Genomic DNA, 72089 nt, shown 5'->3' with positions numbered 1-72089 from the left:
CCTGGATATATCTCTTCTCGGTAGATATGTTTCCTCATGACTGGGAAATATTTCTCTTCAATAGGATTTGGTGTAATATTAAATATAATAATAATAATAATAATAATAATAATAATAATAATAATAATAATAATAATAATAATAATAAAAATAATAATAATAAATTCTTTTGGGTAGTTTGTTCAGTATTTTGTCCAACGGTATTTTGTCCAATGATATTTTGTCCAACATTATATCCAACGGTATGTTGTCCAACGGTATTTCGTCCAACAGTAGTATATCCAACGGTATTTCGTCCTACAGTAGTATATCCAACGGTATTTTGTCCAACAGTATTTTGTCCAACGGTATTTTGTCCAACAGTATTATATCCAAGGGTATTTTGTCCAACGGTATTTTGTCCAACAGTATTATATCCAACGGCATTTTGTCCAAGAGCCCCAGAGAGACACACTTCATCTCCTTTAGTTCCGGATGGTCGTCTTATTCTGGGGGCATCAGTCACTTACCTAGATGGGACGGGTTTATGTGTGTGTGTGTGTGTGTGTGTGTGTGTGTGTGTGTGTGTGTGTGTGTGTGTGTGTGTGTGTGTGTGTGTGTGTGTGTGTGTGTGTGTGTGTGTGTGTGAGAGAGCTGTTGTGTTGAGGCTGCTGGTGTGGTGTAGTGTGGTGAGCTGCTGGTGTGGTGTGGTGGTGGTGTAGTGTGGTGAGCTGCTGGTGTGGTGTAGTGTGGCTGTGTGTGTGTGTCCTTTTAATCCGTTATATGGAGGTTTCACATCTAACGGATCCTCGATATAGCGGACTTCTCAATCCATATAATCCCTTAAAGAGAGGAATCCCTGGCGCTAATGAGTGCTAGTACTGGCAGTGGGTTATATGTTACATTCGCCTGGCGCAGAACCCAAAAGCATGTTATTAACAGGTGAAATGGACGCCAGACGCTGTTGGTTGCTCGTACTGGCGTTACACCTCCCACTCGACCATAATTTTGCGTCGTAACTTAGGTGAGTTAGATAGGTTCCCCCATCAACAGTTAAGAGGTCAATTGAACGTAAGAACCTTTTGAGAATTTACGACCAAATCTCACGACACTTTCTCTCCTCGACAGTAGGCAAGACGGAGTTCAGGTGTTCTAAGATTGACTACTTTCCCTCGGAGACTTACAGCCCTGACCCACACGATTCAACTACTGCCATACCCTGTAAGTACACCCCCAAGTACCTCTAAATTTGCTGATAGGTACCTCTTGTAAGTGACTGTTAGTAGTGGAAAGTGTCTCTTGTAAGTACCAAGTCATTACCATTAAAGTACCTCTTGTAAGTGGCTTTAACATAAACCCTAATTTATGTCACCTACACCTAATTTATGTCACCTACACCTAATTTATGTCACCTACACCTAATTTATGTCACCTACACCTAATTTATGTCACCTACACCTAATTTATGTCACCTACACCTAATTGTTTATTACTCACATCCCATTTTCCTTTCCATGGTGCTGACGGTGTGGTTACTGGTGCTGACGGTGTGGCTACTGGTGCTGACGGTGTGGCTACTGGTGCTGACGGTGTGGCTACTGGTGCTGACGGTGTGGCTACTGGGTTACTGGTGCTGACGGTGTGGCTACTGGTGCTGACGGTGTGGCTACTGGTGCTGACGGTGTGGCTACTGGTGCTGACTTGTATTACTGTGCTGACTTGTTGTGTGGCTACTGGTGTTGACCAGTATTACTGGTGCCACGTAGTAGATCTATCAGTTGACGGTGGCTTACTTGTGCCGACGTTTGTGTATAATTGGTGTTGATTGGTGTAATACTGCTGATCAAAATACTGGTGCTGATTTTGGCTACTGGCAAGGATCAGATATGGCTACTAAAAGCTGATTGTGGTTACTGGTGCCGATTGTGGCTACTGCAGCGATTTGTGTGAAGATTGGTGCTGACGGTGGACATTGGTGTTGATTAGTGTGGTTACTGGTTGCTGATTTGTGGATTACTGGTGCCGATTGTGTGGCTACTGTGCTGATTTATGTGGTTACTGAAAGGACGGTGTATACTTGGTGCGCGATTTGTGGCTACTGGTGCTGACGGTGTGACTACTGGTGCTGATTGCATATTGGTGCCGACGGTGTGGCTACTGGTGCTGGGATGGTGTGATCACTGGTGCTGATTGCGGTGGCTACTGGTGCTGACGGTGTGACTACTGGTGCTGACGGTGTGGCTACTGGTGCTGACGGTGTGGCTACTGGTGCTGACGGTGTGGCTACTGGGGGGGGGGTTACCTACAGACACGGTGCTCAAGTCAGTGGGTTACTTCCTGACGGCGGCGGTGCTGTTGGGCGTGGCTGAGGTACTGTGTCTCAATGGTCACTGCTGCAGAAGACGACGATTCTTCACCTTCGTCTCAGGCATCATCTTCGTCGTGGCAGGTCAGTGAGGTCATCATCCTGGGGTCATCTTAGGTCATTGGTTATTCTGGGTCATCTTAGGTCACGACTGGTTAGTGTGAAGTCATGAAGGAGTGAATCTGTAAGGTAGATTATTATAAGTGATGAGGATAATAACAAAAACAATAATAATAATGTAATAATAATAATAATAAATAATAATAAAAATAACAAAATAATAAAAATAATAATAATAATAATAATAATAATAATAATAATTAAAACAACAATACCAATATAATAACAACAACAAGACCAGAGGTGTGACAGGGTGTAATGTTTACTTTGGAACACGAGAGATTAACCCCGCCCTCTGACACACACCCACCTACACACACCCACGTCTCCCCACACACCCACGTCTCCCCACATTCCCACACCCTCCCCACCACACCTTCCCTTCGCCTCCCCATGCACTTTTCCTTCATCCCCCCACACCCACACCTTCCCCATGTTTACCCACACCTTCCCCATGTCTCCCCACACACCCTCAGATCATCCCCACACTCTTAAGCACCCACCCTATCATCCTTACACCCCAAACACCCTCTCTTCCAGGCTTGGTGATCTATCCATCCATCCATCTATCCACCTATCCATCCCCACAGGCTTGGTGATGTTAGGCGTGGAGTTGAAGTATCCATCCATCTATCCATCAATCCATCAATCAATCTATCCATCCATCCATCTATCCATCCCCACAGGCTTGGTGATGTTAGGCGTGGAGTTGAAGTATCCATCCATCTATCTATCCATCAATCAATCAATCAATCAATCCACCCATCCATCCATCTATCCATCCTCACAGGCTTGATGATGCTAGGCGTGGAGTTGAAGTAGCCATCCATCTATCTATCAATCCATCCATCCATCCATATATCCATCTAGCCATCCATCCATCTATCCATCCCCACAGGCTTGGTGATGTTAGGCGTGGAGTTGAAATATCCATCCATCAATCAATCAATCAATCTTTCCATCCATCCATCCATCCACCTATCCATCCTCACAGGCTTGATGATGTTAGACGTGGAGTTGAAGTATCCATCCATCTATCTATCCATCAATCAATCTATCCATCCATCCATCCATCCACCTATCCATCCTCACAGGCTTGATGATGTTAGACGTGGAGTTGAAGTATCCATCCATCAATCTATCAATCCATCCATCTATCCATCAACCCATCCATCTATCCATCCCTACAGGCTTGGTGATGATGCTAGGCGTGGTGATCTACATAGCCACACTCAAGGGGGAAGTCGGTGATAAGTTAAGACCCAGATCATCATTCCAGCCTCCGAGATTCACCTACTCTTACGGCTGGTGTTTCCTTCTATTGATGCTCGGCTTTGTGACGACTGAGACCGCTGGTATAACTGCTATATTCCTCTATATCTACTGGCATAAGGTGTGGTTTATATTGCTTTATTAGTGTGGGTTTATATTGCTATATTAGTGTGGGTGTGTGGGTTTATAGCTGCTGTATGTGTGTGGGTGAAGGTTTATAGCTGCTGTATGTGTGTGGGTGTGGGTTTATAGCTGCTATATTAGTGTGGGTGTGGGTTTATAGCTGCTATATTAGTGTGGGTGTGGGTTTATAGCTGCTGTATATGTGTGTTTATGGGTTTATACAGCTATATATGTGTTTATTTGTTTATTATACAGCTATATTTGTGGTTATGGGTTTATACAGCTATATTAGTCTGGGTGTGAGTTTATAGCTGCTCTATGTTTGTTTATACAGCTATATGTGCTTATTATACAGCTATATTTGTGTGTCTATTGTGCTATATTAAGTGTATATACTGGTATAATGTTTGCTTATACAGCTGTATGTGTATATGTATTAATCGGTATTATATTTATTTTACAGGTATCTATCTATCTATCTATCTATCTATCTATCTATCTATCTATCTATCTATCTATCTATCTATCTATCTATCTATCTGTCTGTCTATCTATCTATCTATCTATCTATCTATCTATCTTTTTCTCTCACTTCTTTCTCCATCTATCTATCATTTAATCAGTTACTCTCTCTCTCTCTCATAGCTTTATCTATTAACACCATATAATATATAACACTAATTAGCATAATGAAGGTATTATCAACACACCTTCGTAATCTAATCTCTTTCCAAGATAATATTAATTTATATCTGGTTAACAAGAATTATTAAATCATTATCATTATTATTTGCATTATTATTGGCAGTAGTAGTAGTAGTAGTAGTAGTAGTAGTAGTAGTAGTAGTAGTAGTAGTAGTAGTAGTAGCTTCAGGATATTTAATTTTAAGGTAATAAAATGGCGGCGAAGGTGTGGCTATAGGGGGAGGATGAAGGCTACGTTCTAAAGTAGTAGTAGTAGTAGTAGTAGTAGTAGTAGTAATCCTCACACCGACGTAAACATAGTGCTGCTGGCGGCCGTACGATAACACTACCTGTCTCTCCCGGCAGCGTGAGTGGCAACAGAAATGTCAACAAAGCTTGATGGTAGGAGCCCCACCACGCCCACTCATACACGGCCCCCACACTCTCACCTGCCGCGCCCCACGCCCCCCATCCTCCCCCAGGTAAGTCAACTACACCCCCCACACCTAATAGGCCCCAGCCACTAATGATAACGTTGAAAATCATTTATTCAACCATAAAACATTTATATCTTCCCTGTATCAAAGTTATTCAAAATCAATGTCAAATTCTATGATAAATTACCTATTTCTCAAAAGATAAGCATTATGTTAGTTTAGTTATTAATTAATTTCAAAGTCATATTTAGTTGTGTATACATTAAGATATTGTATATTGATTTACTGTTAAAGATTCAAGTTTAATATTAAAATAAATATAGAGAAGTGGATTATTTTATATATTATTTATTTAACATTAATTTTATTGGCATATTATTATTATTATTATTATTATTATTATTATTATTATTAATATTATTAATATTATTATTGTTGTTGTTATTGTTGTTGTTAGTCTTATCATTATTATTATTACAGGTCAGGTGGTCACTACATGTTGGAGTACTCGCTGGACCCCCAACACCGCGATAGCCTCCACCACAACCACGTCCCCAACCACTACACCCCAACGACGCACCACCTCAACCAACTCCCTCCCAACCCTCATCGGTATGATAACCACGTCAACCGTCAGGAGGGCCGTCAGCACCGTCAGCAACGTCAGGACCGTCAACAACATCGTCAGGACTCAGGGAGGAGCCAGAAAGTAGCTCTACACAACGCCAGTGATTCACTCGACCGTCGGAGTGCGTCCTGTCTCCCCGTCAGACGATCTTCACGACGACGGTCAAGTTGGAGTTCTGACGATGCTCCTCCCGCCCCTCTCGTTCCTCCTGCACCCCCTCCAGCCACGTCCTTCTCTGAACGGCCTCGTGGAGGACGTTCCCTCACCGACCTCCACAAGGACGTCTGCTGGGACAGGGTGTTGACCTCTGGGGGCGGCGGGTCATTACCTCGCTCTCAGAAGCTCAGCAGGAGTTTACCGCGGGGAGCCAGTCTGTGTGTGTCCTGGAGCAGTGACGTGCAGGACCGGCCTATGTCCGCCCCCAGTGCGGGAGGGACGGTGCCCAAGGCTGCCTTTAGGGATGGAGGGGTGCCGTCCAGGGGCGAGTCCATGGTCGGAGGGACGTTAAGTCGGAGCGTCTCATTGGAGAGGGGAGCCCTAACTAGGAGGAGCTCTGTGGAGGGAGGCACCTTACCCAGGGGCTTCACCATAGAGGGAGGCACCTTACCCAGGGGCATCTCCATAGAGGGAGGCACCTTACCCAGGGGCATCTCCATAGAGGGAGGCACCTTACCCAGGGGCACCTCCATAGATGGAGGCACCTTACCCAGGGGCATCTCCATAGAGGGAGGGCTGCTAGCCAGAAGTGCCCCCGTACAAGACCCCCGAAGATACAACTCCCTCCCCAGGGGCGCGACATTCAACCGAACAAGAGGCGAGCTCCCTCACCCACAGAGACTCCTGTCTACTGCCGGGGAAACTCCCTGTCCCGCCTGCTGCACCTGCTGTGACTCCTGCTACTACTGTTGTTGTTGCTGCTATGCTGAGGAAGGTGCAGGCGGTGATCCCAGGGCTCCCGCACCCTGTAACCTGACCAGACCTGCGGCAGGAGGCCGATACAACACCTCCTTCCCCTGGCCGTCCATGACCTGCCCACACGGCGGCACCTCCCCAACACATCCCCGCCTACCATGTTCCTCCCCATGTTCTTCCCCTCCACACCACCTCCCAACCACCCACTCCTCCCACAGCCCTCACCCACACCACTACCCACAGCCCTATCAGCAATGTTACCAACAGCACCAAAGGCAGTATTACCAACACCCCCGAGCAGGGGAGGGGGAACTTCAACACATGGAAGGTGGAGGTCATGGTGGTGGCGTGGGGGAGGGGGGTCACTCTCCCCTACCACACCACCGACGTACTACACCTGTTTGAGAATAATGACCTACCACAACCAGTTAAACCCATCACAAACACTACCACCACCACAACCCTCGGAGTCACACACCTGGTTCAAGTACCACTAAAATGACTGATATAGCTATCATCACCACTGCCGCCACAGGTACACACACACACACACACACACACACACACACACACACACACACACACACACACACTACCTGCACAAGTACACACACAACACACAACAACAGTATTTAAACAAAGCCCCAGACTACCCCAGCTAGACCATAGTTGTATACCCAGCTCACGTCTGCTAGCCTGGAGACAACTATGTTTTTACACTAATACTAAAAGGTGGACTCGCAGCTACATGACTTACACACAGATTAAACTTTTACTACCAGGGTTTAGTCTCAAAAGATCGTAAGTGAAATTTTTATGTCGCTGGAGATACGAGAATATATCTGACTCCTTTTAATTGTTACAAAGATGGATTCTCAAAGGTTCCTAAGTTCAATTTTCCTCCTAACTGGTGATGTGAGAACGTATCTAACTGACTCACTTAAGCTACCACACAAAGATGGATTCTCAAAGGTTCCTAAGTTCAATTTTCCTCCTAACTGGTGATGTGAGAACGTATCTAACTGACTCACTTAAGCTACCACACAAAGATGGATTCTCAAAGGTTCCTAAGTTCAATTTTCCTCCTAACTGGTGATGTGAGAACGTATCTAACTGACTCACTTAAGCTACCACACAAAGATGGATTCTCAAAGGTTCCTAAGTTCAATTTTCCTCCTAACTGGTGATGTGAGAACGTATCTAACTGACTCACTTAAGCTACCACACAAAGATGGATTCTCAAAGGTTCCAAATTTTCCTCCTAACTGGTGATGTGAGAACGTATCTAACTGACTCACTTAAGCTACCACACAAAGATGGATTCTCAAAGGTTCCTAAGTTCAATTTTCCTCCTAACTGGTGATGTGAGAACGTATCTAACTGACTCACTTAAGCTACCACACAAAGATGGATTCTCAAAGGTTCCTACGTTAAGTTTTCCTCCTAACTGGTGATGTGAGAACGTATCTAACTGACTCACTTAAGCTACCACACAAAGATGGATTCTCAAAGGTTCCTAAGTTAATTTTCCTCCTAACTGGTGATGTGAGAACGTATCTAACTGACTCACTTAAGCTACCACACAAAGATGGATTCTCAAAGGTTCCTAAGTTCAATTTTCCTCCTAACTGGTGATGTGAGAACGTATCTAACTGACTCACTTAAGCTACCACACAAAGATAGATTCTCAAAGGTTCCTAAGTTCAATTTTCCTCCTAACTGGTGATGTGAGAACGTATCTAACTGACTCACTTCAGCTACCACACAAAGATGGATTCTCAAAGATTCAAGTTCAATTACGCTGCAACAGAACAATGGCAAACAAAATGCTCAATAGTACACCGAGACGTGACTACAGTTAGTGATAAAATAAACATACGAACTTATTAAAATCAGACGATAATATGTGGTAATGTTTCGGATCACATAAAGATTTACCCTCCCAGTAAATTTCACCTTGCGATTAACCAACCACCTTAACCTAACCTAACGCTTATTTAATCTAACCTAACTTAACGCTAATTTAATCTAACCGAACCTGAGGCTAATTTAATCTAACCTAACTTGACTCTAATTTAATCTATTCTAACCTGACACTCATCTAACCTAACCTAACGCTAAACTAACACTAATCTAACGTAACACTAACCTAACCTAACACTAATCTAACGTAACGCTAACACTAACCTAACCTAACACTAATCTAACGTAACGCTAACACTAACCTAACACTAATCTAACGTAACACTAACCTAACCTAGCACTAATCTAACTTAACACTAACCTAACCTAACACTAACCTAACGTAACACTAACCTAACCTAACACTAACCTAACCTAACACTAATCTAACTTAACACTAACCTAACCTAACACTAATCTAACGTAACGCTAACACTAACCTAACACTAACCTAGCCTAACACTAACCTAACCTAGCACTAATCTAACTTAACACTAACCTAACCTAACCTAGCACTAATCTAACTTAACACTAACCTAACGTAACACTAACCTAACCTAACGTAACACTAACCTAACGTAACACTAACCTAACGTAACACTAACCTAACCTAACACTAACCTAACCTAACCCTCAAAGTAACGCTACATAATTTAACCAGGAGAAACAACCCTCGTGTGTTTAATCCTCAGTTGACCCAAAAATATAATACAGTAGTTAAACCTCCATATAACGGACTTTCATCTATATAGTTCGTTATATGAAGGTTTTACATCTAACGGTTCCTCGATATAGCGACTTTCATCTATATAGTTCGTTATATGAAGGTTTTACATCTAACGGTTCCTCGATATAGCGACTTTCATCTATATAGTTCATTATATGGAGGTTTTACATCTAACGGTTCCTCGATATAGCGACTTTCATCTATATAGTTCATTATATGGAGGTTTTACATCTAACGGACCCTCGATATAACGGACTCTCCTATCCATAGTTCGCTAAACAGAGGTTACACTAGTCAATACACCGCATCGCCTGGATAAAAGGCGGGTCTTTTTCAACTGAAGTTTATTTTATATTTACCATTCCAGTCTCCAGGGTTTCAATTACTGCTAGGCTTGTGTAGTGGTCGTTTGCTAGGCCCGTGCACGGTGGTCGTTTGCTACGCTTGTGCAGTGGTTGTTTCCTAGGTTTGTGCAGTGGTCGTTTGCTAGGCATGTGCAGTGGTTGTTTGATAAGTTCGTGCACAGTGACCATTTGCAAGGCCCGTGCACAGTGGTTGTTTGCTAGGCCCGTGCACAGTGGTCGTTTGCTAGGCCCGTGCACAGTGGTCGTTTGCTAGGCCGGTGCAGTGGTCGTTTGCTAGGCCGGTGCAGTGGTCGTTTGCTAGGCCCGTGCACAGTAATTCAATATTGACAGATTTATTTCTGATTTCACCTGAAGATTAGCCACCCCAGCTTATTTCACCTGATGGTTAAACACCTTAACACTAACTTAACCTAATCTAGCCTGGCCAAACCTGACCAAAACTAATCCAACCTAACCTAACTTTACAAAACCTAACCTAACCCCCTAGGTAGCATTGGGGTGTTTAATAAGGTGAAATAAACTGGGGTGGGTAATCTTCAGGTGATTCTTATTAATTCTGCATTGCTTTTATTTATCATGCAGATTCAACACAAGCCTAGTACAGTATACATATACGTATATATATATATATATATATATATATATATATATATATATATATATATATATATATATATATATATATATATATATATATATGTAAATAAATCACTGTGGTTGCGTGATCCTAGGTATATACTTTTGATAACCACAAGGAAAAAGAAAGAAAACACAGGATTTCTAACTTTCGTGTAATTGCATCTTCAGGGGTAGTATAGTCTGTACTCACCCTGAAATCATGTTTCAACACAAGCCTTGTGATTATCAACATATACAAATCTGCTACTAATATTCTCTATATATATATATATATATATATATATATATATATATATATATATATATATATATATATACATATATATATATATAAATGCTTATAATATATTCGTTAAACAGGTTAATTGTTATATTCATATTATATATTAAAAAATAAATTAAACGTATAAAATATTAACATAATATAAAAGTAAAAAATATATATATACATTTTACCAGAAGGATTAGAAAAATAGCGTTATGAGAGGCGACAGTTTTCAGAATGGGAATGGTCACTACACTCATCCAGCTCTGAATTTATTTTTATTACGAAACCGGGAATGTCACAGCTTGTGTGTGTGTGTATTTACCATCTATACACACACACACACACGTCACCACCTACATACATACATACAGTACATACAGTCACCACCTGAATACATACATACACACGTCACTTACATATATATACATAAATACATATATATATACACACGTCACCACCTGCATATACATACATAGACAGACACGAAACAGATTCATCATAGTATTCACATGTACTGAACTGCAGTGACACACGAAGATAAATAATAATATGATCAGTTTATGTCTGGTCACAAATGTTGTTTATAATTATACCCAGGATATGACAGTACAGTGACCTCGGCGCTGACAGAGGTGTGAGCTGTAACTGAGAATAGCCACGACCAGTTTAATATCTACGTAAATGGACGATATTACGAGTCAATTAATCCCTATTGGAAAGGTTTATAAAATATGACTATCCTTAGACATTAACTATAGGGAATAATATGTAATAATAGCGTTCTGAGTTATCGCCACTAGGATCTACGCCTGCCGAGGAAATATCACTTATGTCTCCTATATTACCTCCTCCAGGATCTAAGACTACCAATAAACATAATAAATAACACTTACTAATAATACAGACTGTCTAGTAATACCTTCAGGACCCATAACTGCCAATAAACACAAGAAATAAGAATAACTTTGACGAGCATTACCCGCCGCATGACCACCCACGGTTCTTGCTCAGCTCAATCTAATTAGGCGGGAAAGACTTATGAGAGATGATTAATATAAATACAGAAATTCCTGGAAATTCTCTACATAACTCTTCCAATAAGCTAAATAATTCTTCCAATAAAAAAAAATAATAATACTCCTTAAGTTTTCCATATCTAGAGGGAAATTAATGTAAATTTATTTTTTGTTTAATATATATAAATTTTCGAAACCAAAATGTCGACATAATGATAGACACAACCAAACCTACTTACACCCTCAAGAAACACTAAATATAATAATAATATTTAATCTTATGCATATTATATGGATAAAAACTGATGTGTTGTTAGTGTTGGTAGTTCAGCTCATATAGGAATACAATAGCTCAATGTAAACTAATTTTAATAACTTTTTACACCGTAGGTTTATCAAGGCACCATTAATATATGACTTGTAATTTGTTAGTGGATGGGGAGTGTGGACATAAGGTGGATATATAGTGAAGTGGAAGAAATAATCCACTTTTAGCGGAAAGCTCAACATAATGTACACGAATCCATTTTTAGCTGGAAACTGAATATATAATAACCAAATACACTTTTAATGTAAATAAATATGTAGGTGTACAGTATTTTCAAATGCAAGCCTTACTGTGCTTTAACCCATCACATGAAAAGGTAAAAATATAGCAGTGTTCATCACAGGCACTGGGAGGGGGGGGGGGAGGCGCTGAACACCCGAGAACACTGAACAAATAAAAACGACTTACCTACAGAGTGACAAATAAAAACATGATAAATATTTTCACAGCTCAACAATGTAATATTAGTTTAGTCATTTACAGCTTGATGACCAGGTGTAGAATATTAAGTTTAATAAATTATATAAACTGTTTTGTGGTTTTATTATAACACATGTGATGCTTGGTGATGAAATTAATGGATATATTATTGATAGATGGTTCTATAATCTAATTCAATTTATCTTTTAATCAATTCTTAACTAATAAATACTAGATAAGACATAATTCCTTTAAAATTTTTATATAAATGTTAAACCAGTAAGAAAATAAATTCCGAACTAAATACCATTAAAAACAGTATAAATTTCTAAAACCAAATGTATTAAAACTAACAAACCCAAGTATATTTAAAATAAGAAATTATCAATATAACTTAATTTATACACAAATTGAAAATAAAAATACATAAGCAAATAAAGATGACAAAATAAAAACTACATAGAGGGAGAGTTTTTGTTGGAGTGAGTTGTTCTTGTTATTGCTATTGTTCAGTTTCTCATGAACAATATAACAAAAAAATATAACTAAAACTAAAAGTAGAAGAGATAACAAAAATTCACCATGATAATTATAACAACGACTGGATTCTGGTACAAATATGGACATTAGGTTAGGTTTAATGTGATTTAAAAGCACAATATTCATTTTATTTTTCCCATTTATTTTTCTTAGTTTATTTGGTTTACCTGAGGATTAAGCACCCCAGCTTATTTCATCTAATGATTAAACACCCTAACGCGATGTGGGGGTTAGGTTAGGTTAGGTTAGGTAAGATTATGTTCAAGTTAAGTTTAGTTAGATACGATTAGGTTAGGTTAACTTACTGAGTCATAGCATAAAATAAACTAGAATGCTTGTCAGGTTAATAGTAGGTTAGGTTAAGGAAAAACACTAGCATTCAGAAACTAATAGCAATAAAAACATTTGCATTCAGTAATTAATAGCAACATAAACACTAGTATTCAGTAACTAATAGCAACAAAAACACTCAATCATCAATAGCAAACACTAGCATTCCTGAACTAAACCTAACTAACAAAAAATCAATAACAAATCACAAATATACAATAACTAATAGGAACAACAGTAGCATATAGCCACTCCCCAACTCGTAGTAGCAGTAGTATTATTAAAGAGTTAAAATAGCCTCAAGGGAATAGTTTTCAGTACCAAAATATATAGTTCAGATTCAGAAAGTTTCATACGATATAGTTTCCTTAATTTCCTCATAAATAAAGATCTTAGACTACTATTAACTAGTAAATTAAGGTGAAGTATTGAACCTTCTATCCAAAAATGGCGCCAATTTGTATAAAAAAGACTTTAATTTGATTATATTTTATGTTTATGTCAAATTTAAAGTTTTATTTAAGATTTATTAAGGATTATGTTATTATATCGATTTAAATCTTGTTTTTATTGATTATTTATTAAAGTAGAGTATTATTGTATTTTTATTGTAGTTTGTGTTGTATATAATTAAGGTGGTTTTTATATATAGTTACGAGTTTTATTGTATATTTTGTTAAGGGGAATATTTACTGTACGAACATTTGTGAATTTGTATTTAATCTAAGGAAGATAGGAGATAATGATAGCATATATAGGTATTACAATGAGGCTATATGCGGTATTAATATTCCCATTATGGAGTTAATATTACCCAATGAATTTAATATTTTACGACGTATTTATCTAAGTAGTTTTTTTTTTAGAGAATTGTTTAGAAGAAATTAGTTGTTTATTTGATGTTTGTCGAGTCAAATTAATTGGGCGAAAATGCGTATATGGCGACTCATCGTACTCATTGACTCCTGCTTAGTGTGTTGCCAACCGAGCCGATAAATGACGCTATTAACAAGGAAGGAGACTCAATGAAACATGTTATAAAATCTATCCCGCTTAAGAAGTGTCTGTGAACGTATTTTATTAAAGAGTCATTGCCATTAGTCGTGTTCTTTGTTTAAAATACAATTTAATTTATATTATATTTTAGATTTAATTACTATGTGGGGTTATTATTTGATGTTTTGGTTGTTTATCCTCAGCTGTTGTTTATTTTAAGAGGCGTCATCGTTGTCTATGAAGCTGTATAAGATGTATAAATTGAATAAAAGTTTAATGGAGGTTTGTGTCGGCCCAACAGTAAACACGACAGAGACGCAATTCCTTCACTTCCCGCCCTCACAAATTGAAGATTAATAGTATTATCCTTTAAATCAATAACCTAAATTACTTTACTCCAACAATGAAGCAAAATATATAGAGTTTACATTAATTTTTATATTTTTTCAGCGTTTACATCATAATTATTTTTTTACAGATGAGAAAAATTAAATATCTAATATAGACTCTCAGTTTTGTAGAGAGTATGACGTCATGAGGTGCGCAGGTGGTGTGCGCAGTCTCAGGAAAACAAACAAAATGAAGTCTCAAGACAGCAAAAGCCTCTGGGCTACTCAGACGGAAAAACCTATACATTATACGTACGTGGTGGTGATATAAGTGATGGTGTGTGTTAATAAGTGGAAAATAGAGTGCGGAGAGTGATGGTGAGGCTGATGGTCTTATTCCACCTCATTTTTTCCAGATATTTGAAGGAATTTCGCGTGGAGCAGTGTACGCTCTTCCTCCAACACAAGTGTACTCAGCATCGCCCCTATACATGTTTTCACTGGCACTTCCTTAACCAGAGGCGACGAAGACCTATCAGAAGAAGAGATGGCACCTTTAACTACTCCCCAGATGCTTATTGTAACAAATTCGATGAAAACACTGGCATTTGTCCTGATGGTGATGAGTGAGTGTCCCCTAGCGTCCCTCTACACACCAGCTTATTTGACCTCATTTACCTCATTATCTCCCGTAGTTAAGGCCCCAGATGGTATGTGTTGTGGGTGTAGGGCTAGTGGGTGTTAGGGAGAGTGGGGAATGGTTGTTTAAAGGGAAGGAAAGAAGGGAAATAAGGTATGATGAGGTGAAAGGGAACAAAGGGCGATGGTGGAGGAGGGGGGAGTGGTTGTGTTTGTAAACAATGCGGTGCCGCCTCCACCACCACGCCTCCCTCACCTTCTTCCTTATTTATCCTTCTTTTCCTTCATTCCCTTATCAATATATACATCCCTAACTATTATTTAAGTACTAAAATATTGATATATATCCAATAGCGACGTTACTGAGTGTGCTTAGCGTATCTGCACCACACCCCCTTTCTCTCCCTCCCTCCTGTTCCTTCATTCCTTTATCACTATATTACATCCCCAATAATTATTTAAATGCTAAACTTGATAAATATCCAATAGGTACAATACCTTACTGAATATGTATTGTGTAGAGTGTGTATCGTCACCATACCCCTCTCTATCGTCACCATACCTCTCTCTCTCTCTCTCATTAATAGTTTTTGTGTCACTTAGCGGCTTCTTTGGTGTATTAAATTATCTCATGGAAGTTTATCGCATTGAAATGTATTTGTGTCACTTAAAAGTTTGTGTCATTTGAAAGTTTGTTTGTCACTTGAAAGTTTATTTGTGTCATTTAAAAGTTTATTTGTGTCACTTGAAAGTTTGTTTGTCACTTAGAAGTTCATTTGTGTCAATTAAAAGTTTGTGTCATTTGAAAGTTTGTTGTCACTTGAAAGTTTATTTGTGTCATTTAAAAGTTTATTTGTGTCATTTAAAAGTTTATTTGTGTCATTTAAAAGTTTGTTTGTGGCACTTGAAAGTTTGTTTGTCACTTAGAAGTTTATTTGTGTCACTTAAAAGTTTGTTTGTGGCACTTGAAAGTTGGTTTGTGTCACATGATAGATCGTTTGTGTCACTTGATAGATTTTTGTGTTACCAAAATTAGTTTGTGTCAGAGGAAGGTTTATGTCACTTGAGTCATTGTTTGTGTCACATGAAGGAGTGTTTGTGATCTAAGAAAGTTTATGCTAATTAACCATCTATGGGTATTATATCTAGTGTTAACCGTTTCAGTAATTTGGAATTCCTGTTAAATATTCCTAAACTGTGTATAGAACTCTCGGTTAATGTTAATCTTTAGTCCGTCCAGGATAGGTTAGTTAGGTTCTCTTAGGTTATGTAGGTTTCTTTGGTTGGTTAGGTCAAGTTCTATTAGGTTAGGTAGGTTTCTTTGGTTGGTTAGGATAGGTAGGTTTCTTTGGTTGGATAGGTTAGGTAGGTTTCTTTGGTTGGTTAGGTTAGGTAGGTTTCTTTGGTTGGTTAGGTCAAGTTCTATTAGGTTAGGTAGGTTTCTTTGGTTGGTTAGGATAGGTAGGTTTCTTTGGTTGGTTAGGTTAGGTAGGTTTCTTTGGTTGGTTAGGTTAGGTAGGTTTCTTTGGTTGGTTAGGTCAAGTTCTATTAGGTTAGGTAGGCTTCTTTGGTTGGTTAAGTCAGGTTTGGTACATTAGGTCAATCATGGTTGGTTAGGTCAGTCGTAGTTTCCGTCCAGATACACTACCTTGCTCAGCCTATACATGTATATATATATAATAACCTGCCATGTCCTCCTCCACAGGTGTCCGTACCTTCACCGAACAGCAGGTGACACAGAAAGACGATATCACCTTAGATACTATAAGACGGGCATGTGCGTTCACGATACAGACACTAGGGGCATGTGCGTTAAAAATGGCCCCCACTGTGCGTTTGCTCATGGTGTAGAGGATGTCAGGTGAGTTTGCGATCCTACCTGTATTTTTGGTTTATTCCTTACACGAGTCATTTGGGGATGTACTGTTTTCCTGTCTATTTGTTTATTGGGATCACCTGAAGATTAGCCCACCAAGGTTATTTTTCCCTAATGCTAACCTTACACCATCCCCCAGGTATTGTTAGGTTGCTTAATGATGAGGTAAAAAGAAACTGGGGTGGATAATCTTCAGGTGATCTCAATGTTGGAATATTTTGTGTGTGTGTGTCCGTCTGCCCGTCCGTCCGTCCGTCCGTCCGTACTAGCATTAAACTATGTGTAATTATCCATCAGTCATTGATACAGAGCGGCTGTGAGGTCATTTGGCCGACCTTTAACTCCCAGTAAGTCTATCACTACCGAGTTGGGAAGTGTCTGTCACTGTCTCACACATCATGAACTCCAACACCAGGCAGTAGACCTCACAGTTCACGTGGAAAAGTATCTTAGACGTTTATGTATGTTGGGGTGAGAGTTAGTCTGTCTAATGCAGCGGTTCCCAACCTCAGGTCGCGGGGTGTCCTCAGTAGGGTCACGAGGGGCCCTCAGACAATTTAAAAATATAGTGCTTGTCATAAAGTCATAAAAAAATTTTTGCTTAACATTCAAGCTATATAATATATTATATGGCTGAGGGTCACCACATCGTATTGTTGGAAAATTTTTGGCCGCAGCCAAAAAAGCTTGGGAACCACTGGTCTTATGCCTAAACTTGTGAAATGTGTACAAGTCCCTTCTCTTCTGAGTAAAATCATCTGTAGTTGGCTAAATAAATTTTTAAAAGTGACTGAATAAAATCATTTGCATTAAACAAATAAAATCCTTTAGTATTAGCCAAATAAAATAAAAAAATGGCATCCCAGTAGTGAAGGAAACTGAGTACTATAGTCTATAAGGATTAGCTAACCACAGAACGCATGGGATGTCTTGGTGAATTGATGTATGATAATGAACGACGCCTCTGATCTATTTCTGTTTGATTTATTATGAAATTGACTGTGTGTTGACTTGAGAATCCATGTTGAGGAGGGTTAATGGGAGTTGGTGGAGAAAGATGGAGGGTATTGTTGGAGAAGAGGGAATGATGGAGAGAAATGTATTGTTGGAGAAGAGTGAATGATGGAGAGAAATGTATTGTTGAAAATGAGAGAGAATGTTAGAGAATAGAAAGACTTATTGCAGAAAGAGGATGTACTATTATGGTGGTATTTTTATAGAAGAGAAAGATTTATTGTTAAAGTAGGAGTGTGTGTGACAGTATAGGAAGGCCGGGTGGTGGTATCAACGCATGATCTCTGCCGTTGCTTGCGTTTCCCTTTTGTATTGTGGGAAAAGTTTTATGGTTCTAATCAAAGTTGGTGTTTGGCATAAAGCACTTTCCTCTTTGGGTCAAACTGGTCAATACTGTATTATACAAAGTTGGATCACCTGAAGATTAACCCCCCTCCACAGAGCTTATTTCACCTGATGATTAAATACCCTAACTCGATGTGGGGGTTAGGTTAGGTTAGCGTTATGGTGGTTAATCTTAAAGTGAAATAAGCAATCTGGCTCAGGATTCCCTTCTCTGTCCCTGTATGCACAAAAATGAAGCGCAAGGAAACTTGAAATGGCCGCCGTCCCTACAGCTGACTTCCACTGATGGTAGCTGTCACTTAAAGGTTAATCATGGGGGCAGTGGCATAGCTGGGGGGGGGGGGCCAATGGGAGCAATTACCACCCGAATCGAAAAAATTCTGACCGAGTCAGAAATTTGGGATCTTTAGTGGAAAATTCTACCTGTCAAAGTCTGAGACAAATTTGAAATAAATTAAAATCCTTTTTATTACAAATTTATATTTCTAAATTTTGTGGTTTAGATTATTCATTGAGGACTTACTGATTAATGACAGTTTGGACCCATGTTTAGAAGTGATGTGAATTTGAGGAAATGTATAAGACTTTACATCAGGTGATGGCCAGGTTTAAAAGATCAACCAAGAGGATGATTTTATGATCTTGTTGACATAGTTACTGTACATACGTTCGCACCTCAGTGGTTACTGGAGTAAGTTTCACTAAAACTTGATCTGTTAGAGTAAGTTTTGTAGTTTATTTTGAAAATACTTTACCAATAAGAGAGAATTTTTGTGGGGGTAAATACTGTATATATTAACATGACCACCAAGTTTTGCTTCTTGTAGAGCCTTACCTGAGTCTGTGTCCCAGTTGTTTTGATTTATTTCCTGCTTGGACGACTCCACACACCTTGTACCTCACCCGGTCGTAGTCTTTTACTCACTCAAGAATTGAGGAATTTCAACCAAATTGTGAGGATATAATGTCTTTAATGGAGGGATGCAGTCAGCCTAACAAAGGGCAGACTGAGGATGAGTGTAAACTAATCAGTGGCAGAATTGTTTTACGCAAGATACATATTGATTGACCTTTGTTGGTACTGTACCTTAAATGATTAAACTATGAAGTTATTATTAATGTAAGATGAAGGAACAGTAGTTTAGGTTAACTTCTTGATGACACAAAATTTATGAGACAATAATAATAATTGTTTACAGTTGGAAGTGTTTGTGGGAGGACACGCCACTATAAGCAGGATGTTCTGAGGAACGTGCTTACCACCACTCTTAGTAGTGTCATGTGTCTGGTAATTATACAAGTTCACTAACCATTAGTTGTGGAGTAAGAGGGAGCCATTATGGGTATTATTGTTTGCAGGAGTGGTGGAACATCATGGGAGTGGAGTATAGTGATCGTCAGTACGGTATCTGGTCTTCCGAGTGTGTGGTGAGGCCCGTGTTGGTGGCGTGTCTAGTGAGAGTTGGCGGGGGTTGTGTCATTTAGTACCGACACTAACAAGTCTGACCATTCTCTTTAAGGTACATATACCTAACTTATATTTTTCAGTGAATCTAGACCAACATCTTTTGATCAATATCTACAAACTTGCTGTTGAAATAACTTAATTATTCCAATAACCTCAATATCCTATATGTGTGTGTGGCTTATATCTGGTTACCGAGGCGCTCCCATTGATAGTGACGAATCAATCAACAAGAATCTAATTTGGGCGCCATTGGTTTAGTCGTCATTATCAATACGCCTCATTATAGCTAGCGATGGTGCCGTCACAAGCCCATAATTAACATGAAAAATAAACTCTCACTATAATCCCCTTGGAAAGATTTAAAAAAACAAACAATTAATTGCAAAAATATATTCAATAAAAAATGAAAATATATGAACAAAAAATGAGTTAAGGAAATTAATAGTTACTAAAGGGACCCCATACAGGATCAAGTTGCTGTGGTTGGTAAAGATGTGTTAGAGATTATTATTGTGGGTTGTGTTAAGAGAATGTTAGTTTGAGATGTGTTAAGAGAATGTTAATGTGAGATGTGTACAGCTCTGGTCGCCCTCGATGGCTTTAACCAACCGGGAATCTGTAAGGATGAGAGATAATTATTTTTATCAGTTTGTTGTGATTGTTTTATGCTGTGTGTCTTGTTATTATTCTATTCATTGGTTTTATCTCCTCCCTCTTCTCCTCCACATCCCTTCCCACCTCTCCACACCCTCTTCTCCACATCCCCTCTCACTTCTCCTCCAGATCCTTTTCCACCTCCCCATCCTCATCCTCCTTCTCCTCCTCCCCCATCACCCAGAGTACCACATATTGTTTAATCTACAAGTCAGGTTCCTCCCCACCAGACCTCCCGTCTATGACATCCGGGAACTACAGGTGCTGGAGATGATGGACCACGACGGCATCAACGGCTCGGGGCCAAACAACCTCGACAAGGAGAGAAATATGGTTAACGATGACCCCAAATGGCAAGGTAAATATTATTGACTGTTTTGGGGGCGTGGAGTCGTTTGTTATCGTGACTTGTGTGAGCAGGACGTGGTGATTGGATGTAAGGTAGTTTTAGTAAGAATGGTCTCGGTGGTTCGGCTTTGTCTGAATAGTTTATTGGGGTCATCTGAAGATTAGTCCCCAGATTATTTCACCCTGAAGGTTAACCACTAATGCATACCTAACTTGACCTGACCTAACCTAACCGACGTGAAGGTTGGACGTAGTTTTACCGTGATTTTATATATTTACTGTATACTCGTTAGTCTGGTGCTAACTATCATCAATAATAAATTAACTATTTCTGTTAATCTGTAACCATAGGTATATAGATGGATGGATGAATAGATAGATAAATAGACAGATAGGTGAATAGATGATAAATAGGTAGATAGGTGAATGGCTGGATAGTTAGATAGATAAGTTCATTAACCACCAAAATATACAAATGACATAAATACAAACATATAAAACATTAAAATAAACACTATCAATGGAGGCTGGAGTCTTCGATACACTAAACCCCCTTTATCTCTCTCCCTGCAGATACAAGTTATGTTTTAGCCAATTACAAGACAGAACAGTGTAAACGACCTCCCAGATTATGTCGTCAAGGTTACGCATGTCCTCAGTATCACAATTCCCGCGACAGAAGAAGATCGCCGAAAAAGTGTAAATATAGGTAAGTGTTTGCCTGTCTGTCTGTCAGTCTCGGTCGGTCTGTGTAGTCTTCTGTACTTAACTGTCTATTGTTGATGGGTTCTGTAGGTTAGAGATTGGTCTTAAGTCTTGTGGTCTTTAGTAGAAGGTTTCCTAAAATCAGGACCTCATTTGACAAGTCTTGCGGTGTTAAGTTGAGGTTTTCCTAAGACCTGTATAACACCAGGTCCTCATCACCAGGTCTAGCAGTAATTAAGGTACCTGTATTCCTAAGACCTGTATAACACCAGGTCCTCATCTACAGGTCTAGCAGTAATTAAGGTACCTGTATTCCTAAGACCTGTATAACACCAGGTCCTCATCTACAGGTCTAGCAGTAATTAAGGTACCTGTATTCCTAAGACCTGTATAACACCAGGTCCTCATCTACAGGTCTAGCAGTAATTAAGGTACCTGTATTCCTAAGACCTGTATAACACCAGGTCCTCATCTACAGGTCTAGCAGTAATTAAGGTACCTGTATTCCTAAGACCTGTATAACACCAGGTCCTCATCTACAGGTCTAGCAGTAATTAAGGTACCTGTATAACACCAGGTCCTCATCTACAGGTCCACCGCATGCCCTAACGTCAAACACGGAGATGAGTGGGGGGAGCCCAGCAACTGCGACAATGGAGACTCATGCCAGTACTGCCACACCCGCACAGAGCAACAGTTCCACCCGGAGATCTACAAGTCCACCAAATGCAACGACATCCAACAGAACGGCTACTGCCCACGAGGCGCCTTCTGTGCCTTTGCTCATCAAGATCGTAAGTTGTGGCGTTTATATTTTGGGTTTTGTTTTGGTGTACGCTCGTTCCTTATAGTAGTTCTGATGTTTGTGTTTATTTGTGTTCTGATTGGGGGTTTTGACTTAGTTTTCTCTCTCTCTCTCTCTCTCTCTCTCTCTCTCTCTCAAGCATTTAAGTGTACAGCACCTCCAAAATAGATAAGAATGACTCAAAAATGTATATGACTGAACTACAAAATTTATATAGTTTGAACATCCAAATAATACACACTTCTATACACACTTATAATCATTCCTTCAACTACACATAATTTGATTGATTGTGGTAATTACATCGCTGAATAAAAATTAAGACTTAAATAAATAAACCAAATAATGCAAGATAAATAACATAAATAATGAATAACACAAGTAATCATAACATTGGTGAATCTATAATATATTATTTTTTTTACTTACAGAGGAAATGACCCAAGTTAGGGAAACAGCCGCGAGTGAAAATTGCACCGGGACAAGTTTAGCTGATATACTACAGTCTGCTCTCCCCTCAGACAACCATATAGCACCGTCCTGTAGCTCGGCTTCAGCACCACACTGTAGCTCTTCTCAATCTAAAACTAGTTCTGTAAGTTTCCTATTTCGGGGAGGGGGGGGGTAGGGATGTGGGAGGGTTTGTGTGAGGGTTTGTGTGTGGAGGGTAGGTATGTGTGGGATGTGGGAGGGTTTGTGTGTGGAGGGTAGGTATGTGTGGGATGTGGGAGGGTTTGTGTATGGGTAGGGATGTGGGGGAATGTTTGTGTGTGGAGGGTAGGTATGTGTGGGATGTGGGAGGGTTTGTGTATGGGTATGGATGTGGGGGAATGTGTGTGGAGTAGGTATGGGTGGGTTTGTGTGGGGTGGTAAGTATGGGGGAGATGTGGGTGGTTTATGTGTGTGTGGAGGGGTAGGTTTGTATAGATGGATGTCACCACTTTTAACAGTCCACATTCTTGAACCATAACAAATAGTGGATTGGCTATTTTTTAGTTGCTAATTTCCAAAACTTACCTTACAGTATTCAAGATGATTTTAAGGAATTTCATTTAAGATATTCAATAGTTTTCTTCTTAATAATGTTTTAATTGGTGTTTACATTATTGTTGACTAAATAATTTCCTTCATGTTTCCAGATATCAAGCATTAGCAATAACATAGATTCTGTATTTGGCAACGGGATGAGTCATCCTCCCCCGCCTCTAGCACCAATAGGCAGCAAACCGCGCCACTTCAGCGGGAACACACTCCTGGGGGGGTCGTCGGACCATTTAAGTTTGAGCGGCAGCTTAGGTGCCAGCATGAGCCTCAACGTAGGCGGTATTAGTTCGTACCACAAAGCTCCCGGGTCTGAACGAGAAGACCGGGAGACCAATTTTAAGAAACAGTTAGCCGCTATAGACAATGATCACACGTTAGATTTACAAGAGAAGAGCAAACGGAGACAGAACCTCTTCCTATCCAACATGATCCCCAGCCACCCGCCGCCCGTCAGCCTGCCCATCACGCTGCCGGTCTCCATGCCCGTCACGCAGACGTCGTCCTTCGTATCCTCGTTACCCTCTAGCCTGTCATCGACGGTGTCTCCCCTGGCCCCGCCGTTCTACCCCACAAGTGACACTGTGGAATCTGTAGTCGGTGAGTATAGTCGACAGTGATCTTGGCTTCTCAAAGATTCAAATGTTTTTCTTCTTCCTGTAAGTTAAGATAAGGAAGTGTGTAGTACAGTATTATGGTAGTGTCTATAAGGGGTTTCTACACCATTTTGCCGCCATCCTTCTGTTTTATGGCTGAAGTGAGGCAGGTCAGTGTGTTCTAGGTTAGATGAAATTTTAACATTGGAATCTTTGAGAATCTAAGCTTTTATAAGTTCTGGATATCCACTTCTTTACCTTTCTCCTCTTATTCTTTCCTTCCTATCATCTCTTTTTATGCCACTTAATAGAATTTGGGGAGTTTATAATTTAATGTCATTTGTGTCTGTCCAACAAAGCAAAATTATATTCCTTTCATTAAATAACCAAAAAATAATGGGTGATTTTGATGTTGCTTCCCTGTGTTATATATTGAACCTCTGGTAGGGGACAGACATTACCTTCAGTGGTGTGTTTAGTGTCCTTGATGCCTTCCACCCAAGACCTCCGAGTCCTTCTGAATGTGAGAGTGAGTTTGTAGGTGTTGGTGAGTCATTCAGAAAGCTTGTTTAATTATGCCTGTTTGTTTATTAGAAGCTGTGTTGTCCTCGAGACCATTTGTGATTTCGGGATCACTTGAAGATTAACGAACCCTCATAGAAAATTTCAGGTGGGTTAAACTTGAGGCTGATTAAGGGGGGAGGCAAAACTTCAGATGAGTACCTAGGGGCTAATCTACAGGTGGGCATTTGGGGACTAGTCTTCAGGTGGGCACTTTAGCCTAATCAACAGATGAGCACTTGGGCTAATACTCAGGTGATCCATAAAAGCTAAAAATCCAAATGGTCTCATTCTTGATTACTGATTAAAAATGAAACAGAAATATTTGTATGATAAAAATACACTAGTGAGAGATATGTTTCTTAGGATAAAGGAAAGAGTTGACTGAGAAATAATTTTTTTTGTAAAGGTGAAAGACTATGGACTAGTGCGAATATGAAGATATGTAAACGAAACAAAAGATGACACAGAAAGTAGATGAAAATTGGATAAAGAATGGAAGAAGTGGCTGCTAAATGAGGTAGATAGAGAAATGAATGTGGGAGTAGTTATATGGACTATCAGAATGTTAGTGTATTATACCAAGAGGAGTTGTGGAAGAGAAATGTTATCAAAATTTTGTGCTGGATTATGAGTTTGGGATATTGATATACAGTGATATAAAAACCAACTAGGTGTTTGTAGATAGACCCGGTCACTCAGGTAGTTGAAGTAAAAATCCTGCCATGATATTAATGTTTTTAGTCTTGGTGTTAGTTATAAGAGGATGTTGTAAATGTTGTTAGTTGTGACTGATTAAAAGTGGTTACTGTATTAATATGTTAGTTATAAAAGGGTGGGAATCTATTTCATGTTAAAGGGGTGGTAATCTCTCTTAGGTTAGTTATAAAGAGGCAGTGGGGCAGTAATCTCCCTAATTGGCATATACACTAGATCAGTAATACACCTTTAATGGGACACCTGACACAACACACAGAATTGTAAAAGTTTGATGGCCACTTGTAGTACAGTACTGGTGATATACAAGGAACCTGTAGTACAGTACTGGTGATATACAAGGAACCTGTCCACCCTACCTAATCATCATGAGATAGCTACACTCTTTGGCCTCAAGAGATGCGCAAAGTATGACTGTCACGTTAAGATGAAGTGGGGTGGCCATGTAACCATATAACTTTATCAATTGTGTGTGTTATGTCAGGTATCCCACTTAGTGTACTGTATACATCAATCTATCAATCCTGAGATCAATTTGTCAATCCTTAGATCAATTTCTCTCATGTTAGAATATAAAGAGACACTAATATCACTCTCTTGTGTTCTCTCTCAACAGGAAGTGCTTTAGAAGAGTTAAACCTAGATGAGCCTTTGAACATCGCAGCATCTTTAGATAGAGAACTAGAAGTGGAAAATAATTCTTTTAGTAATTCTATATCAACGGGTTTAGCTAGTTCAGGTAAGGACAACTGTTGAGAGTATTGAAGAGGTGATTAATGATCATAATTACTTGCTGATAATTGGCTGAATTGGTGATGATAATTGCAAGATGATGTGTGGTGTGTTTGTGATAATTGCCTGTATGATTATGGTGATAATTACAACGTGGTGTATATGTGATAATTAGCAATGTACTACATGAAATGATGGTAATTACCGAGTGATGTGGGGTGTGTATGATAATCGGTGATGATAATTACAATGTGTGGTGTATATCTCTTAATCGACTGTATAATAATGGTGATAATTACAAGGTGTGTGTGTATGTGATAATTGGCTGTGATAATAATGACAGTAATTACAAGGTGGTGTATAGAATGTAACATATTAATTACAAGATAAATAACAAGTTGATCATTTATCAGTGTAAGGGTGAAGAGAATAATGCATCAACAGGAGAACGTATTGGTATTTATTCACTGAGAGATTATGTTAGAAATGCATTTATAACATACTAAAAATTACAAAACTGTGTATACATGTGTGTGTGTGTGTGTGTGGGTTAGTGTATACAGGCCAGACAATAGTGCAATGTTTACTACCAACATTTAGGCCTCGGACGCCCTATATTATTTACTTCTGCAGGTTTTGTCTTGATTTTAATTGATTTATTTATGTACCGGATGGATTTGTTCTGGCTAAATACAGTAACTCTTATATGACTGACATAATTCCTTCAGTACATGGATGCCACTTTTAATATGTTATTTGGGTGGTGCAAGATGGTTGTATGCAGCTTAGAGGGGGGGGTCCTGTGCACAAGGGGTTAGTTGAGTTTTTGGTGTGATAGAGAGTGTTGGTTTAGGCCAGGTTATTGCTAGTTTATACCAGGTTGTTGCTAGTTTATGCCATGTTGTTGCTAGTTTATGCCAGGTTGTTGCTAGTTTATGCCAGATTGTTGCTAGTTTATGCCAGGTTGTTGCTAGTTTATGCCAGATTGTTGCTAGTTTATGCCAGGTTGTTGCTAGTTTATGCCAGGTTGTTGCTAGTTTATGCCAGATTGTTGCTAGTTTATGCCAGGTTGTTGCTAGTTTATGCCAGGTTGTTGCTAGTTTAAGCCAGATTGTTGCTAGTTCAAGCCTAATTTTTTTTTAGTTCAGGCCAAGTTATAGTTGATTTGGGCCAAGTTATTGATGGTTCAAGTTTGGTTATTGCTGGTTCAGGCCTACTTATTTCTAGTTCAGACCGGGTTATAGTTAGTTCAGGCCAAATTATTGTTAGATGAGGCCAAGTTATAGCTAGTTCAGACCAAGTAATAGCACACTCACGTTACATCAACAGTGTCCTCTGTCTCTTCGAGGACTCAATACTCTCTCTCTCTCTCAGGTTTGCTTGGGTCTAGTGCCCCGGTAAATATCCCCGGTTCCAGTTTCCAGGAACGGTCGGGCGGCTTAATCTCTAATCCTTCGCCGTCGTCCACCTCTTCTCCGGCCTTCCCGCATTCATTCCTGCAGTCGTCTTTACATCGAGAAAACTCCCTCGACCAGGTCTGTGTGTGGACGACAAAGAACATCAGATTTTTTTGTATTTCTTGATCGATGTCATAATACAGTAGCTATTTCTCAGGCAATTGCTGTAATATTTTAATTATTTCTTGATTTAATAGTTTGATTATTTCTAAGACAGTATTATTATTTCAAAACATATTAACTCTCATAGTTAATATTTCATGACAATTCCTGTAATATTAAGTATAATATATCTGTATTATTAGCTGTAACACTAACTACTGTATTCTATATCTACTAAAATAGCTGTAATTTGTACTGTATTTTGCCAACAACAGGTTATTGTCAATGGTGTATTTTGTGTTGACTTGCAGGGAGCAGCGGCTTTCATAGGCACCAACGGAGTAGGGAAAATTAGCGGCAGCGGAGTGTTTTCGTCGACGAGCGGCCCTAGCGGAGGATTCTTCGACCTGGGCTCCAACATGTCCCCCCACAGCAGAAACCCCCTCAGTAACCACCTCTCTCAGTCCCCACTCATGTCTGCCTACGCCAACAACAGCGGCACCAGCACCACAGAGATCCACCGACTGAGGGAAGAGTTGGCCACCAATAGAGTCAAGGTGGGTCATGTTGCCTGTTATTATTATTATTACTTTATTATTATTGGTATTAGTATTATTTTTACTTATTATTATTATTATTTTTGTTATTATTACTGTATTATTATTAGTAGTATAGTACCTTATTTTTATTATCTTTTGCTCATCGTGTAACATTTGGATCAGTAACGGACATTCACCAGAGTTGTGTAAATCTGAGAACTTAATGCCCTAAATAAATACCTTTTGTCAGTGGTTGAGTAACTCAATTAAGTTTTAGTTACAGGTGGTTTTAAATTTTGAAATAGTAGTTTTTGGAGGGATGAGCGTCTTAGTATCACCTGAAGATTAGCCACCCTCAGCTTATTTCACCTGGTTAATTATCCCTTAACTGGTGGCTATGGACTCCCTACCTACTCCCACACTCCCCATACACTCGAAAATGGAACGCAAGAAACATGAAACGTCCACTGTTGATGACACTACTTGAGGGTTAGGTTGGTTTAGATTTGGTTAGGTTAGGTTAGTGTGAGAATTTAAATATCAGGTGAAATAAACTGGGTGGTTAATCTTCATGTCATCTACATCTTCCATCGTATAATTGATCACTTGGTATTATCACTTACATTACACAAATCACAATGAGGTGATTAGGGTCTGGAACCACTTACTAACAACACTTTAACCTCTTCACTGTGGGGATGCCACTTTGGGTAATACCAGAAGGATTTATTCATCACAGAGGCGACCCTGTGCCCAAGTGAATGGATGGGGGTCAGTAATTTTTCTTCCTATCATTTTATATAATATTATTGTACTGTGCTCTCTCTCTCTCTCGATGCCAGTACAGTACCTCATCAACACCAGATAGTCTTAACTTAGCCACATAAGATGTACTTTTACACACACACTTATTCCTACATTTTTTCCTTCCTTACTTTTGACGCTCGATTCTTTCACCTTTCGCTCCTGTACGTCGTCGTTCATGTCGCTTACACACACTCATCAATTTGCTGCCATCTTACTGACACTTATATATTTAGATGTTGTGGAGATTAGGCACCCCAGCTTATTTCACCTGATGATTAACCACCCTAATGCTAACCTAACCTAACCCCACTATTTAGTATTAACCACTTGTGTACGAGGTCCCTTCTCTGCTGTGTAAAATCATCTGTCGTTAACCAAATAAAATACTAAAAGCTGCATCCCCATAGTGAAGGGGTTAAGGTGTCAATCAGGTGATATAAGCCGGGGTGCGCAGTCTTCACGAAATCTCTAAATGCCTCGCCTCATGCCTAATATACTGCAGCTGACTTGATTAATTGTAAACGTCCCATAGCTCGCATCATGGGAGGAAGGTATCGCTCAGGCACGTACGGCGTGTGAGGCGTGGAGACGTGAGGCAGACGAAGCGAACAGGAAGTATAAGATTGCTGAACAAACCAAAGAGGAGGTATGGGAAGTCTTGCCTGTGTGTTTGTGTGAATATCAGTTGGCCCGTTAACTGTGTGCCACTAACTTAATGCCGTCCTTAAGCAACTGTCGCACCTCTGAGAACGTGATTGGTTGCTGGTTGCTAAGTGAGTCACAGTGCTGCATTAGTGAAGTCCTTGCCTCCCTCTCTGTGGAAAAGCCCATCAACCAATCACATTTTATAATTCTTGAGTGGGTAGTAGCCAGCAACCAATCATATTCTGTAATTCTTGAGTGGGTAGTAACCAGCAACCAATCACATTATCTTATTACAAAAGTGGGTGGGGCTTAGTAAATCATCTAATAAGGACTTAGGCAAATATTTCTAAGAGGGAACACCAGAAGATTAGCCTCACCCAGCTTATTTCACCTTTAATATAACCTGACCTAATGCTAACCTAACCTACCACAACCTGACTTTACTTATCTTAACCTGACTTACTTTTACCTACCTTCACTTGACCTGACCTAACCTCACCTAATATTAACTAGTTGCTAACCTAATCTAACTTATGGATAACCAAACCTGATGCTACTCTAACCTACTTACCCCTCCCTCCAGGTAACATTGGTGTGTATAATCATCAGGTGAAATAAATAAGCTTGTGGGGGCTAATTTACATATGATCCCAAATTTATGAGTAGCTTTACATTATGTAGAGCCAATAGTGTGAAAATGTAGTGTTGTTTATATTTGGGGTCCCTGTTGTGGGTTGATGAACTTAGCAAAAAACTGATCATATTTAGCAAAAAAACTAACTTATTTTGCATAAATTTCAGGATACTTTCAATATTTCTTTTGCATGGATAACAATAAGTAGGAAATGTTTTTGATGGATATTGATTTTTAAGCAACTTTGGATATCAAATTTAATGATTTTTAACAGAGTTTGCATTGATTTTTTTTAATTAAAGTAAAGTAAGTTTTAGGAGTTAACAATATGTGATTTATGACACTTTGTACACGTGACAGAATCAAAGCACTTTCTCCTCACACAGTACTCATAAAATACTTTCTCCCACACTGACCTTTCTCTACACAGTACTCATAAAACACACACACACACACACACACAATTACTAGTGAAGGCATTTAGGATCTTGTCAGCCTGTTACAATATCCAGACAGGTTTGTTTCTTGCAGTATGTGGGTAAGATCGCCGCCCAGCAGAAGGAGATGGAGGAGCTACGATCGGGGCGTCTAGGGCCGTATATACAGGCCCTTCACCCCCACACTGACCTGGAGAAGTTGCCTCTACACACCCTTAAGGCTTTACAATCTCAACTTCAACAAGATTTAGAATCCATAGAAAAAGTAAGTTGTTGAATTGTTGTAGAAAATTGTTAAGTATCTTCTGGAATAGTTGTTGAATTGTTGTGGAAAAGTTGTTAAGTATCTTCTGGAATAGTTGTTGAATTGTTGTGGAAAAGTTGTTAAGTATCTTCTGGAATAGTTGTTGATTTGTTGTAGAAAGAGTTGTTGTTTTTTAAGATTTTGAATTGTTGCTGAGAAAGTTGTTGTGTAAGACCTGGAATTGTTGTAGAAAAAGTTGTTGGCTCCATCTTTGCTAAGGGAGTGGGGGTAACCTGCTAACTGTTGAGTAGTTAGGATTACAATCAGTATATCCAACCACCATGAATCATTGTTAGAGAGGTTTTATAATTATTAAAAATATTTGAGGAGCACAGAACCGAAGTAGGATAAGTGCCGTAAAAAATTGCAGTTGATGTTTGCGGACCTTTAAATTACCGTGGAGGTATTGAGATGCTACAAGTGGCAGATTGTAGCATTGTTAGTGAAGATTTAATTGATATTACTGAAAGACATCATTACCTGTTGTCTTGGGGGGGATTACTGGTGGTTGTCTCGTTTCAGTTCTGTGTCCCACATATTTCTGCTCTTGAGGCCACTGTTAATTACTGTTTTGTCTTTTTCAGGTAATAAATAATTATGGTACGAAGAGTGAGCAGTGGCCTGGGTCAACACCTACATGGTAAGATTTGGTAGTCAATTAGAAACAATGAATTTTGGGAGAGTCGACGCCATCGGTGACGCTGCTGCTCGTCGCCGTCTCGTCTTGTTACATTTTGTAGAAGTATTGTTTATAGGCTATTTTTGCACTTATGACAAAGCCAGTTTTTAATTTATTCTCAGCCTCTCAACCACAAGAAAGAAAACAGAAAATTGTGAGACAGTGCGTGGCTTTTTCATCTGGCTTGAAGACACGAGTGATTACGACATATTCCTTGACGTTGCTGACTCATTCCCGTTTCCTCCTCTGTCTTGTCATCTTGCCTGGCGTACTACTTGCCCAGTCTACCACCGGGTCACCTCACCCATCATGTCTCTGATGGCGGCATGTTGAGTCACCTACCCCCAATGACCCGGCCTTAGCCATTGTCCCTCACAGCGTTTACCTTGGCACCTAGCCCCACCAAACCTGACCTATCCCAACCAAACCAAACCCAACCAAACCCTGCCAAACTTAACCTAACCCATGCCAACCCTACCCAACTTACCAATGCCCCGTACTATCACCACAAGTTACACCAGTATCTCTCCCTCATGAAGCACTTAAAACAGTTCTGTGATGGCAGTATTAAGTCAATATAAGTAAAATATTATAAATGGATCACAAGGGTCAACGTTTCCCCCGAAGAAAGAATATAAGTTTGCGAAGGTGACAATCACAAGATAAATATACAGGGTGTCCATAAATGATTACCCTTATTAAAACATGAGAGCATACTGTTTTTAGGGTAACTATTTATGGACACCCTGTATTTATATATATAAATTAACCAATATATTGAGAGGATAGGGAGAGATGAAATTGGTTAGTCCATGTGGAGTGAGAGTAACCAAATTGATGGGAGGCCGTTGTTAAGTTCTTTCTCGGGACGTGAGTCAGGGAGCTGTATTTAGGGTCTTCTGCGGTTGTAGGTAAATTCATCAAGTGTAACAGGCAGTCAAGAATGCTCGTGGGAATTTTCCATCGATGGGGAACTTTTGTGGAATTGGATTATTAATTATTATTCGTGTCATAATCATCATCTTTTTTTTTTTTCCTGTAAAGTAGACCAAGTATGCAACCCTGTCTCCCTTCTGCTCTACTCTATGTCTTATTCAAAATTCACAAACCTTACATCGTGGAGTGTGGATGTGTGTGTTTTGCCCCAACCACAGAATACTGGCTTTTACCTCATTAAAAACAAGAATTTTCCTGTATTGCTGAATTAGAGTGTTAATTTGCTCCTATGGAATGAAAACTCATATTGTACCCATTTTTTTTACCCATTTTTGTACCCATTGGCCATGCGGGTCTTGTGTTCATTCCTGATAATTTTTTAAGTTTGTGTTCATTCTTGTCTCTTGGCCTATGGGGATACACACTCTGAAATCTTAACAACCTGTTTATACACAATTCATCGGAAACACCATTTTGCCACGGTATCTGACATCCCTCACCCCCCACCTCTACCCCCACACTCCTCTCATACCTCCCCCCCTCCCTCTGGTACCATTTCCCTGTTACCTCTGTCCCTAACCTCACTAGTGGCTCATGTCTTGAAATCTTCCTTTAACATCTATCTTGCATTCCTGCATCTGACCACTTAAGTTTCTCACACCACACTCAACCCTTATTGCCTCCCTTCCTCTCCCCTTTCTTTCCTTCCTTCCTTTCTTTCCTTCCTTCCTTCCTTTCCTTCCTTCTTTCCTTCTGTCATTCATTTCCTTCCTTCCTTTCTTCCTTCTTTCCTTCTGTCATTCATTTCCTTTCCTTCCTTCCTTCCTTCCTTCCTTCCTTTTCACTCAAACTTACAGCTGTGTTCTATGATAAACTTGAGGCTGTACTTCACCTTGGGACTACAGTAGTGTGTTGTTGTGCACTTCACTTCTCAACATCGAACAAGGTTTTAAGCGACACAAGGAACTGGAGGAGAAGGACCGTCAGGATGTAACCTCGCCTCGGACGCTCACGCCAACTCTCGTCAGATTATTCCGAATGATCGTCTTGTTAAGCAGTGACTCGTGGAACCACATCCCCCTCCCCTTTAGGACCAAATTAGTAATCAAGTATTGTTAAAAAGAAAAGGGCAGTTAGAAGCATGTGAAGTGTCGTTCAGTGTGTCGAGGGGCAGTGGTTGACGTCCCTTGTGATAAATGTGTGTCTGGCCGGCAGTACGTGAGTCGTGGGTTCCTCCTGTAATGCAAAGACTAAACCAGTATCAAGAACCTCAATTAACCTGAATATTACGACTTTTTAAGGTTTAATTTTCTTGTACTTGTTTATGTAATTTATGTCTGAATTTGTGTGATACTTCAGATTACACTCAGACGTCGGACATTTTCTTGTGGTGTTATGTTCTTCATAATAACATAATCAGAGAAGGTACTGTGTAATGTTACTAGATTTATTCCTTAAATAAATCTAATCTGTTATACAATTGAACTGAGGTATTTAGGACCAGATAGAAGGCTTAAACTTTGTTCACTTTTTCAAGATGTCATGTGAGGAAATTCTTGATGTAGAGGAAACAATAACATTACTGGGGTTCATAATAGCCCTTGATAAGAAGACAGTATCAATGGAGGGAGCTTACATGGCCATCAATCTCCTTCCTCCATCATGGCCGCCTGTAGTCACAGTGGCCGTCAGGTTATTTGAGGTCTTTCTTGTTGATCTTAGCTTGTTTTCACATTCCACGAGGACCAATCACATGAGAGGCTGACCGGGAAGTAGCCGTTGGTCTTATTATTTACGGCGGAGAAAAGTAACTCACTCACTACCCGACAAAGGACTGGTAATGAAGGTGCCAGATTGTCACATGGTTGATTCTCCCTGATATTTGTGGAAGTTCTCACATACTGTACATGCAAGACGTCGTACGAGTGATAGTGTGCGATATTTGTGGAAGTTCTCACGTAAAAGCAACTTGAAGACTAGTTTGAACGCTCTGTCTTTGGAGGTTTGTTTTAGGAATAATTTTATATACTCGCAGCTACTCCCCAGAGTGGAGACGGCTGCTCACCGCCGCCTGAGTTGGCACCTTCCGCCGCCAAGGTATTCAGACGACTGACCCAGTACAAAGAATGTAACAATGAAAGTCTCATTAGGGTAGGATGATTATTACTGCATTTTTCATGTAGTGTTGTAATGTAGGTGTTGAACCGTGTCGTGTGTAGTGTGACGCAGAGGTGCCGTGGAACAAGGTGTCGACCGCTCTGCTCCCCATCCTGTGGACGGCGTAATGTGAGGTGCAATGTTGACGGCCGGTATTGTGATTCTTCTCGCTTACCGTACTGTACTTTTTTATCATTATGATGTCTTGTTTTTTGCTCCTTTCCCAGTGTTATGTGTGGGATGGCCGAACAGACACACAAACCCCAGTACAGTGCGGGGAAATAACAAGGACAAATACAGCAGAAGTGTTTGAAAAGTCATAAGATAAAAACACCAGAAATTATGATTGAAAAACTGTCACGTGTTTAATTATCAAGAAAGTTTAATATGATAACTTGGCTTTTGTAAACATTTCAAATATTACTTGTTTAATTATCAAGGGAATATTGCATAATGTGGAAAAATAAATTATGTTAAAACGCTGTACAGGTCTTCAGTATTCTTGAACATGAGAACGAAAAGAGAGAAAATTGCACCACTTGTTACATGTTGCAGTTTTTTGTGTTACTCTTAAGAAATATATCAACACTGTACTGTAGTTTTATACTGTATATTTTAGAAGGTATTGTCTTGTTAACAGCAGGAAAACCAAAGTTGGGTTAAACATCTTTACCAAATTTGCCACTATGCATTCATGTCATTATTTTGGGGGTTTGGTCGGACTTTACCCGGTGACGGGACACGATGGGTTTGTTTTGATGTTCCTCACGCTGCTTATTGGAGGTGTTTTGGTGTCTAGCTTTAACCTTTAAATGCTGGTCATCGTCAGTGGAAGTTTCATAATCCTTGAGTTTCGTTTTTGCACATACGAAATGGGGAGTAGGGAACCTTTACTTGCCAGTTATTGGTTGAATAACAAAATGAAGCTGTAATAATGATTGGTTGATTTTTAAGCTATTTAAGCAAGGTTAGTTATTCCCTCAGATGTTTATTTCCAGTGGGGTCCTTATGGTATTCCCAGGCTGTCACCCATTCAAGTGCTAGCCAGACCCAACGTTGTTTGACTTCGCTGATAGGATGAGAAGCGGTGTTTTCAGTGTGGTTTGGTCGTTGGTATGACACATTTATGTTACAATGAGTAGAGCTAATTGCATATACAGTATAAAGATTTGTTTAATTTCATAATTTTTAATACACTTCCAAAATTTAATTAAGACTGAACCCTAATGTTTAGACCAACACATAAAACACCAAAAGATGTTTATTGTAGCTTTGGTTTTCCTGTTTTTTATCGAGGTCAGATATACAAAAGTAACGTGTGTGGCCGAGTTATTGAGGCTCATATTTATGTGAATGATATACGTACTGTAATTTGTTGGTGTGATATTTTGCCTCAGCTCATGTAAGAGTGCACAGGTATCAGTATTTGGTAAGGGAAATGTAAACTGACCAAAGTAGGCGATGAGATATGTTGCGGTGACCGATGAATTGTGTCGCCCGTGACAAGTGAATGTTTGGTAATAATTGTTGTGGTAACGATAAGGAGGTCGGGTGCGGAGCGGCCCCATGGTCAACTTGTATCACGCCGGCACAGCTACGTCGACATCCTCCTTTATCAAAATGCTATTGACGAGCATATTTCATTTTACATAATTTTTTTACTTTCTGTTTATTGTAATTGTAATCAAAACCCTCATTAGGTGACAAGATCAATATTTATATTTCTTAGACTAGTACAACAATTTTGTATAACTTTAATGAAGCCATTTTAACGAGGTGAGTGGTTGCAAGGACCCGAGTGGCGGTGATTAACGACTCGTTTACGTACAACCTTGCAGGGACTCAGCTGGTTATCTTATCTCAATTTCTAGTTAGGCTCTCAATTGTTAAGGATCTTTTGAGACCAAGAAACAAATGTTTGTCTTGTACATTTTAGGATTTTCCAATTTACTGTTAATAATATTGTAATAAGCAAAAGCCACAGTGCAGAATAAAAGTTTGTGATAGTCTGGGGGGAGGAGGGCTTAGTTCTGTGTGTCGTCGAGTGGTAGCCATTTTCCGTGGTAGTGGTGCTTCGGCCAGAGCTTTAAAATTCATTGAGGCGTCAGATAGTGTTTTTAGGGTACTTTTTTATTAACAGTCGCTGGCATGGCGTGGGGTGCCCCTCTTACTCGATGGTATGGACACGTGGCACAGGATGCTGATGCTGTGTGGGGCGCCCCCTATGTCAGTACAGTATATTAAGTGCATAACATAGGACATAACTGTTGAGTGTGGCATTACAGGCCACTTGGGTCGCCATGGTAGACCCATACAAGCTTCAGACAGATCCTCGTCCTACTTAACACCTTTAACCTAATTTACTGAACCATAGAACATTTAAACCTTTATTCGTTTTTAGGTAATACTGTACTGTACACATTGTCAAACAAAACTGTAATTGAATTTGATATTACTTTAATATTTGAATGACATTTTTGAGCAGAATATAAACTTGTTCAAGACTGGCCACTTGAGGGTCATGTTTAGATATTTTAGCCATAGTGTAAAGCAAAACTTCATAGTTAAGAAAATATAGTACTGAAATAATATTAGTAATAATAAAAGCCTTTTGTTTAAGAGTAAATGATATCACCAGGTAATGCGGTGAGACACTACTTGGCTTCAGTAGTTGACGCCACTCATGCGGTGGCCAACGACGAGGCCCGGCACGACATACTTCACGGTTTACCGCCAAAACCAAATTTTTCCCCCAAGCATCACTTTGCATAACAGTTATGCATCGAGCTTTGTTTGTTAATTGGCCACGCTGTTAGATACAGTACGATGGTAAAACTATTAAATAAGTAAATGAGTGAGAACTGTCTTTGTTTGATATTTCTGCTGCTGCTACATTGCGACCTGCACTGGACCTAACACGTCATCAAATGGGACTAACTGGCTTCTTTTGTTTCTTACGGTGTCCCCGGATGCTTACCTCCGCGCTACTCTAAGACGCTAACTTACATCCAGTGATATTTACCAGAGATACAAAAGATTTGGTATTTAATAAAATATATTTTTTATTTTTAGTGTAAATAAGTGTGGTTAATAAGGTCTTCTTTTAGTTTTGGTTGGGTGCTGTGATAGTGGTATTTTTCCCTCTGCTGCTGCCCTAACAGTCAAGGTCACCCCAACGGTGACTGTTGTAGTACAGTATACAGTATTGTAGTATTTATTAGTAATAAAAATACATCTGTAAATACAATATTTAGAAGACTCAGTAAATTCCCTATTTGTTCTGCCTACATAAACAAAAATAGTCCCCTACTTTTTCACAATAGGTCTTGACACATTAGGATAAAACACTCAAGTACTTTCCTTTACTAGTGAATTCAGTAGCCTCAACTTTGCTATTAACTGTGGTGGATCCATCCCCCTCCTCTACCATATAGAGCAAGGAGACAGTCACAACTCTCATTATGAACTCAAAATCGAATCTAACCTCACTTTTCTCGTCTCTGATTTCGAGCATTACAGCCGCATAGTAAACTCACTGAAGTAAATGATACTTATTACTTATAAATGTCTTAAGTTATGGAAGATTTGTTTATTTCCCTTAAAACAATCCTGGTTGAGAATTTATTAGAAAATCTTATGTCTTTTGTTTCCCGATTGTTGTTAGAAGCTTTATAAATCATAAACACATAATAGACCCACTTGTTGAATGGAAGAAATGGATAATTATTATTTTTCAGTCCCAAAGAGTCCTTGGTGAGGGAGGTCTGATCAGCCCCCTCTATAAAACACTCATGGATCCACCTCTCTCTCTCTTTTACCATAGGAGCGATTATGCCTTATTAGTGCGTTCATTTACTGTGTTTGGCTGAGCATAAATCACTACCAACACACTTAGTACAATATGCAAGTGTAATAATATGTTCGAATGTAAACGACACAAGCACTCAGAGTGACAGTGTTACCGCTGGCCGTGTTGTTCAGGAGATACCCAGATACTATTAGTCTTATAGCCATGAGAGGACACAATTGTGCTATACAGTACTTCATCATATATAGAAACACTGTAGGTGAAGAAATTGTGGTGATTATCTTATAGATGCCTCAAATGGTTGCTACTTGGCCATTTGTGGGAAAACTTTTGATAGACTAATTTCAAGGTTTTTGTAGTTGATAATGACATAGTACAGTAAGTCTTTGTAGGTATTTAATAAATCGTGTCAAAATAGAAGACTTGTACAATGGAAGGGGATTAGTGACTAAAAGTTGATAGTTATACAAGGTTGTTTAGTGAAGATTAATCTGTATTCAATGCTTCTAATGTATGGATGATGAATACAAAAATATTTTGAGTCTAGTGGAAAGTTTTGGAAAATGTTTGTGATGTAATTTATGACACCAACTGGAGATTTTATCGTATTTGTGTTGTAGGAAATGATTAAAGTATTGATTAGGTGTGAGTTTGGTGCTTAAGTGATGTATCAAGGATGTACACACACACACAGCCATCTTGTAGTAACACCACGTCTCCATCAGAGGAAATTACTGTGAGAATTAGCGATAACTTTGTGTGTAATCGTTGTACAGCTTTAGACGACAGAGGTCAATACTGGCCGAGATAGCGTCAAAACATTTACAGTTAACGTTCCATATGAGCTTTAAGTCGGCAACTCAATTGTCAATCTGTGTGTGGTGCCGAGGCCGACACAAAATGGTGAAGACAATGATTTAGGTTTGAAATAAAGTAATTTTAGTGTTGTCCTTCAAGAAATGCTTTTATTCTGCACTGTGCGTTCTCCTAAGAGCTGCTTATGAGGGCATCCTGGCAGCTCTGCAAGAAGGACTCCGGCTCCTGTTGTTGGGCGATGGGTCGATTGCTGAATGCAAACTATTTAACGTGCGGATGTCTGTAATGTAATCCACGGGTGACGATCCCCGGGAGTCACCCGTGGACGCGAGTGTCTGCTGGAATCCATGATTAACGCTTCAGTTACATCTACATACTACGTGTCGGTGACCCGCGAGCGTTCGCCGGAAGCCGCCGCCAAATGCTTTAGTTTTGTTCTTATTTGTCCGGTGTGTTATCTCTGGCTATCCATCTTCTGAAGGTGAAGAAGCATTGTATGTCAAGTTATCATTAGATAGTTTACTGTTATTTTATTTAATTATTCTATCTTAGGTGAGTTTTTATATATTTTATTAACTTTTAATTATTTACTAGAAGATTTTAGCTTACAAGTACATTATAGATCAACCCATTCAGTTGACAGGTTTACCGTGTACTGTACTGTAGTGTGCGTGTGTTTAGTGGCAACTTCAGACGGAGTCCATGTTTTATTGTTTTTTTTTTTCCAATCTTCTCCCGGTTCTGGTTTCCAGCCCCGGAGTTTATGGGTTTCTGAAATCTCTATTTTTGCACAAACGTGAAAAACAATTATTTTAAGTTGAAGGTGGAGTTTTTTGACACCTCCAACTCCGTGTCTAGGGTGAAGAATGTGATTTTTACGGCAGTTTCAGAACATTGAAATAATAAGCATTACTACGTGAATTTCTTGTTTTACAGAGTTGACTTCATTTTAAACTGGCTGAGATATATTTTAATATATTTAGAGTTCATAATATGCCAATTTTAGTTGAGGATCTATTACATGTTTTAACAATGGCAACCAATAAATAAATATAAAGTCTATTCCTCGCCTTTTAATATTACCCAGCGACCTAGTGTATTAAATGACTCGAGCTGCTGAATCGACTCTGTTTACGTCGCATTACAGCTCCTCCCCGGGGTTAGGAACCCAAATCCATGTCGTAAGTCGAAAATGCTTAAATAATACATAGAAAATCTAAAATGGGTGTCTCTTTTTCTTTTCAGCACCACAAAACTCTCACTTTGCCAGGCATTTTAAAGTGAATTACAAACGAAAATTTTGTCTACTGACTTTGGGACTCGAAAATAAGTAATTTGACAAAATTGGTACGACTGAGGCAGGTCATAAGTCGGGGCCGAGCTGTATTCCCATTGACGTAAAAAAAAATAAAACCAGTTGAAATAATTGACTGATGATTTAACATTAATCAAATTGAGTCAGGCTATAGAATCAAGGACAGTTATAAGGGTTCAGGGGCAGTTATATGGGTTCAGGGCTTTGATAAGGGTTCAGGGGCAGTTATATGGGTTCAGGGCTGTGATAAGGGTTCAGGGGCAGTTATATGGGTTCAGGGCTGTGATAAGGGTTCAGGGGCAGTTATATGGGTTCAGGGCTGTTCAGGAGGTTATAAGGGTTCAGGGGCAGTGATAAGGGTTCAAGGGCTGTTAAGGGTTCAAGGGCAATGAGGGCTCAGAGGCTGTGATAAGGGTTCAGGGACAATGATAAGAGTTCTGGGGCAGTTACAAGGGTTCAGGGACAGTAACTAAGGTTCAGAGACAGTAACTAGGGTTCAGGGACAGTAACTAGAGTTCAGGGACAGTAACTAGGGTTCAGGGACAGTAACTAGGGTTCAGGGGCAGTTACAAGGGTTCAGGGACAGTAACTAGGGTTCAGGGACAGTAACTAGGGTTCAGGGGCAGTTACAAGGGTTCAGGGACAGTAACTAGGGTTCAGGGACAGTAACTAGGGTTAAGAAACAGTAACATAAAGATTCAGGGCAGTAACTAGGGTTCAGAGAGAGTGAAGGACATAGGGTTCAGTAACAGAACAGGGTAGTTCAGGGACAGTAACTAGGGTTCAGGGACAGTAACTAGGGTTCAGGGACAGTAACAAAGATTCATGAGCAGCAACACAAGGGTTCAGAGAGAGTGAAGGACATAGGGTTCAGGGTAGAGAGTCGTGTATTGATCTAGAGAGTTTGTTGACATGATGGTCCAGAGAGGAGGGACGTTTGGCACACCAGCACACGGGGGGACGCGCTGGAGATGTGGCACCATGGCAAACATTGGCACGAGAGCTTGGGGTGGAATGGGGAGAGAGAGATGAGGGCCAGACAGAGAGAGAGAGAGAGGGTTAAATATAATGAGAGGATTGAGAGAGAGATGAGGGCCAGACAGAGAGAGAGAGAGGGTTAAACATAATGAGAGGATTGAGAGAGAGATGAGGGCCAGACAGAGAGAGAGAGAGAGGGTTAAATATAATGAGAGGATTGAGAGAGAAACAAGGAAGGGGTAAATAAACGAGGGAGATAGAGAGAGACGGTCAGAAATGGGGATGTGGGGGAATGGCTGAAGTAAACAGGTGGTCAAGACTGGGAAGGGTAGAGAGAGAGACAGATAACAAGATAATAAAGACAAGAGAATATAGAACCAACAAGGGAGGTAGGCATAGGGGATGATAAAAGGGAGAGATGGAAATTGGGGAGGAGACGGAATGAGGGAGAGGAGAAGAATGGACGATCGACCGATAGACAGGTTGGGGGAGAGAAATGGGAGAAGATGGAGTCGTGAGGGAGGGAGGGAGAAAATGGAGTCGTGAGGGAGGGAGGGAGGGAGAAAATGGAGTCGTGAGGGAGGGAGGGAGGGAGAAAATGGAGTCGTGAGGGAGAGGGAGAAAGTAAATAAACAAATAAATGAGAGATAGAGACAATAATGTAAAATTGAGTGCCTAGAGACAGAGACAATTATATCAGAGAAAATAGAGATAGAGAGAGAGAGAGCCAGAACAGTGGGAGGCAACACAACGTACAGAAATTAGAAACAAAAGCCTCGTGAAACAAAAGGACTATTAATGCTTCAGTAATAAAAAGCGCGCCAAACAGAACTATGTTTATATGGCATTAGATAAAACAAAAAACGAGGGAAGCAAAAGACTTAATAAACTGAGGCTAGAAAATGTTTGATGTATTTGTTGCCAGCTTTTCGTCCAGCGGAATTTTGTCCCATTGAATATTGTCCAAGTTGTAAGTTGGTGGGATTTTATTCTGTATGAAATCCTCTGGTGGGATTATATTCAATAGTTAATAACCAGGTGGATTCTGGGTAGACAAAATGATACCCCTTGGGATTTTCTCCAAGGATAAATCACCCCCCTCCCACCCCCACACACACCCCTGGATTTTGCCACACAGGGATCCTATGGGAAATAAATCCTCGCTTGTCCTATGAGAAATAAATCCTTGTTTGGTTATTGTCTGGTAGGATAATTGTCTGGCGGTTCTGTGGGAGGGGCAAGGGGAGTTGGGGGGGGGGGAATAAAGAGGAGGGATAAGGAGTAGTGGGAGTAGGAGGATGAGTAGCAACTGGAGGAGGAATAGTATAAGAATGACGAGGAGTAGGAGTAAGGGAAGGGGAGATAATGGAGTAGGAGGAGGAAGAGGTAGGGGGGTACGTCTGGGTGCATCGTCTGGCGGAGGTACGGCCTTGACTCCTGGGTCTGGCCAGTCATGGGTGAGTGTCCCTTCAATTTACATTCAGTTGCCGCCTAACACCCAACCTCCCCATCTCTCTATTTATATCCTTAATTATCTCATCATTCTGGTTTTCTTCATTAACTAAGGATGATGTAGGATGATTAAGCTCTTGTTTGGTTAATTAAAGTGTACATCATATCGTGTTATTCATTCTATTTGTTATTCATTTTCAATTGCCATTCGTTCGTAATTTATCCTATTTTTTATAATAATGATCTGGGATAGTTGATTAACCAAGAATGATGGGGAGTGATTTAAATATTGGATTATTCATTAAGCTACGTGGGATGTTGTACATTATTCACCCCCTCGTCTGTTATTCATGCTCGGTTGCCATTCATCCTAACATAGGCATTATTATCCATTACTACACAAATCTGAACTTATTTCTCAACTAGGATTATTACACATGGAAGGCAGTATTTGATTATATAGTAAATTGTATTGTAGAGTGTATAGTAATAAGGAAATACGGAAGAAAATACGAATTATTTATACCGTGTTGGGAATATTGATCCAGAGAGCTGTAAGGGCCCCTCCGAGTCTTGCCATTCTAACTGAACCTCAAAAAGGAATTCAGCCCATTAAAACCCTCACCCTCTCCCACCTCCTCTACCCCCGCACTTCAGCCACACCTGCACACACCACACACACCCCTACCCCACCCCTACCACACTGACATGAACCAAAATCCCCATAAAATACGAGTTTTTCTCTCACAAAATCCCTGAATTTGCTTTGCTAAGGGTTATGGTGTTGCCCTCTTACAGGTCAATGATTTAGTGTTGCTATGGTGAGAGTAGTGGCATTTTCTTTCTTTCATTTATGCTTCTGTAATTCTGTTTCGCTTAAATATGTTTCCCTGACACATGATACGGGTTTTATGGATACTTTTTTATATACGGTACGGGTTTTTAATACATAGGATGTGTTTGATAGTGAATAAACGACTATAAATTATGTTTTTGTTAGGGTTCAAATTCTCTCGTTTTCACTCTGCGGATACACGATACTGCCCCCTGATACATGACACTGCTTGTTAATACTTGTTGTTCCTAATACATATGATACTGCTTGTTGATACTTGTTGATACACGATACTGCCCCTGATACATGACACTGCTTGTTAATACTTGTTGTTCCTAATACATATGATACTGCTTGTTGATACTTGTTGATACACGATACTGCCCCCTGATACATGACACTGCTTGTTAATACTTGTTGTTCCTAATACATATGATACTGCTTGTTGATACTTGTTGATACACGATACTGCCCCCTGATACATGACACTGCTTGTTAATACTTGTTGTTCCTAATACATATGATACTGCTTGTTGATACTTGTTGATACACGATACTGCCCCCTGATACATGACACTGCTTGTTAATACTTGTTGTTCCTAATACATATGATACTGCTTGTTGATAGTTGTTGTTCATGATTTTGCTTGTAGATACTGCCCTTTGATACTGCTTGTAAGCTATGACGATTTTTACCTACGTATCTACCTACCTACACATCTATCTACCTCCCTACACATCTATCTACCTACCTACACATCTACCTCCCTACACATCTACCTACCTCCCTACACATCTACCTACTCCCTACACATCTATCTACCTCCTACATCCTACCTACCTACCTACACATCTATCTACCTCCCTACACATCTATCTACCTACCTACATCTATCTACCTCCTACATCTGCCTACACTCCCTACATCTACCTACCCTACACATCTATCTACCTCCCTACACATCTACCTACTACATCTATCTACCTCCCCTACACATCTATCTACCTACCTACATCCTATCCTACCTCCCCTACACATCTACCTACCTCCTACATCTACCTACCTCCCCTACACATCTATCTACCTCCCTACATCTCCCTACCTACACATCTATCTACCTCCCTACACATCTATCTACCTCCCTACACTCTACACTCCCCTACATCCTATCTACCTCCCCTACACATCTACCTACCTACACATCTATACCTCCCCTACATCTACCTACCTACATCTACCTACCTACACATCTACCTACCTACATCTACCTACCTACACATCTACCTACCTACATCTATCTACCTACACATCTACCTCCCTACACATCTATCTACCTACCTATACATCTATCTACCTACACATCTACCTACCTACACATCTATCTACCTCCCTACACATCTATCTACCTCCCTACACATCTACCTACCTACACATCTATCTACCTACCTACACATCTACCTCCCTACACATCTATCTACCTACCTATACATCTATCTACCTACACATCTACCTACCTACACATCTATCTACCTCCCTACACATCTATCTACCTCCCTACACATCTACCTACCTACACATCTATCTACCTACCTACACATCTACCTCCCTACACATCTATCTACCTCCCTACACCACCATGTAACTCTTAAGCCGCTATCCAATATAGATATGATAAGAATAAATTAGATAAAGTTACAATGGTTATAACACTGCGTAGTTAAATCGACTTGTATCTATTGCCTGTGAGATAGATAGACAGATAGATAGATAGATAGATAGATAGATAGATAGATAGATAGGTAAAGAATCAAGGGAAGATTATTACAGGAATATACATTTTACCTTAAACGATTATCATGATTTTTTTGTGGACGATTTTTTATTTTTTTTTCATTTTTATATTAACCAACCATTTCCTTCTTCTTCTTCCATTAACCTTCCCTTCTTTATTTCTTTTCTTCTATTAACCATCCCTTCTTTAATTTCTTTCTTCCATTAACCATCCCTTCTTTATTTTTCTCCATTAACTAACCTTTCTTCTTCACCTCACAGAGCAGAGAGGAAATAACAGACAGGATATGAGCTTGTGATAATATACAAACTGGTACCTCAGCCGGATATATTCTTATTATCTTTCTTTCTTTCTTTCTCTCACTTGTTTTTCTGTCTCTTTCTCTCTCTCTCTCTCTGTCTCTCTCTCTCTCTCTCTCTCTCTCTCTCTCTCTCTCTCTCTCTCTGTCTGTCTTGTTGAAATTACAATAATTAATAACAATGATAAGTCTCAGTTATCATTATTATCTTTGTACTTTCATTAACTTTATCAATCTTATCTTTATCATTATTATCATTATCATCTTTATCATCATTATCATTATCATCTTTATCATCATTATCATTATCATCTTTATCATCATTATCATTATCATCATTATATTAGAAAATTCTGGTAAATTCCCGCCACCTGTTGTCGTGGGAATTTGGCGGGAAACGATACACGGAAACGATTGCCAAGCATCAAATCTTCCTTGAATACAAATTAAAATATTCTCCTTAAAACGCTATATTAGGGTTTATACATTCATAATTAATTTATATATTGAATTTTATAAATATAGTCATGATGTTTGTTTAATATAACGTAATAAGAGGGTAATTTATATAACTAATTTCAATAGTAAACTGAAGATGTGGCACCACTGTACTTGTTTTCTTTAAATTGAGAAGGGCTTAAAGCACATTTTGATAAGGTTGATAATGTTGTTTGCTATATAGGATTATTATATTTACTGTAATTTATTTTGGTATTTTCATGCATCAGTAAGCACAACGTTCCAGAACATAATGTCGTCATCGTAAAACCACAAGCTGGGGTTAGTCAGCTGATGACGTCAAACCCTGACACCTAAAAACGTATTTCCCGTAAATAACCTTAAAAATAACTAATAACTAATCCCCAAATAAACTTTTAATACTTTTTCCGTTACTTATGATCTAGGAAATATAAGTAAATGTCCATATACTGCTTATATATCTAGAAATCAAAAAACACTTAGAAAATTCAGTCACAAAAAATATACCTAAAGAATACATTATACTTTGATATGGTATTAAATGCTGCTTTAGTGACCTTATATCGCTATGAATAACATGAAATATGAATAAAGTTCTTCACTTGAGGATAGAGAGAGGTATTAACACTAAGAATACGGCGTAAAATACAACAGTTATACAGAGTGACGCAACCTGGAGAAAGTATGTAGGGCGCGGTGTGTGTGTAACTGTGGGCGTGTATGTGTGAGTGTGTGTGACTGTGGGCGTGTGACTGTGTGGGTGTGTATTTGTGTGTGTGTGTGACTGTGTGAGCGTGTATGTGTGTGTGTGGCTGGGAGTATATGTGCGTATGTGTGTGACTGTGGGGGGGTGTATATGTGCGTGTGACTGTGGGCGTGTATGTGTGAGTGTGTGTGACTGTGTGGGCGTGTGACTGTGTGGGTGCGTATTTGTGTGTGTGTGTGACTGTGTGAGCGTGTATGTGTGTGTGGCTGGGAGTATATGTGCGTATGTGTGTGACTGTGGGGGGTGTATATGTGCGTGTGACTGTGGGCGTGTATGTGCATGTGGGTGCATATATGCGTGTATGGGCGAGTATAGGCTCACTTGTGTGTATGCGTCTGTCTGAGTCTATGTACGTATATTAAGAATTGTTGTACATGTGTGTACGTTTTATGTGTTTATGTTCGTTTGTATGTGTACCTGTTCGTATAAGCTTATGTACGTGTGTGTGTGTGTGTAGGTTTAAAGTGCATATTTGTGTGTGTGAGTGCATGTAAGTTTGTGTACGAGTTTGAATGTGTACGCATGAGGATATATATATATGTGTTTTAGGATGTGTGTATGTGTGTATGTGTGTTTGTATATCTGTGTGGGTATATGTGTGTAATCATGTGTACTTGGGTGTGTCTGTTTTCTGTGTATTCCTGTATGTGTGTCTGAGCACGTATAAGCATGTGTCCGGGTGTGTGTGTGTGTGTGTGTGTGTGTGTGTGTGTGTGTATGGATAAATTTGTGAACATGACAAAACATAATGAAATAAACGAAGACTGTGTGTGTGTATATGTGTGTATAAGAACGTGTGTGCGTAAAACCGGTAGAATATGCACACGTGACGCAATTAAGTTTATTTAGCGTGTGTATGTGTGTATGTGTATGTATGTGTGTATGTGTGTGTGTATGTGTGTGTAAAAATAGATTACTACAACTATATCTCTACATTAAAATAAGTTGCCTTATTATACCTGGACTTTTATCCACTAAAACAAAAAAAAATACTCCAGTACACAATCCGTTTTTAGGTTATTGTGGACAGTAAAACCGGTTTGTGTCGGGTGTCTCTGGACTTGACCCTGTAACGCGTGGAAATTGCAGGACAGGAAGGACTTATTTTTACTACTTTAAATTACAATAAATAAGAAAATGGGAAAGTTTATATTGTAATTTCTATATATTTCCTAATCTATGTCGCCTTGTTATCTTATCTTTGTTATCTATATGTTATTACATGGCATTGATCACGTGTATATTGGTAGATAAATATCAAGTAACTATTTCTACCATTTATTATTATTATTATTATTATTATTATACTTCAGACAAGGTAGAAAATAGTATCAATAATAACACGAATAAGAATGAGAACAATAACTAGAATAAGACTAAGAAATAGAAGGACATTGATGATAATAATAATAATAATAATAATGTATATAAATATATTTTACCCCCGCAGATCCTCTCTAAAACAGACTATGACGTCATGAGTTCGTGCTGATTTTATTGTGACGTCATAGTGAGGGAGGCGACTCTGACGCAACAACGATATTAAAGCTATTTTGAGTAAGGCTGGTGGTCCGATACAAACTCCATTAAATTTTAGTCTTAATATTATACCTTTTGTGGTGTTATAAATCCCAGAAGTTACATTATGGCGTGTCACATCATTGTAAATAATAATAGTAATAGTAGTAGTAGTAATAATAGTAATCTAATAATTTCATCATGCATTAGCTACGAAAAATAATGAAGATAACTGTAAAATTAATTCTTATATAAATCAATTAATTCTTGATATTTTCACAGTATAAATTTTATATATTTGGATCAGCTGACGTTCATTTCCCGCCAAAATGGTGGAATATTACGCGGGAATTTTTTTTTGTTTCATCCTCTATTATTCTTGATATTTTAGTCTCTTATATCCTATACCGTTAGTGCATTTATTCCATGTAGTGTGTGTGTGTGTACGTGTGTGTGTGTGAGAGAGAGAGAGAGAGAAGAGAGTTAATAACGGTATACATACATTAATGTAAATTTTTATAATCACATTTAACATATAGTTTATAAAAATCCATCATCAGATTCACCAATCACACAAAACCTTACAAAGATAACTAGATTTTGATTGGATCTCAAGGTTACAGACATACCACACACTTCCGCTTTCAAATACACCATTTAAGCTTTCACAGATCAGGTTGGATATTCTTATATATCTTTATATATAATCAACTTCTTGTATACACAGTCGAGTTATATATTGAGTTAGTGATATATGATAAAATATTTTAATACGTTAAATAGAGCTCGATTATATTTTAATTAAACTTGATGTAAATAGATTAGTATTTTAATTAAATTTGATGTAAATAGATTAGTATTTTAATTAAATTTGATGTAAATAGATTAGTTTTCACTATCTCTCCCTTTGTTGTTACTGCTTTCCTGTTTAGCGTTAAGTTAGGCAAAAAGAGGTGAAGTTACGATAGGTTAGGTTACCGTTAGGTTAGGTTAGCGTTAGGGTGGTTAATCATCAGGTGAAATAAGCTGGGGTGGAGATTTTTCAGGTGATCCACTTTGCCTAAAGGAATTTCGTCCGCGGGTCATCACAACACGAAGAGGAGGCTAGACAAAGCGGTGGGCTGTAGAGGTGTTGTTATTGATGTTTGTGGAGGAGGGCGAGGTAGGAGGGGATGAGGGAGGTGAGGGGGGAGGGGTGTGAGGGAGGTGGGGGGTCAGGGGTGATGGAGGAGGGTGGTGGAGAGAGGTGGGGGTCAGGGGTGATGGAGGGTGGTGGAAGGTGGGGGGTCAGGGGTGATGGAGGAGGGTGGTGGAGAGAGGTGGGGGTCAGGGGTGAGGGAGGAGGGCGGTGGAAAGGTGAAAGATAATGAGGGAAGGAGGCGGATTCTCAAAGGATTATTATTTATTATCTTTTAATAGTTGCTAAGTGAACGTATTTTTATCTTAGGTTATCTTTAGACAATGTTTTATCGTAAGTAGGTGTATGTTGTGTTATCGGATCACTTGAAGAATCCCCACCCTAGTTTAATTTGCCTAGATTAACTATTTTACCTAATCTATACTATCCTAAGTTAATGCTAACTTATCCTAACCCAAGCTTAACTTACTTTAATCTAACCTAAACTAACACTCAACTAACGTAACTATCCTAACTTGACCCAACATTAGACTAATCTAACACGAACATAAACTATCCCAACACTAACCTGACTTAAACTAACCCAATACTAACCTGACTTAAACTAACCCAACACTAACCTGACTTAAACTAACCCAACACTAACCTGACTTAAACCCAACACTAACCTGACTTAAACTAACCCAATACTAACCTCTTAACTACTAACCCAACACTAACCTGACTTAAACTAACCCAACACTAACCTGACTTAAACTAACCCAACACTAACGTAACCTAACCTAATCCCCCCAATTGTCGTTAATGTGGTTAATCTTCAGGTAAAATAAGCTTGCATGGATATTCTTCAGGTGATCAGCATGTGACCCACCACCATGTCGAAACACCTCCCTAGTTCTCCGTCTATAACAAGTAAGTAAGTACATCAAATTCGTGAAAATGTAACTTAATATATAAATCAAACTGTGTATCAGAGTAAAACTGATTCTAAATGTCATTGATGTGAATTATATATCTAGGTAAAGCTAACAATGAGGAAAGAGTAAAGGATTTCGATGTGTGTGTGTGTGTGTGTGTGTGTGCGTGTGTGTGTGTGTGTGTGTGTGTGTGTGTGTGTGCGTGTGCGCGTGTGTGTATGTGTGATCTTTTAACAAGGGCATCACTCCCGTATCAAAAACCCTTTAAATTCAAAATCTTTCTTACCTCCGGAGTATCTATTAACTTTTACATACACACTGTAATAATGGATAAAACGTTCCCATTAATAAGTTAGTTTAGGAATATATAGGATAAGTATATGAGCTAAAATAAGTTAAATAACCATAGATTATAAAGAAAGAATATTCTTGTTCCCGCCACCTGACCGTTGGCAGGTCTCAGGAGGGTGTCGCCTCTATGTCTCACAATACATTCTTAATCATCATCACGTGAACACAAAGACCCTTAAATTAAACAATTCTCTTTTATTACATAAATCTGTATCTGTCAGGTATAATATTAACTGTAAAGGTCACTAATGTGGTGTAATAGAAGATGAGTTGTACAAACGGGGTCAGCCAGGTTCATCTTACAATGGTTGGCGGGCAAAGTTTCCCGCGTTTCCCCATTGAGGTGTACACGAACACATACCCGCATTTGTAAACGAATGTCTCTACAATAACGCACATACCTGCATGTGTATGTCTATACTGTACACACGCACACATACCTGTGTTTGTGTGTACATATCTGGGACATCCACACCTGTATTTGTGTACATCTACACACCACGCACACAAACACACCTGCATGTGCCTATATCTACACACGTACACACACACACCTGCATGTGCCTATATCTACACACAAACACACCTGCATGTGCCTATATCTACACACGTACACACCTGCATGTGCCTATATCTACACACGCACACTTTATATATTCATGTGTATATGTGTCTGTCTTTTCATCATACACATCCATACAGTACTTGGTTACCTGCATATGTGTGTCTCTACATACCTTCAAACATGCACACACCTGTAATTTGTCTGTAAAGAGAGAGAGAGAGAGAGGGAGAGAGAGAGAGAGTAGAAGGTAAGAGGGTGTAAATGGTTAATGAGAGAGAAATAGAGAAGAAACAAAACATGGAACAAACGAGGGAAGAGGAATAGAAGGAGAAGAATGAATAGAAGATAAGTGGAAGGAAGAGAAGGAAGAACAAAACACAAGAATAATTGAGGGAGAGACGTATTGTACAGGTAGTGTACAAGTCGAATAATGAAGGGAAGTGAGGAGAAAGCGTGAGAGATGGAGAACTATATTAATAGATAGAGATAAACCGAGATAAAGATGAGAATAATGCAAAAATAGAGAAAATACGATACATAAACCAACAAAAAACAAACAATAGTTCAACCAACCATAAGGATAATAAACTAATAATAATAATAAATAAAACAAAAAATAAAATAAAAATAAAATAAAAATAATAAGATGAATTAAAACCGACAGCCGGGAATAGAAAATCGCACCTAACACCGCGACGTCTGGCAAAAACTATCAGTCATAAGTAACTCATCTATCCTGGTCTAACTCTCGCTAAGGAAGGTCTTATGTACAAATGTCTATGTCAACAAAGTGGTACGGTTTTGTATGGTCCAGTAAGGGTGGGATTTTATGGTTTGATTTTTGGTATTTTATGTTTGGTAATCGGTAGACGTGACTACACTTGCTACAACTATGGCGGACCTTCTCTGTCTCTCTCTCTCCAGTTTTAATCAAGTTATTCTCTTATAGCTTTCTCACTTTTCTATTTCTCTTTTAGCTGTCTTATGGAGGTTTAGTGAGGGCCAGAAATATGTTAATAGCTGTGGTAGGAGAGTGGCGTGTGGTACAGCGTAATCACCACCACTACATGTGTCGTTGGTAATAACTACATACATGGTAAATAGTTTTTAAGGTAGAATAAGCCAGGTTCAGTAGGCGCTGTGAGCAAGAGCTGTTCCCTCTACAGATGCGGATCAAGAACTGATGTCATCTACCAATCACCGCACCAAGAATTTAACCAATCAGCGTTAAGAAACGTTCGCTTGTAGACCAATCACAGAGGCCGTTATTATAGCCAATGAGACGACAGCCTACCCGCAACGCCAGCCAATGAATGAGTAGCGCGGGATGATGACGTCAAAGGGGGTATAAATAGTGGGACTTAGGCCGTTTTAGCTTTTAGTCGTCATTCTGAGTGCAGACGCGGTAGAAGTCACATCTCTCGTTCCAGCATTCAGGTACGACGAGGAGCGCTATAAATAAGGAATATTGATATTTTTCACGTACAAGTTTGTTACCGAGTATAACTAGTGACGTTGAGTGAATTTGGGTAATATGGTGGTACTCGAAGTAGGGTTTAAGGTTTGTGAAAGTAGTGAGTGTTTGGCGTCGGTGCCGCCATCTTTGTTTACTGCTGAAGCAAGATGGCGGCCCCGCGTCCCCCCCACCGCCAACCGTCAGCAGTTTTCAAATATTTGGCGGGTTAAGGTTAAGCTCCCGCCAAAAGTAATCCTTATGGATGAGAGTGCGAGAGAGGACAGGTGGACACAAGTGTACCAGTCAGTGACCGACCAACACCAGCTCTTCCTCTTCCTGTGCCGTTACCAAGGTTGACTGTCTTTTAGTGCAACTGTTAAGGTCATCAGCATTGCCCTACATATTTGTTGTAAAATGCGAAGATAAAAAGATTATACTTAAGATATTAGTTAATTCCAGTATGTTCGTGATGCTCAGTGACCAGAAGTGCTTATGATGTGTTGATAATTCGTCTTATATCTCTTAAAGTTCGTGATAATAATATGTTCCGTGTCTGAGTCCATGAGGCGATATTAGCAGTTTATAGTGTTGTAAGCTCGTAGATATTGATTAAATAGTGGACGTTAAGGGAGTGGTGGGGTAATAGTGTTGGTGGAAGCCATTTTATAATATGAAGGCAGTGTTAGTGTGTACCGTTGATCCATCATTACTTACGTCTATGGTATTTGGGGCATAATTCACCATATCCGAGTGTAGTGATTGTCAGATAATATTAAACTCGTCTCTTAAGCGTCCACGTGGTGTAGGTCAATAGTTAAGCTGGTCTGTGCTGGTTTTTTTCAAATTGTGTGTCGTTCAGCTGATAGTTTTGCCAGTTATACCATGGTCCTAATAACCTGATTTAACCAGTATTTATAAGTGCAGGGGATTGGGTGTAGGGAATAACTAGACCAGGGACAATGTGTGTCCTTTTTTGCATAGTAATGTGAAGTTTATTATGGCCAAATTACAGCAGGTTGTATTAATGTTAGTATTCCATGTGGTTTCGGAGTCCTGGGGTGGCTGCTGCATAAACCAACTGGGGGTGGCTGCTGCATAAACCAGGTTTTGGTTCATTTCAAATGCAGTTCATAATTGGCCACGTGGTAATTAATACAGGTCTAATCCAACAGTAACCTGATAATGCTAATTGGATGTAAGATATTTGTTAAATTTTAAAATCGGCATCTATATTATTTGCTTATATGATGGGATCAACACTCCATTTCTAATGGTTTGAATATTATGAAGTGGCTTCGTGGATATGTGATATTTCAGTATTGTTCTTGTAGCTTTCGTACTATAAAGTAAATAGCCAGCAGCCACACAACTGTCCATATAAACATGGCCAAAATTTGACCTTGAGCAGAGTCTTATTTGGTGTGATATTTGTTTCAATTCCAAATTTGTCATTTAGTCTTAACGTATATACAGTGCACTTTTAAAACCAGGTGTGTGTGTTGTAATCTCAATAATAAGCTATCATTACCACATGAAGTAGCTTGACTTAGTGATGCTCAGAAACCTTTGCACGGAATCCCAATGTTGTAATTGGGTAAAGATAAAGGGGAAAAGAAGTTTTCCTTTGGGCAGGTGTTGGGGAAGCCATTTTGCTGAACCATTTAACTAAGACAGGTTCTATATTGATTTTACAGTTAAAGGAGTCAGTGTGGATATGAGCCTCGGCTTTTACGAATAGAAATCATTATGTTTGGTACATATTTTCAGGGTAAGATTTAGTATTGAGTCATGTCAGTGCTCAACATGGCTGGTAAGGTACAAGCTCTATTGCAGTTGATTTGCAGTTTAGAGTATATGAAAATTAGTCCATGTGTGAGCTCGTATAAAAGTTAGGTATTAAATCATGGCAGTTCTTACTTCTCAGTGGTTGTGGGGCTTCTTAAATGCATCTTCCTCATGACTGTTACAGCTCATCAGTATTTGACTGTGGTGTCCTTTGCATGTATTTCCAGGTTTTAAGATTGTTTAATTGATGGAAACTTGCAGCAGTGTATAGATCAGTGTCCGATGAGTTCTTCTGGCGACGTGATAATTTTTTATTTATTTGGTAGCAAGTATTTGGTTTGGTATTTTATTGTAACAGCCAACACTCGGATGATTGAGATGTCTTTGGATTCCCTTAAGTGTGGATGATTAACTTCGTACTTGTTTCCCTTGGGTCTACTTCAGAGGTTTGGGGTTTGTTAAGTCCTGATCAGTTGTTAGGTACAAATATTTGTTTTTTTTTTCTTTTCCTAATTTTTTCTATTTAACACTGGTTTTATAGCATGTGGCACTTTGATCTAAAAAAATTGTGATCAGACGTCGCCATCTCATAATTCATAGAGCAAGTATCAAAATACATGGCCATATTTGCTTTGTGTTGGGTGTTAATGAAACTTGCCAAATGAGGGAATTAGGTATGCATTAGTTTGGAAAAAGTTGTGGATGAGTGGAACACATTGAGACAAACTTGTTTGGTAGCTTCAATTATAGGACGAGTTAAGGGGTTGGGTGTAAACAGGGCTGCCTTTTGTGGGACAGTAGGCCTGCTGCAGTTTCCCCTATTCTTGAAAATAAAACTTTCATGTTGACACTGGTTTAATGGAATTCTCAATTGTAAAATAATTAAATATTTTCTGTTTTAAGCTTTTTTAGTGGGTAGGGAATTGTATTTATACTTTTAATGGTTGAATGGGGTGTGTTACCTGATATATGTGTGCAATAGGATGCTGTATCTGTTTGTCTTACATTCTAACAAAATAATTTCTCCCCAGGTGAATCATGGCCCGTACAAAGCAAACAGCCCGTAAGTCCACTGGAGGCAAAGCTCCAAGGAAGCAGCTGGCTACTAAGGCTGCTCGTAAGTCAGCACCTTCCACCGGAGGTGTAAAGAAGCCCCATCGTTACCGCCCCGGTACTGTGGCCCTCCGAGAAATTCGTCGTTACCAGAAATCCACAGAATTGCTGATCCGCAAATTGCCCTTCCAGCGACTTGTTCGTGAAATTGCACAGGATTTCAAGACGGATCTGCGTTTCCAGAGTGCTGCTATCGGTGCCCTGCAGGTGAGAATATTGGCTGTGTATTTTGGTGCACTTTACCCGGGGGTTTCACCAGTTAAAGATCATACTGTTATCTTCATTTGTCATAACATTACAAAAATTACCAAATTTAAGCATAATACTTGCATTTATCAGTCATATCAGTCACCGGTGCCCTCTGTAATGAATTAAAATTTTTAAACTAAGCATTATTTTGGAACCTATTTCTATCCTCTCCTAAGTACACCACCTGGTGAAAACCCTTTACAATGACAAGTAATTAGTCATGTAGTTTTAATATTTGCATTTAAGTAGATGGTGGTTATTTGTATATACAGTGGTCCCTCGATTAACGAATTAGCTCCCATAAGGATTTTCTGTTCAATTAATGAACAAAACTTTGGTTTACGAAAGCTTTAGGAGAAACACGCTTTGTTGTGTGCATCAGCTGATCGACTAGTCCACCAATACAATAATTGGTTCTACGTTTACATTCATTTTCAGTGGAGTAAATATCAAGAAAGTTGTGTTCTTGAATATTTTTTGCATTTTGTATATTAAAATTATTGTTCATTCTAACATTTAGCCATCCAAGCTCTGTCTACATAAAGTTTTTCAACTAATATTTTGGGCTCAATATATGTAACTTTATTCATTTATTTTTACTCATTTACATACACACTGTCCTAAGGGCAAAGCTGTACTGTACATGTACTCAAAATAATGTACAAAATGATTACTAAGATTTTTTTTCTGCAAACTAGAGCATGTTTCTATTCAAATTAATCACTTTCTTATAAGAATTCCATCATTGTAAATTATATTCTCCCCGGTCACTTCTGTGGCATTTTATAAGCAGAAAACAAAAACTCAATCTAAAGGACATAAATAAACAAATAAATACTTCACTAGACCTCAGGTGCCAACTGTTAAACATGTCACTCACCTCCCAGCCATTGTTTGGTGGTTTTAGGCTTAAAGGTTTTATTTGATGTAATAGCACATACTAAAGTTAGGGGAATATAATTTGCATTGCTGGAATCCTTGCAAGACAGCGAATAGTTTGAATATAAATGTCATATATTTTGCACGGGATAAAACTTATCACCTGTATCACGTTACAGTAGTGATTTAAGAGTTCTAGTGTATATGTACGTATATATACAGTATAGTGGTTTAAGGGCGATTTTTGGGAGTTTCTGACTGAATTTTTTGGCTTTACATTGTATGTACTTTTTCTGAGTTGGAACCAATTACCCAATATCCCATTGAAATATAGATTCAGTTAACGAGATTTTAGTTACCGGTAACAAACGACTGGAACCGATTGTGTTCGTTAATCGAGGGACAACTGTATTTTACATAGAAGTAGAAGAGAGAAAAGTAGGATTGGCTTCTTGCTAATTAACATTATTAACAGGATGTAGATTAACTTTTTATGGTGATGTTAATTAGGGAGTAAAACCAGTTAACATATGATGTGGATTAACTTTACGGTGCTGTTAGACATGCATGGAGGTCATCTTTGCCGGCGTCAGTTTGAACCTTGGTAAATACTTGAATCTCGGGAGATTTTTTTTGGTTCTTATTCCTGCTGTGAAAGCCTGAGAATATGTGCACAAAAGTTTGTCAACTTGATCAAGCTAAAAGAATGGTAAATAACAGTGAACTTATTGGGCATCTTGACGTGCATGAAAATTTGATTAGATTTTGAAGCTGTTTTTAGTATAGTTTTGTGATTAAGAATCACAACTCCATTTCTCTATATGGAAGATTTGGTTATCTTGTGCTCGTTGCTTATTGTCTCTCCTTGGTTTTGTTTGAGGCTGTTTCTTTGATGCAAAATTCTCTGGCAGCTTTACTGGGAACGATGCAATAAGTAATTAACATACTTGCATTCATTCTTGGATTATCTGTTAATATTGTTGACTGGCTTTGTTCCAGTGAGGCTTTGATTATACAGTAGTATTTCTTAGCTTAGGGTGACAAGTGTCGGTAATTTAGGTCTTCAAAGTTAGTGTTTCCCATTAGTGTACTGTATCTCTTAAGGTCCCTAGCCTTTCACTCACCTCACTCAAACGTGAGTTGTAAAGCTGGTAAGTGTAATAATTTTTTGATATGAAACCAAGTTTTTTACAAGTATTGTTGTCTTACAGGAAGCTTCGGAGGCCTACCTTGTTGGCTTGTTTGAAGACACCAACTTGTGTGCTATCCATGCCAAGCGTGTCACCATCATGCCCAAGGATATCCAGCTCGCCCGACGAATCCGTGGCGAGCGTGCTTAAGCACAGTTTTACATATGTGCTCACTCAAGACATAACCTCCTAAGCTACATACTGCCATGGACAAAGTGAATGTTTTTAGTTTACGTTTCGGCAAGTGTCATTTTTTTTTAATTGACTTCGCAGTGCAGTGCTGGCATGAGCGACTGGCACAAGTTTTTTACTGTAAGATAAGTGAGCAACTTTTACTGCTCATTAGTGGGAAATTGTGACACAAGAGTTTCTAATTTATTATGTGTGTACAGCATTGTACAGAACTGTGTATTCAATCGACATACTTTTCGTTTATTCATGTGTAAATTTTAGTGGAAAAAAAAAAGTCGGTGATATGAAGACTTTGTAAAGAATACACAGGTCTGGTGTAGGTTATGTGATCACAAATAATATTCCAAAGTACAAGAAATCGTCAGTTTTCTGGTCCGGGAGCAAATCTGTCATATTTGTATTGTCGATGTCACGGTCATCTCGTGTTCATGATCTTATTTAGTTAGTAGTGGGAAAGCCTTTTTATTACCTTTTAATTTTAAGTCTTAAAGTCTGTCTCTTTCCATTTGGTGATGCGTGCTTCTCATGTGAAATTTATCCCGCATCACCCTGTATAAGTTCTTGATATCAGTCTCCTCACTGTAGATTGAAACCAAAAATAAACTTCTAACATTTATTATTATTATTATTAACCTTGTATGTGTAGATACATTAGTGAAAATTGTAGGTGAGAGATGTAGAGATATAATTGAAACTAATCAAGAGGTACTTTAGTCTCATCTACCTTGACTCAATAAGTTGGTTGATCCTCCAAAATGAATCTCCAGTTTCACCAAAAAAATGTAACGTATTATCAATGGAAATACTGGAAGAAAATTTAGGGTTGGAAATACAAGACTGAAATATTTTGTATAGGAAGTACTGAATGAAGAGCACTGCATATAAATATTTGCTGGTAAAGAGGAAAGTAACAAGGTTTTGCAGCTGTGGGTGAAGTGTTGGTAAGAATGAAGGCAGGTTGTGGTGGTGTGTAGGAGTGAGAAAACATAGTGAGGAGGGAGACTTAAGAATATAGAGTGAGTGGGTTAGGAGTTTCAGGGTGGATGGAAGTGATACAGTAACAGTGGAAAGTACAGTACTGTGGATGTGTCGAGATAAAGTTAGGCCATATGGAGAAATTGTCGATCCAATGGGAAATGTAGAGTAAGTGTGTTGCAGAGAAGAAAAAGCCTAGATAGGATGCAAAATGTAGGTTAGGTGTGTTGCAGAGAAGAAAAAGCATAGATTGGATGCAAAATGTAGGTTAGGTGTGTTGCAGAGAAGAAAAAGCATAGATTGGATGCAAAATGTTGGGTAGGTGTGTTGCAGAGAAGAAAAAGCATAGATTGGATGCAAAATGTTGGGTAGGTGTGTTGCAGAGAAGAAAAAGCATAGATTGGATGCAAAATGTAGGTTAGGTGTTGCAGAGAAGAAAAAGCATAGATTGGATGCAAAATGTAGGTTACTAGGTGTGTTGCAGAGAAGAAAAATAAAGAAATTAGGAGATGGGGAAATAAGATTGCTAAGGGTTTAAGCATAATGTGCTGAGTAGTGAGGAATTTGTAGTAATGGTATAATTCACAGGAAAATTGGAATGCAATTAGGTGCTGGATAGATAGGGAGAAGAAATATAGTACTTGGAGGGATAGGTGTGATGTTTACAAGTGAATGGATGATGGCAAGTGTGTAGTGTTCTTGGTTCCTGCCTTTATAACAATGCAGGAAATGACTTGTGTTAAATTTTAGCACAATGGGGTTACCCAAAGATCTGGCACTCGCATGGTTTATTTCACCTTTAGATTAACTACCCCAATGCTAATCTAACCCCCCTCACAGGTAACACTAGGGTGGTTAATTGCAGGTGAAATAAGCTGTGATTATAGAAAGACCTTTTAGAATCGGTTTTCATTTACATTCTGACTCCAATATTATGTCAACAATGGTGTGTGGTCATGTCAGTACAGTAATTCATTCTTGTGTTCACCTTGACTAACCCATCACCAAGGGTATAGGTAATGTAACACCAGGCAGCCAGGCTAGACCCATGGTAACTGCATATTATTTTAGGTATAGCACAATGCCTCCAACCGTCCAGTCACATAATATATTGACCTAACAGCTGTATTACCCATAAATTATCACCATTTTACACCTACTTTCAAAACCCCAATTTTTTTTACTAATCCCCTAACAAATGATGATAGGTAAGGAGGCTTTAGTTCAAGTCTTTATAAAGTTTCAAAGGCAATACCAAACACAAACTTGAACATCACCCATTCATATGAGCCAGAATGAAGTACATTGAAATAAAATGCAAATAAATCTTTATAATTTATTCATGTTTACAATAAGTTCCACAACCACATATGTACTGTAACTGAAGATATAATTTATAGTACAGGTATACTAAATATGTATCGAGTACAGTATATACATTGCACTAATTTAAGTATGACTAGGAAAATGTAGGTAGATATTAAGTGTACTGTAGTTAATTGAGAATGTGTAGTCTATGCTTAGCTAAATGTACAGTAGTTAATGTGTTCATGTGAAATAGTTTCTGCACTTAGTAAAATGTAACTTTATTAAGGTTAGTTAGAGTAGTTTAAGGTTCTATTACATGTAAATCAACTTAATCTGTAGGGAACAACTCTTGAGGTAGGTTTAAGATGCTTATATTTTTTAACTGGGCCTTATCACCATATTCACCATATTGTCTATTAAATGTTTGCACTGTAATGATATAAAGAGCTTTTTACCCAAACTTATCATGAAATTCAGGTTTAAAACAGCTTATATTGAAGATTCTGTACTTAAGAGTGCAGGAAGTGTATATTGAGTGTAACAGTACTAGTGTGTAGTGCTGCTGGTGTTAGTATGATAGTGAAACAATCTAATTAGGGTCATTTTCTGGGTGAGAAGATTGATCGGTCATTACATCAATTTTCTGAGCGTATCTTAGTAACATTGCCTGGTGAGGATTTGGTCCCTGCCTCTGGTCTCTCATGAGGATTCTTGCTGTGTCGTAACTCCTGGTGCCTCTGTATCTCTTGCTTCTCCTGCTCGAGGTCTGCCAGCTTTTGAGCGTAATAATCTCTCTTATACTGCTCCAGTTCACTAAAGTCGACCTGCCAGATTGTACATACCAGACTTTAAGTTCCAATTATTTCTGTGATCAGAAAACAGCTATACTGTACTATCAAACACCATTAATCACAAATCTAATCTGGTTAAATTGTACTTATATGATCTTTATATGGGGTAAAATATTTACTGGTTGCTCAAAAGTATCCCTATTGTATCTAATTTACAATTTATTGGTCCTTTGTGGATTTTCAGTAAATGATTCTCATTAATTGTCTCATACATAATGGTTACACAGTACTGTACTGTATTAGCTCAGGGATCTCATTCATTACTTAAGGCTTGTAAGTAGCTTGGAGGATCTCATTAAACAGTGGTTACTACATATTTAGAAAGGTTAGGTTAGGTTAGGTTTAGCCCATTAGAAAAGCTTACAAAAGGGTTACAGTTATTCCTTTTGCACTGAAGCTGTTGTTTATTGGTCATATAAGAGGTGGGTAAGACTTAAGACCTAACACAGTAAGAGGGTAAGACCAAGGCCAGTTCAGGAAGAGGATAAGACCTAACACAGTATGAGGGTAAGACCTAGACCAGTCCAAGAACAGGGTAAGACCTAACATGGTATATTAGTGACCCACCTGTAAACCAAAGTGTTTATCCACCAACATCATCTGTTCGGCTCGTTCTGGATCAATCCCTGGTACTCGCTTCCAGATGGGCTGACTTATGTACTCGTCGATATCGCTGGACTCTCTCAGATACATGAAGTACACCATGAACGTGCCGAGGGAGAATAACACGACTATTGTCTCGATCTTGGTAAAACCCACGACAGAACGTTTAGTGTTCCATTCGGCAATATAACGTATGGGTTGATAGCTCCCCACACAGCTGCCGCCTCTCACTCTTAATAATTGTAGCGTATCACCGCCTGGTTTGCTAGACGTCTGAGGTTTGTTATAGTTGAGCGTGTAGTGACGTGCGTTTGGTGTGGCCCTGCAACACAGAGTAACATCCGTCAACATGGTATTTCCTCAAGTGAATCACAGTACTGCTTAGAAAATTCTCATGACTTTAGTGCTGTCAAAGTCAACATCATTTATAATTACTTAAGATTTTAAATTAACTAATACTACAGCTATAATTTGAAAATATATCTTTAAATTGATCATTGTAATAACTAAATAGATGCTACTTGATTACAACTAATAAAATTTATCTCATTATCCAGCTAAAAACAATATGTAAAGTTAACAAGACTTTTCAGTACCAGAGTTATTGATATTCTTCTTCAGGAAACTAATATACTAAACGTATTCTGTTTCCTGGGAATTATTTTGGTGTGAGAGGATGTGTGTTTCTGTGTTACAAGGCCTTTAAGAGGGAAACATTAACTCAACATCCCAATAAAAATCAAGACATAGGAGAGAAATGTTTATTTACCGTAACGATGATCACGGAGACAGGCTTGACCCCCACCACATACTATACTGTGTGTGATCAAAGTAAACAGGAAACTTTTCATCAACAATATCAATAAATTAACATAAATGGTACATGTACACCATTTCCATTAATTGGTTTCAAGATAATAGGAGGCACTAATAAGAAATGTTGGAACTATTCTTTAATTTTCACACCACATGTTACTATACTTTGAGTGAATGTAAACCTATGCACTATCAGAGATCACCTGAAGATTATCACCCCAGCTTATTTAACCAGATTATTAAACACCCTAATGCTACTGTGTTAGGGTGATTAATCTTAAGGTGAATTAAGCTGGGGGCTAATCTTTAGGAGATCAAACCTCAGTAAAGAGATTTAACAATGATACAAATCTGATCTCTACATATTTATTACAAAAGTGGGAAGCGCTATATAATTTTCAATTTATTTTTAACTAGTCTGAAAGAACAGTAAATATTTCATGAGTATCCTAAAAAAAACATATCCACAACACAAGTAACCAGGCCTCATTAGTTTAATTAGATGCCCCAGTAAGTACTTTTATCAGTTGGACAGCAAGGGTGAGGCTAAATTTACGACTAGACAATATTCTCACAGTAGTTAAGATGTACAGTACACATTCATAGGCTTCACCACCACTGTTCAATTTGGTACTGCACAGGGACACACACACACTGCGCGAATTCGAAAAATAGAATTTCCTCCACTTCGTCCAGATCACCTGAAGATTAGGTACCTGAGGTTATTTCACCTGAATATTAACCACCTTAATGCTACCTTGTGGGATTATCCAGTTAGGTCAGCATTAGGGTGGTTAATCTTCAGGTGACTTAAGGTGGAGTGCCTAATCTTAGGTCATCCTCTCGTTCTTCACATAAACTACTGTGCTGTACAATGTTGCGGTGGACACTACGATTCCGATGTCTCCGTTGCAGTCTCCTCCTTGGCATTTTGGATCTCTGCTAGTCTCATTAATATGGCACGCGTGTCCTGCCCGGTCTCCAGATTGTGCTTCAGGGCAATCTCCAGTTGCTTCTCCTCTAGGCCGTCAATGTGGTCGAACAGAGTCTTGGTCAGCTTGGTGTCGAGGTCGTTCTCTTGGCGGAATACACAGAAGTACAGGAGGAAAATGGCCGTGCTTAGACTCACCACGACCGGCTGCAGCCACACGTTCTTGCCCTCCTCCTGGTGGCGTCCGTAAGTGTCTCGAGGTTTCCACGTCGCCGCTCGACTCGTGGAGAACTTTATCGGCTCGTCTAAATCTATCTCCTCTGCGGGTGGTGATTTGGTCGTCTTTGTTCTGTGAGCCAGTGCAGTCAGTCTAGGGTGGAACCTGGAACTGAATTATGACAGAGAAGGTGACATTAGTGGTAGTAACATGTTAACTTTGTGACATTAGTGACAGTAACATGTTAACTTTGTGACATTAGTGACAGTAACATGTTAACTCTGTAAGACTGTACTATACCATGTGAAAATTAGCCCCTAGGTTTTTTTCACCTGATAAAAAACATAAAATTAACCCAATCAAACTCCTTCAGGTAGTATTGGGGTGGTTAATCCTCAGGTGAAATAAGCTGGGAGGGTTAATCTTCAGGTGAAATAAGCTGGGGTTAATCTTCAGGTGAAATAAGCTGGGAGGGTTAATATTCAGGTGAAATAAGCTGGGAGGTTAATCCTCAGGTGAAATAAGCTGGGAGAGGGTTAATCTTCAGGTGATCCAAATTCATTGTAAAAATAAATGGTTTAATTTTTTACTATAATGAAACCTTCATATAAAGGACTTCTCTCTTCGTTATAATCCATTAGATGGAGGTTTCACATCTAATGGACCCTCGATATAATGGACTTTCATCTCTATATACAGTAGTTCATTAGATGGAGTTCATTAGATATAATGGACTTTCATCTCTATATACAGTAGTTCATTAGATGGAGTTCATTAGATATAATGGACTTTCATCTCTATATACAGTAGTTCATTAGATGGAGTTCATTAGATATAATGGACTTTCATCTCTATATAGTTCGTTAAATGGAGGTTTCACATCTAACGGACCCTCGATATAATGAACTTTCATCTCTATATACAGTAGTTCATTAGATGGAGTTCATTAGATATAATGGACTTTCATCTCTATATAGTTCGTTAAATGGAGGTTTCACATCTAACGGACCCTCGATATAATGGACTTTCATCTCTATATACAGTAGTTCATTAGATGGAGTTCATTAGATATAATGGACTTTCATCTCTATATAGTTCGTTAAATGGAGGTTTCACATCTAACGGACCCACGATATAATGGACTTTTATCTCTGTATAGTTAATTAAATAGAGATTTCAGTGTATCGACTAACAATAAATTTTAATGCAGTGCAGAATTCCCGTACACACAAATAGTTGATATCATCCCAAAATCCAAATTTTTTTTTAGGAATTACAACTTTGATAGTTTTTGATAGGAGTATATACAGTTCGTACGTACAGACAGACAACATAATTACAGTTAGTTTGTTTGACTCGCTCGACAGTCATCTATTATCTTCACTATACAACTGAGAACTTCCTTACCAACATTTCATTTGAAGTGTTAACAAAATTAGACCCCTAACCTAACCAACTAACCTAACTAACTATCTATCTAACCTAACAAACCAACCAACGTAACCTTGCCTACCTATTTAACCTAACCTAACCTACCTAACCTACCCTACCTAACCTAACCTAACCAATTCAACCTAACTTACCTAACCTTACCTATCTAACCATTTAGTTTTGGTTACCTTTACCTGGTAATTATCTCACCTTGTGTCCTTCTATCCAATACACCTGTTAACGGGAGAACTTTACCTGTTAACGGGGCGTAATTTACCTGTTAACGGAGAACTTTACCTGTTAACGGGAGAACTTTACCTGTTAACGGGGCGTAATTTACCTGTTAATTGATATAAGACGAGAATGTAGTTGCGGGCTGATACAAATACGTAATCCGGTGGCCATGTTCATCTTCCTTATTTCGTCTTATTATCACCAACTTATCACTTCCCGGTCCTTATTCTGGTCCCTGATTCTCCTCACGTTACTGAATATATCGTGATCTTGACTCAATTAAGGAAATATAAGAAATATTTACAATAGTTTTACAGTCGACATGATTACTGTAAGATGACCAATGTTGATTATTTTATCCACGAACATCACAATATAATTTTCTAAAAACTGATGACCTTAAGGTAAATTTGACCTAAAATAATGAAAAATTATGATTATATGGTAGTTTTATATTGCTGGGTTAGGTGGGGTATTTATAATTGGGAATTTGAATAGTTAAGGAAGTCTATTCGTGGTATTTATTTAACCTAATGTTTTGATTCTTCCACTGGCACTAGTTCCCTGCATTAGATTCTCCCTCTCTTATATAAATTTTTTTTTAGCTTTTATTTCTTATTTATATATTTTCTTTGCACTCTGAATAGTTTTAATTAACATTCATAAGTTAATTTAGATTATAATTACTGTTATTTACTTGTTATTTACGTAAGTTCATTATATACACCATGAATGCAGTCGCCCAAATTCTGTCAGATTATTACAGATTTTATGTATTTTATCTTGGTAATGTTCTGTTAATCTTATTTAATAGTTTGTTGAAGATTATAAATAATTCATAGTATAAATATAATTCAATATTTTTAGTTATATAATGCAATCAACGAAACTATTCACGATTGTGCTTATATAAAGTTTCAACAGTTATTTATTTATTTATTTGTTTGTTTACAAGTTAGTTTGTACATAATATAATATATTGATCGGATTCATATTAATATAACAATAAAAAATAAAAATATTAATTGTATTATACTCAGGGTCTCTATGACTAGCAACACACTTGACTAATATTTACCCCAGGAAACTTTACAACGTGCATATTATTAGATTACTACAATAAAAGCAACTTTATTGTGTATTAGAGTCATATTATTATAAAATATTATAACATACGCTAGAGTACATACAGGATAAAGAATACGTGTATGATAATTGAAGATTTCATGACGTTTTCATCTGTCCTAGAGTAAAAAAATAGTTGGGCGCGGAATCACCATAATCAAACATGGAGTTGTTTAATGTTAGATTATTACTACGAACACAATTAGACATATATCACTTTAATCACATATAATAAGTAATTAATTAACAGTAATGCAATAATAATGGAATATTTTTTTAAGTTGTCTAATAGATCTTTGTATTGTCATTTTGTGGTCTATCAATAATACCATATTAGTGTTCGGGGTAATTTTATAACATGAATTAGGGTCCATGTAAACAAGAAGAGGTATGAACCACAAGTTGCAACTCGTAATGGAGTTTTGTATTTATTGAAGATTATCACCAATTACAAGACAGTTATAGGCCAAGGCTGTGTTTCAGTTCACAACAGGACACACGTGTGACTAGAAGGTTGTTATAATAGAGATTGGGTTTGGTGTTACCTGTTACTAAGTATTTTAACAGGTGAAGATATACTCCGTTAAGATTGGACATAGAATCAGTAAAATCGTCTTTTTAATTCTCATTGGCTCATTAAATAGATAGATAGACTGATGGGTAGATAGACTGATGGGTAGATAGACTGATGGGTAGATAGACTGATGGGTAGATATGCATTAATGTAAAAAAATATGGGCACTTACTGTAAGTGATGTCAGGATGAATATTTTTACTAAAGACTCGTGTGTGTGTGTGTGTGTGTGTGTGTGTGTGATTTGTAAAGGTGTGTTGGATTACCTTAAAAATTACCACCCTAATACATCCTTGGCGGGAATGGTTATGTTAGATTAAGTTAGCCTAAGGGTGGTTAATCTGAAGGTGATATAAGCTGGGGTGATTTAGTATTTCTTGATTCGGCCTTTTTATATTTGTGCACCGTTCTATCTCTCGGTGTTCAGAATGTTTCCGAATGTTTAGACAATTCTAAGACATTTTTCTTCTATGATTTCTCATCTGAAATTAAGGTTAGATTAGGTAGGTTTGTTTTTGGTGATTTTCTATGTTTTTTTTATTTTTATATGGAAGAAAGGGGGTAGGTTAAGTTAGGTTATAGTCTTTTGGTATTTGAAATATCATAGAAGAAAAATGTGTTAGAATTGTCTAAACATTTGGAAACATTCTGAACACCGAGAGATAGAACGGTGTACTAGTATAAAAAGAAAGAACGATGTACTACTACTATAAATTGACCCTTGATTTTTATGTTGTTTTAGGATACGGTCAGCCAGATGTGTGTCCTGTAGAGTGTGAGAATGACCCGCTGCTCGGGATGTCAACTGACGTCTGATAAAATTTTTAAATGCCTGAACGCCTAGATTGGCTTGCCATCATCACAGTACCTGTAGATCGTCAGCGTTTGTATTTGTTGCTGTCGTGGTCACTCGTCACTGTCATGCACCTCGCGCCCAGCAACACAGATGCTCACAAGTCCTTACTCCAAGTTGTCTCTTCTACTCAGTGTTAGTCTCAAGAGGAACTTTACTACTTTTGCTCAGAAGTTTTATCGTCAACAACCTGAGCTCTGGCCGCCACGTGCTGGACCGAGGAGGTCTCTCTACCCTGGCTCACTTTGTGATCGGACTCGGCCGCTACATGTCGTCACACGCCTCTGCCACGACGAGAAGACACAGGTCGATGCCAAGATGGTCCGTATTCTCAATGTGGCCGAAAAGAACGATGCGGCAAAAAGCATCGCAGAAATATTGTCTAGGGGCGGCTACAACAGGGTAGGTCATGCGAACATTTACACTCACTCCAGATAGTATCTTAACTGAGAGGTGCGATGAACACTGCGACTCCTGTTGTCTCATTAGGGTTATCAACAAAATCCTTCGTCCTATATTGTGTCGCACAGAATCATAGAGATACTTTATGAAGGGAGTTTATGTACTAACAGTTGTTTTCAGTGCTGTGTCCTAAGGTTCCTCTATGCAGTAGTGGACTCTTCAACCTCTTATGCATACTTTTATTCTTTTGTTTTATATGACCTAATATCCTTCATATCTTCCCACCACAGACCGGATCACTTGAAGATAAAGTTCCCGGTTTATTCCACCGGATAATTAAACTCCTTTTACGTAACCTGATAATTTTACTGCATCAATTGTAACTGCTCATAAAGTTTTCACAGCAGATTGTCATGAAGTGAGTTTAATGATTAGATGAAATAAATTATGTGTCTAATCTTCAGGTGGTCAAATACGTTGGGTGTATAATCTTCAGGTGATCCAATCTTTCTTCTCTAACATTCACATAGAAATCAAATGATGTCTTGTAGGAATGTATGTTGAGTTATACAGTTATCCCTCGGTTAACGAACGCCTCGGTTAACGAAATTTCGGTTAATGAATTACCTTCCATAAGAATCTTCATTTCGGTTAACGAAAAAAATTCGGTTAACGAATTCCTTACAAATTCTTCTCAACATGTTTTTGCTTGCTCACCAGCTGTAGTATTAGTCCGCCAATACAGTAATCGGTTCTAGGGCTTAATTTCGTTACCATTTGAATAAATATCAAGAAGGTTGTACTATTCAATAATTTTAAAAGTTTTATATTAAATTTTTTAGTCATTTTAACAATTATTAAACATAATTGAAGTACAGGAAACTAGTTTTTAGCGCGCCAAACAGCCACTTGACTCACCCAGCAGGCGTCAGTTTGTGTCTCTGCTCAGTGGAGGTAACATCTTGCTTGAGACTCTCTTGAACATAAACTATTTTTACGTTTTTACAGTACAATTATTGGTCATTCTGAAATTTATTTTACATATTGACAATATATAGTGCAGTGCAGTGTTGATTTAAAGAAAATAATCTTGAATTACACCGAGTGAACCTAAAATTTTATGGGTGAAATGACGGCACGAAGCATGGGGTGATTTCTCTTCCATCCCCACTTCCTTCTCTTCTCCCTTCTCCTCCACCCCCACTTCTAATTCCAATCATCATCATCATCAACCAGGAGCCTTCTACATGCACACCTCAAAGTAAGTGTACTTTACTGCATTTATTTTTAGTTTGTATGTAATTTTCGGTGAGCTGGAACCAATTATCCAAAATCCCATTGAAACAATGGTTTCGGTTAATGAACGACCTGGAACGAATTGTGTTCGTTAACCGAGGGACCACTGTACACATATACATAAGCTGTCTGTATGTTCACTCCATACAAAAATAGAAGAAGAACAGCCATACAAAATATATTATCCAGATTATTATATGCAAAGTGTCTCAGAAAAATGTATAACAGCGCCTTACAAATTTTCAGGGAGATCACATGTGGTAGAGGACAATCTTTAAGGCAGTGTGTATGCAATTTTCTGACACACCCTGTAGATGATAAGAGAATTTTATATACTGTATACAAATTAATATGAACTGTATAGATATGTTTATTTTATTTATTTATTTATTTATGATGACAGAGGGATGGTTACAGCGTTTACAACAAGATCTATGAATTCGACACAATGATAAGTGGCCAACAGTGTCAAATGGTGATGACGTCCGTGTCAGGTCATCTGCTGAATCACGCGTTTACAGGAACCTTCCGCAAATGGCTGGGCTGTAGTCCCCTCAGCCTGTTCGATGCTCCGATGGTGAAGAACTGTCCCGAAGATAGGGAGCCTATTAAGGTCAGTTGGTTTAGGTCAAGCTAGGTCAGGTCAGGTTGAGTTAAGTTCAGTTAAGTTAGTTAGTTAAGGTTGGGTTGGGTCGGGTTGGGTCATGTTAGGTTAGTTTAGGTTAGGTTATATTAAGTTATATTAGGATGAGTTAGGCTAGTTTGGGTTGAGTTAGGTTAGGTTAATTTAGGTTGGGTTATGTTAGGTTCAGTTAGGTCAGGTTAATTTAGGTTGGGGGTTAGGTTAAGAGATCAGACCTGGAGTTATAACATTTCACAAAGTTAATGTTTTGTTAAATTACTACAGAACAAAAACATTCTTGCATTTGTAGTTGAGAACAAAACAAAATTAATAGATAAACTAGTGCTGTAAACAATTTATATACGTCAGAGTAAACAAAATAAAGAACGTTCTCGACTGTAAACACTTTATACACATCATAATCAACAAAATATAGAACGTTCTGTAATCTCTGCAGCGGACACTAGAGAGAGAGGTCCGTCGTGCGTCCCGGCTCATCATCTGGACGGATTGTGATCGTGAGGGGGAGAACATCGGCTTTGAGATCATCGACGTGTGTAAGGCCGTCAAGCCGGACCTGTTCGTGTTAAGGTATACTGAATATTGTTTTTTAATAATTTTTTTTTAACATCTATTTACCTAAATTTAAACTTGTCACTTGTATTGATATTGTGTGTGTTTTGTGATATGTGCTTGTTTGTGCATGTATGTGTGTTTGTTTTGTGTTGTGTGTGTGTGCGTGTTATGTGCCTGTGTGTGATTTGTTATATATGCTTATGTTGTGTGTATGTATATGTGTGTGTGTATACATTTCTTCACAAGTCCTCATTACCATATCTGTATTTCAGGGCCAAGTTTTCAGAGATCACCTTTCAGTCCATCCAGCGAGCATTACAGACCCTTGGGCCCCCAGACAAGCGGCAGAATGATGCTGTTGACGTGCGATCTGAACTGGACTTAAGAATAGGTCAGTGTGACGTTCTCTTACAGCATCTTATAGTACAGTACAGTGATAGGATGATGGGTTCACATGAAGATTAGTCCACCCAGCTTATTTCAATTTAAAATTAAACACCCCAGCTTATTTCACCTAAGGATTAACTATGCAAATGTTAACCTAATCTAACCCTTCCAGGTAGCATTAGGGTGTTTAATTATCTATCAAGTGTAACAATCTGGGGCAGGCTAATCTTTAAATGATCCACAAAGTTTATATTGCACTGTACTTCAGATAATAACACCAAACTACAAATATTAACCACTTTCCTGAATAACCAAATAAAATATCAAAAGTGGCATCCCCGAAGTGTAGGAGTTAT

At 38.7% G+C, this 72089-nt stretch overlaps 5 protein-coding genes across 12 annotated transcripts in view; 4 read left to right on the top strand and 1 right to left on the bottom strand.

Moving 5' to 3' along the window:
• LOC121879757 overlaps positions 1–7445 on the top strand; it is an 87851-nt gene extending 80406 nt beyond the window's left edge. Inside the window, exons 3-7 of the mRNA XM_042386526.1 lie at positions 1108–1200; positions 2288–2428; positions 3655–3857; positions 4910–5025; positions 5461–7445. Of these exons, the coding sequence (XP_042242460.1) occupies positions 1108–1200; positions 2288–2428; positions 3655–3857; positions 4910–5025; positions 5461–6925 (2018 nt within the window). The 3' untranslated portion in view covers positions 6926–7445. The remainder of the gene's footprint in view (positions 1–1107; positions 1201–2287; positions 2429–3654; positions 3858–4909; positions 5026–5460) is intronic.
• A 7200-nt stretch (positions 7446–14645) lies between these two features.
• Positions 14646–40324, top strand: LOC121879769 (RING finger protein unkempt-like). Of its 7 annotated transcripts, none has more exons than XM_042386546.1 (14): positions 14646–14752; positions 14857–15066; positions 16785–16940; positions 20667–20794; positions 21358–21493; positions 22081–22283; positions 22726–22889; positions 23434–23935; positions 25826–25948; positions 27316–27476; positions 27812–28057; positions 29379–29492; positions 30657–30827; positions 31451–40324. In XM_042386546.1, the coding sequence occupies exons 1-14, from the start codon at positions 14646–14648 to the stop codon at positions 31508–31510; spliced, it is 2481 nt and encodes an 826-aa protein (XP_042242480.1). In that variant the 3' UTR covers positions 31511–40324. The 7 variants fall into 7 exon arrangements, with proteins under 7 accessions (XP_042242480.1, XP_042242474.1, XP_042242475.1 ...); XM_042386540.1 differs by having other exon boundaries at positions 30642–30827; XM_042386541.1 differs by having other exon boundaries at positions 20652–20794.
• A 12708-nt stretch (positions 40325–53032) lies between these two features.
• On the top strand, positions 53033–59148 carry LOC121879684 (histone H3.3A). Of its 2 annotated transcripts, none has more exons than XM_042386403.1 (3): positions 53033–53105; positions 55941–56229; positions 58362–59148. In XM_042386403.1, exons 2-3 carry the CDS (start codon positions 55948–55950, stop codon positions 58488–58490), a joined length of 411 nt encoding a protein of 136 aa, XP_042242337.1. In that variant the 5' UTR covers positions 53033–53105; positions 55941–55947; the 3' UTR covers positions 58491–59148. The 2 variants fall into 2 exon arrangements, with proteins under 2 accessions (XP_042242337.1, XP_042242338.1); XM_042386404.1 differs by having other exon boundaries at positions 53076–53476.
• Positions 59149–60829: 1681 nt separating this feature from the next.
• On the bottom strand, positions 60830–66446 carry LOC121879683. Its single transcript, XM_042386402.1, has 3 exons — positions 66005–66446; positions 62234–62591; positions 60830–61639 (listed from the first exon to the last, which is right to left on the bottom strand). The coding sequence occupies exons 1-3, from the start codon at positions 66073–66075 to the stop codon at positions 61451–61453; spliced, it is 618 nt and encodes a 205-aa protein (XP_042242336.1). The 5' UTR covers positions 66076–66446; the 3' UTR covers positions 60830–61450.
• A 957-nt stretch (positions 66447–67403) lies between these two features.
• LOC121879728 (DNA topoisomerase 3-alpha-like) overlaps positions 67404–72089 on the top strand; it is a 14351-nt gene continuing 9665 nt past the window's right edge. Inside the window, exons 1-5 of the mRNA XM_042386493.1 lie at positions 67404–67536; positions 68340–68852; positions 70552–70761; positions 71228–71361; positions 71619–71737. Coding sequence (XP_042242427.1) covers positions 68544–68852; positions 70552–70761; positions 71228–71361; positions 71619–71737 — 772 coding nt within the window. The 5' untranslated portion in view covers positions 67404–67536; positions 68340–68543. The remainder of the gene's footprint in view (positions 67537–68339; positions 68853–70551; positions 70762–71227; positions 71362–71618; positions 71738–72089) is intronic.

Source organism: Homarus americanus, unplaced genomic scaffold (genome assembly GCF_018991925.1).
Source record: "Homarus americanus isolate GMGI-L3 unplaced genomic scaffold, GMGI_Hamer_2.0 scaffold42643, whole genome shotgun sequence".
NCBI classification, from domain to species: Eukaryota; Metazoa; Arthropoda; class Malacostraca; order Decapoda; family Nephropidae; genus Homarus; species Homarus americanus.
The sequence above is the reverse complement of the archived record's forward strand: the minus strand, read 5'-3'. Positions and strand labels throughout refer to the sequence as shown.

What these genes read in the sequence shown, in the direction of transcription:
- LOC121879683 (XM_042386402.1), bottom strand. Translation starts at nt 66,075, where the DNA reads ATGAACATGGCCACCGGATTACGTATTTGTATCAGCCCGCAACTACAT. An exon ending in CGTCTTATATCAATTAACAG is followed by an intron (nt 62,592 to 66,004) that starts GTAAATTACGCC and finishes TCTGTGTTGCAG; the next exon opens with GGCCACACCAAACGCACGTC. An exon ending in ATAAACACTTTGGTTTACAG is followed by an intron (nt 61,640 to 62,233) that starts GTGGGTCACTAA and finishes ACAATCTGGCAG; the next exon opens with GTCGACTTTAGTGAACTGGA.
- LOC121879769 (XM_042386539.1), top strand. Translation starts at nt 14,646, where the DNA reads ATGAGGTGCGCAGGTGGTGTGCGCAGTCTCAGGAAAACAAACAAAATG. An exon ending in CACTGTGGAATCTGTAGTCG is followed by an intron (nt 23,936 to 25,825) that starts GTGAGTATAGTC and finishes CTCTCTCAACAG; the next exon opens with GAAGTGCTTTAGAAGAGTTA. An exon ending in ATTTAGAATCCATAGAAAAA is followed by an intron (nt 30,828 to 31,450) that starts GTAAGTTGTTGA and finishes TGTCTTTTTCAG; the next exon opens with GTAATAAATAATTATGGTAC.
- LOC121879684 (XM_042386403.1), top strand. Translation starts at nt 55,948, where the DNA reads ATGGCCCGTACAAAGCAAACAGCCCGTAAGTCCACTGGAGGCAAAGCT. An exon ending in CTGCTATCGGTGCCCTGCAG is followed by an intron (nt 56,230 to 58,361) that starts GTGAGAATATTG and finishes GTTGTCTTACAG; the next exon opens with GAAGCTTCGGAGGCCTACCT.